The sequence below is a fragment of the Lathyrus oleraceus genome, chromosome 7, assembly GCF_024323335.1.
Source record: "Lathyrus oleraceus cultivar Zhongwan6 chromosome 7, CAAS_Psat_ZW6_1.0, whole genome shotgun sequence".
Lineage (NCBI taxonomy): Eukaryota > Viridiplantae > Streptophyta > Magnoliopsida > Fabales > Fabaceae > Lathyrus > Lathyrus oleraceus.
This window is the reverse complement of record NC_066585.1, coordinates 270,905,546-270,977,634: the sequence shown is the minus strand read 5'-3', so window position 1 is coordinate 270,977,634 and position 72,089 is coordinate 270,905,546. Positions and strand designations below refer to the sequence as shown.

The 72,089-nt window shown below is 36.8% G+C and overlaps 1 protein-coding gene across 1 annotated transcript; it reads right to left on the bottom strand.

The window, feature by feature from the left end:
* Positions 1 to 37,035: 37,035 nt before the first annotated feature.
* LOC127108229 (alanine--tRNA ligase) lies at positions 37,036 to 51,035 on the bottom strand. The gene is made up of 23 exons (XM_051045657.1): positions 50,661 to 51,035; positions 49,166 to 49,404; positions 48,363 to 48,503; positions 46,324 to 46,470; positions 45,787 to 45,939; positions 45,357 to 45,486; positions 44,899 to 44,995; positions 44,521 to 44,641; positions 44,329 to 44,392; positions 43,447 to 43,493; positions 43,260 to 43,355; positions 43,018 to 43,119; positions 42,119 to 42,241; positions 41,258 to 41,389; positions 41,013 to 41,084; positions 40,848 to 40,923; positions 40,627 to 40,769; positions 40,442 to 40,550; positions 40,169 to 40,356; positions 38,924 to 39,013; positions 38,623 to 38,805; positions 38,056 to 38,232; positions 37,036 to 37,448 (listed from the first exon to the last, which is right to left on the bottom strand). Exons 1-23 carry the CDS (start codon positions 50,941 to 50,943, stop codon positions 37,377 to 37,379), a joined length of 2,985 nt encoding a protein of 994 aa, XP_050901614.1. The 5' UTR covers positions 50,944 to 51,035; the 3' UTR covers positions 37,036 to 37,376.
* Between the last annotated feature and the right edge of the window lie 21,054 nt (positions 51,036 to 72,089).

Here is a 72,089-nt window from a genome sequence, read left to right as displayed (position 1 = left end):
ACGATGTAGCGGCAATCCGTCTTGTGAATCAAGAGTTGTTTGGTTGGAACCCAGACACTTAATTCAGTCTTTATTTTTGGCTTTACCCTATAGCGACAGCCATGCTAGCCCACGTACTGGTAAATGCATGTTTACTCTTTGATTCCAAGTTCCATCCATTTGTGGGTTCCATTGATACCATTATGTTGGTACAAGTTATACTTTTCATCACTTATATCTCTCTCCTTGTTCTCGTGGTTCCACAAACTATGATTGATCTAATTTTCTCATCACGCAGTGAGAATACGTAGGCACGAGGATGTGAATCCTTGGCGAGCATACTTCTAATTATTCCTTCTTCCGCCTTAGGGCACCATCCTTATCTTTCATGATACATTACCTACATTCGATCATAAATCGTTCACCCAGTGGCACACTATTTCTTTGACATCAAAATACAACTTTCTTTGGTTATCCATATACACCCTTTTAGGACGATATAAAGGCAGTCCACATTTGTCACCAGAGTAGTTTGGCTTGTACCCGAACATTTAATTCCTTCTTTTTGGGAAAAATATCAGATAGTGGCAACCATGTTGTTCTACATATCGTTTAACGCCGTTTCCCTCTATGGTACAAATCTCATTTCTCTTATGGATTCCAATACACTTTCACCTTTCGATTTCAAACAATACTTCCTCATTCACTTGTCACCAAATGTTCAATTTTGTGACTTTGGTCACTTCATTTCATTCATCTCCATGATACATTCGTATTCTACCTTCATTCACTTCACGTGATATACCTATCTTTGAGCCAAATAAATTATCTCTTTGTGCTCCTTCTTGCGTCACCTTGTGAACCAAGAGATGTTTAGGTCATACCCACAAACACTTATTTCTCCGTCTTTTCGGAATTGCTCTATAGCGACAGCCATGCTAGCCCGCGTACTGGTAAGAGCCACCTTACCCTTGGGTTCATGTTTTCACCCTTGTTGGAGTTCAAAACACAATCTTTTGGTTCAGACCATACCTTTGATCACAACTCTTTTCATCTCCGACCACTAGTTCTTTGAATTACGGAGCTCTGAATTCCTCATTGCACTATGAGGATACATAGGCACGAGGGCCCCAATCCTCACCGATCACTTTATCTATTTCTTTTCCTTTTCCCTTATTCTGTTGCGAGTAATCTTTAGATATCACACTTATTCGAGCAAGAACAATCAAAACGGTTCCCATGGAGTACCATGGATGTTCGGGGTGCTAATACCTTCCCCTTGCATAACTGACTTCCTTATCCAGCTGTCATACCCCAAAATTTGCCCATTAATATTTTAAGACATTTTTCAGGGCACTCCGACTCATTTTTATGACACTGATCTTAAAGGAACGAAGGCCCAGCTCACGAATGGCCCAATCCAGAAAATGGCCCAAACTGGCCTGTTCGCTACACGCTCGCCTAGCGAACGTTCGCTACACGTTCGCTACACGCTCGCCTAGCGAAGCTGACAGATAACAGAAAATTCTGGGCTTCACTCTGAGCCCATTAGGTCACAAAAAAGAGCATTATAAATACCAGCACTTCAGTAATGAAAAAGGACGAAAAGAGGACGAAAGGAGAACCCTAGCAAGCAAACCCTAGCGCTCACAGACGGAAAACCCTAAAGGAAGCCCTGAAGGAAAAGCCGACGGCAGCAAGGTCACTTCCGCTCAATTCGATCCGATCGGCCAACTCAAGGTTACAATTCGATTACAAACAGGTTGGCATTGCTATTACTACCTTATGTTCTTAATTTGCATATGGTATCATGATTGAATTTATGAAACTATCTTAAGTTTTACATATGAATTTAAGTATGCATGAACACCTGAATGTCTAACCACATAATCTCTGTAATGGATGCTATAAGGTGTGAAGCTTGCTGACATTATGCTGTTATCAAAACCAGAATCCTTTTAGGAAGGTCAATGATTGGAGATCCTTTTAGAACCCGGTTACTATTCTAGGACAGGTTGAACCAACTAAACTTCAATGGGGAGGGTACTTACCTATGGAACTCATGCAAGCCTTAAAACCTAGGAATGATGGTTGTGTGACTTGCTTGTGCTTGTTATTTATTTAACCTCATAACATCATAACATCATGACATCATAACATTGTACTAACCATTTCAAGGACTTAGGGATTTAACTTTGCTCTGTTTGGTAAGGCTATGGCTCCCAGGAAGACCATCCGGATCAATTTTGTAGCAATCGCTCCTCAACTCAAGAACTTAGTGTCAGAACTTTCCGATCATGTGCAGTTCATCAAGAAACACGGTTCTCTCCTCAATTTGGTTACCACTGGTTTCAAAGAAGATATAATGAGAGTTTTATTCCAGTTCTTCGACCCTAAACATCATTGCTTCACATTCCCGGATTATCAGTTGGTACCTACACTGGAAGAATTCTCCAGACTGCTTGGGATACCTATCCTTGATCAAATACCTTTCAGTGGTTTAGAAAAGGTTCCGAAGTCTGAAGAAGTTGCCGCAGCTTTACACATGACGAAGTCCGGCATTGAAGCTAATTGGGTAACAAGGAGTGGAGTTAAGGGTTTACTTGCCAAATTCCTGACAAATAAGGCCCGAGAATTCTTAAAAGTTATGAATGTCCGTGCTTTCGAAGACATCCTGGCGTTGCTAATCTATGGCTTGGTGTTATTCCCTAATCCAGACCAATTCATAGACATGAATGCTATTAAGATATTTCTCACTCACAACCCTGTACCTACCTTGCTGGGAGACATTTTGCATTCCCTCCACACTCGTACCATGAAGAAGCAAGGGACTCTCATGTGTTGCATACCTTTGTTGTCTAGGTGGTTTATTTCGCACCTTCCTCAATCAGTCTTGAAGAACGAGCAGAATTTGAAATGGTCTCAAAGGATAATGTCGCTCTCCCACCCAGACATCTGTTGGTGTCCTCAGTTCAAGGAAAATGTTACCATCATTGACCGTTGTGGTGAGTTCCCCAATGTACCACTCCTAGGAATAAGAGGAGGTATTACTTATAATCCTGCTTTAGCTCTGCGACAGTTTGGTTGTGCTCGAAGAGATGGTCCACATGAAATGATCATCGAAGGCATTGTGTTCGACTATGACAACGATTCCCAAGGCCTCCGTCAAAGATTTGTACGAGCTTGGGGCATGGTGAAGAGAGGTACGTTAGGACAGAAAAATTCTATTCCTATGGAACCTTATCTCAGATGGGTACGCGCCAGAGCTCGTGAACTTGTCATGCCATATCTTGCAATCGGACCTCAGATTGTTGAACCTGAAGCTGAAGGAGGTGCTCCTCAGATCATTCCTTATCCAGATATGCCTACCAATTTTGAGGAACTAAAGAGATCCTGGATCCAGTTGAGAGAAGAAAGGGATACTTTCGAGACTCAGTTCGTCGCAGAAAGGAAGAAAGTGCTAGAACTTACCAGTCAGCTTAATGAGGAACGAAGACTCAATGCGTATCTTCGCCCAAAAAGAAGTCGCCCCTGGGAGACTTGAGCTTTCATTGTATTTTTATTATTATTCCTTTTGTAATGAACATTGATCAAAGAAATCAGCAATAAACATGTCTCTCTTGTTGGTGATTTACGCAAAGTTAAATTCCAAAAGTCCTTGAAAACATTTCATACATTGCATAGCATAACATAACACTGCATAACAGGTATTCTACAAGTTCAATGTTCTCACGGTCTTCATTACAAACAGAAAAATGGATCTCGAACAAACTGTCAAAGATCTCCAGACTCAGAATGCTCAATTCAAGGAGATGATGCTAAGCTTATCCAAGGGGCAGGAGGAACTGAAGGCTCTTTTGCTCGAAAAGAAGAAAGACAAGAAAGCTGTGAGTTTCATTAACCCGGGAAGAAGGCGTAAAGGAAAGGCCACAGGAGTCAAGTTTGGAATCCCGAATGGTCCAGAAGAGGGGGCGGAGAATGATTCAGAGGAAGAGAATGCTGATTTCTCCAACCCTGAGGATGACGATGAAGATTATGAAAATGAACAGTACTCTCCAAGAGATGATAAGTACAAGTTGCTGGAAGAACGTATGCTAGCTATGGAGGGTCAGAAGGCGCCCGGTCTGGATTTCGAAAGTTTGGGTCTGGTCTCCGATGTGACCATTCCTCGCAAATTCAAAATCCCCACTTTCACTAAGTACGATGGTGCGTCTTGTCCTCAGATGCATCTGAGAGCTTATGTGAGAAAGATTCAGCCGCATACCACTGACAGGAAGCTATGGATCCATTTCTTCCAAGAGAGCCTGTCTGGCACACAGTTGGAATGGTATTATCAGCTCGAGAGCTCTGACATCCGCACCTGGACTGATTTAGCAACAACTTTCTATAAACAGTACCAGTATAACTCTGAACTAGCACCTACCCGGCTACAGTTGCAGAATATGACTATGGGATCTAAAGAAAGCTTTAAAGAATATGCTCAAAAGTGGAGAGATTTGGCTGGCAGAGTCAAACCCCCTATGACTGACAGAGAATTGGTGGACATGTTCATGGGCACACTGACCGGCCCATTCTACAGCCATCTACTGGGAAGTTCTTCATCAGGTTTCACTGAACTTATATTAACAGGTGAACGTGTTGAAAGCGGCATCCGAAGTGGAAAGATACAGGCGGCTACCTCTGCAAGCACCAAAAGGTCCTATCAGGGGAGGAACGAATCAAATGTTGTGTACGGTCAAAAGGGTCGTAACAAGAAAAACCGTGACCACGACATTGGAGCAGTTACGATTGCAGCACCACCATCTCAAAACTTCCAGCCCAAACAAGACAGGCCAAGAAGGCAGTTCACCAGGATCAATATGACCTTGGCACAGGCACTGCAGGGAATGCTAAAGGCAAATTTGATCACCCTTAGAGATCCTCCTACAAATCCCAACACTACCTCTTCTCGTTATAATCCCAATGCCAGGTGTGCATATCACTCCGATAGCCCCGGGCATGATACAAACGATTGCTGGTCATTGAAGAATAAGATTCAGGATATGATCGAAGCTGGAGAAATTGAGTTTGAGCCTCCGGAGACTCCTAATGTCATCACTGCTCCTATGCCTAACCATGACAAGACTGTTAATGCTATGGATGACGATTCTCACATTTCCAATGTGGCGGACTTAACATCTCCTCTCCCGATCATAAAGAGGAATTTATTGCAAGCTGGTTTATTTCCAGGTTGTGCTGAAGATTGCAATCTCTGCATACTCCGGCCCGAGGACTATTTGAAATTGAAGAATGGTATTCAACGGCTGATGGACGATCGTACAGTTCTCTTCGAAAGGATTCCTAAGGCGGAAAACCCTATTGAAGAAATATCTGTGATTGCTAGGTCCAAAGTTCCAGTGAAGATTACCGCTACCAGGGCGCCTGTGAAGATTACTGTTGAGCCCAGGGTTGCTCCCCTAATCATCACTGCACCTGGCCCGATCCCGTATTCCTCAAGCAAAGCTATTCCGTGGAATTATGGCGGTGATGTTTACGTCCATGGCGTGAAGCAAGTGGATAATGCTGCTAATACTAGTGGCATTGTTGGGACTAGTAAAATTACTCGAAGCGGAAGGATTTTCTCTCCAGAAATCTCACCTCTTGTCCTTGAAACTCGAGGAAAGGAACCAGTCAATCCTTCTCAGTCAGAGACACCGGTCGAAGTTACTCCCGAAGATGTTGCCAAACAAGAAATGGAAGAAGTGCTGAAAATCATTCGCAAGAGTGATTTTGATGTTGTAGAACAGTTGGGGCATACCCCGTCTAAGATCTCGATGTTATCCTTGCTGTTATCTTCTGAACCTCATGCCAATGCATTGATAAAATTCTTGAAGACCGCTCATGTACCTCAGGAGACATCTGTCGATCAATTCGAACATTATGTTGCTCACTTGGCTGTTGACAATGGCCTGGGCTTTTCCGACGCTGATCTGACACCAGCAGGAAAGAATCACAATAAAGCCCTGCATATCTCCATTGAGTGTAGGGGAATCACTTTGTCTCATGTGTTGATCGATAATGGCTCTTCCTTGAATGTGCTGCCGACAGCCGTGCTGGATAAGCTGGATTGTAAAAGCATTGAACTGAAACCTAGTGACATTGTGGTACGTGCTTACGATGGTGCGAAGAGTGTTGTCCATGGCGAAGTAGTCCTGCCTATCAAGATAGGACCTCAAGTCTTCAACACTACCTTCCATGTAATGAACATTCGTCCTGCCTATTCCTGCTTACTGGGACGCCCTTGGATTCATGGGGCAGGCGCTGTAGCCTCGTCTCTCCATCAAAAGTTGAGGTATCCCACAAAGGGCAAAATTGTCACCGTGTGTGGAGAAGAAGAGTACATTGTCAGTAGTGTGCATACCTTCAGATACGTCGAGATGGATGGTGAATTCATTGAGACTCCTTGTCAGTCATTTGAAGTAGTTCCTCCGACCAATCATGTCCTTAAGCCAACTTCCTGTGTACCCAAGGTTATTCGTGCTCCTCCTGCTATGATTTCTCTGAAGGACGCTCAAGCCGTGGTTGAAGATGGTGGTCGTACTGGCTGGGGTCAATTGATCGATGTACCGTACAAGTCTGACAAATTTGGCCTGGGGTTCAGCTCTGACAAGAGTCAAATTAATGTTGTAGAAGATGCTGACAGCGATTGCGACCTGGATAGCTGGATTTTCCCAACAATTGGTGACGGACTCAATAATTGGAAGGCTGAAGACACTATCCCGATTTCCTTTAGTCAGGAGTAATTGTTATTGTCTATTTTAGTGTTGCAATTTTTTGTTTTTTTTTACAATTGAACTTCTCCAAGCGTTGTGTCTATGCCCGGGGCACAATAGCTAATTTGTTAAGGGTTTTGTCATTTTCATAAGCATATTCATATTCAATAAATCAATGGACTTTTTGCATTCAAATATTGCGCTCTTTGTCTTTTCTGTCATCTTTCAAACAAGCTATGTTTTCTTACACACACTCACATAACGAATTGCAGATCCATACCCGCTCTGGATCCTGTTGATAATAGTTCTACTACTGTTCATTATGACTTTGAAAATCCGATCTACCAAGCCGAGGATGGAAGTGTGGAAGATTGTGAAGTACCTGGAGAACTTGCCAGACTGTTACTGCAGGAAGAGAGGACTATACAGCCGCACGAGGAGTCAGTTGAGATTGTAAATCTGGGTACCGAAGTAGACAAGAAAGAAGTCAAAATAGGAGCAGGCTTGGAAAACAGTGTCAAAAGAAGGTTGATTCAGATGTTACATGACTATGTAGAGATTTTTGCTTGGTCTTATGACGACATGCCAGGACTGGATACTGATATAGTAGTACATCGGCTGCCAACGAGGGAAGATTGTCGTCCTGTTAAGCAAAAGGTTCGTCGCATGCGTCCTGAAATGTCTGAGAAAATCAAAGCCGAGGTTATGAAACAATTTGATGCAGGTTTTCTGGCTGTTACTTCTTATCCTCAATGGGTTGCTAATGTGGTACCAGTGTCGAAGAAGGATGGCAAGGTGCGAATGTGTGTAGACTACAGAGATTTGAATAAAGCGAGTCCCAAAGACGACTTTCCACTTCCGCACATTGATGTTCTGGTAGATAACACCGCTCAACACAAGGTGTTCTCATTCATGGATGGATTCTCAGGTTACAACCAGATTAAGATGGTGCCTGAGGACATGGAGAAAACTACGTTTGTGACGCAATGGGGCACGTTCTGTTATAAAGTAATGCCATTTGGTTTAAAGAATGCAGGGGCAACGTACCAGCGTGCTATGGTGGTTTTGTTCCATGATATGATCCATCATGAAATAGAAGTGTATGTGGATGACATGATAGCCAGATCTCATACTGAGGAGGAACATCTCGATCATTTATACAAACTGTTCGAGAGGTTGAAGAAATACAAGTTGAGGTTGAACCCGAACAAATGCACCTTTGGGGTAAGGTCCGGCAAACTCCTGGGCTTTATTGTCAGTGGTAAAGGGATTGAGGTTGACCCGGCCAAGGTGAGAGCTATTCAAGAAATGCCAGTTCCCAGTACAGATAAAGAAGTCAGAGGTTTCTTGGGACGCTTGAATTACATTGCCCGATTTATCTCCCATTTGACCGCCACCTGCAAACCCCTCTTCAAGCTACTGAGGAAAAATCAAGAGATGATATGGAATGAGGAATGTCAAGAAGCTTTTGACAAAATCAAGAAGTATCTTCAAGAACCTCCAATTCTGATGCCACTAGTTGAAGGAAGACCCCTAATCATGTATTTAACCGTGTTAGAAAATTCAATGGGGTGCGTGTTGGGACAACATGACGAGTCTGGTCGAAAAGAGCATGCCATATACTACCTTAGCAAAAAGTTTACCGAATGTGAAACAAGATACTCACTGCTCGAGAAAACTTGTTGTGCTTTGGCCTGGGCTGCTCGCCGACTGAGACAGTATATGTTGAATCACACCACTTTATTGATTTCTAAGATGGATCCTATCAAATACATATTTGAGAAACCCGCTCTCTCCGGAAGAATAGCAAGATGGCAGATGATCTTAACAGAGTATGACATCCAGTATACTACTCAGAAAGCAATCAAAGGAAGCGTGCTAGCTGATCATTTGGCTCATCAAGCGGTGGATGATTACCAATCTATGAATTTTGAGTTTCCAGATGAAGATGTCATGTTTGTTACCAATCATGAAGAACATGGACCGGATGAAGGACCCGAACTAGGATCCCGATGGACTATGGTTTTCGATGGGTCTTCTAATGCATTGGGCAATGGTGTTGGTGTGGTAATCATTTCTCCTGAGGGTTACCATACGCCTTTCACTGCTAGACTATGTTTTCATTGTACCAATAATATGGCTGAGTATGAAGCATGTATTTTGGGACTCAAGGCTGCTATAGACCGGCAGGTCAAGTTTTTGAGTGTGTACGGACACTCAGCATTAGTAATCAGTCAGATCAAAGGAGAATGGGACACTAAACATCCGAATCTCATCCCTTATCGAGAGCGGGTGTTGACATTAATCCCATACTTTGAAGAGATTACATTCGAACATATCCCACGAGAAGAGAATCAGTTGGCAGACGCATTAGCTACCATGTCATCTATGTTCAGAGTCAGATGGGACAATGAAGCTCCCAGGATCACCATTGAGCGACTAGATGAACCGGCATACTGTTATGAACTTAACACTGAGGGAGTACGGGAAAAACCTTGGTTCCACGAAGTAAAAAGATATTTAGAAGCTCAGGAATACCCTGAAGGGGCATCCATCAATGACAAAAAATTCCTGAGGAAGTTCTCCGCTAAGTTCTTTCTGAGTAATGGAGTATTATACAAACGTAACCACGATTCGACTTTGCTTCGCTGTGTGGATAAAAAGGAAGCAGAAAAGATTATGGGAGATATGCACGACGGTATTTTTGGGACTCATTCTAGTGGACATACGATGGCCAAGAAGATTCTGAGATCAGGGTATTATTGGTCTACCATGGAAGTTGATTGCCACCATCACTCCAGAACCTCTCACAAGTGCCAGATATTTGCGGATAAAGTACATGCACCTCCTGCTCCATTGAACGTGTTGACCGCACCTTGGCCCTTTGCAATGTGGGGCATTGATATGATTGGGGAGATTAAACCTACTGCTTCTAATGGACATCGCTTCATCCTTGTCGCTATTGATTACTTTACAAAGTGGGTAGAGGCCGCCTCATTTGCTTCTGTCACCAAGAATGTGGTGGCACGGTTCATCAAGAATAGTCTTATTTGTCGGTATGGTATCCCTGAAAGGATTATCACCGACAATGGTACTAATTTGAACAACAAGATGATTACTGAACTCTGCACGCAGTTCAACGTAAAACACCATAACTCTTCTCCGTACCGACCAAAGATGAATGGCGTTGTAGAAGCTGCTAATAAGAATATCAAGAAGATCATACAAAATATGACGGTGACGTACAAAGACTGGCATGAGATGTTACCGTTTGCTCTTCACGGTTATCGCACTTCAGTACGCACTTCGACAGGAGCAACTCCTTTCTCTTTAGTCTACGGAATGGAAGCTGTTTTACCGGTGGAAGTTCAGATTCCCTCTCTAAGAATCATGAAAGAGGCGGGCTTAGATGAAGATGAATGGATTCAGACTCGACTCGATCAGATAAACTTGATTGATGAGAAGAGACTTGCGGCTGTTTGTCATGGACAGATATATCAGAAACGCATGACCCAGGCATTTAACAAAAGAGTCAAGAGACAGGTGTATCAAATTGGCGACTTGGTGGTAAAGCGCATCACTCTACCACAAGGTGATCCCAGAGGCAAATGGATTCCCACGTACGAAGGGCCGTTTGTAGTTAAGAAGATATTCTCTGGTGGAGCCATGATACTAGCTACAATGGACGGCGAAGACTTCCCGCATCCCGTGAACGCAGACATAGTCAAAAAATACTACGCATAAAAGAGACCCGCTAGGTCGACGTATCTAGGCAAAAGTAAGGGCATCCCGGCGAACCAAAAGGGTTCGGGCAAAATTTAGGGATAAACATAAAAAATGTACACCCGACAAGTCGAAAACCTGAAAAGGCGGCTTGGGCAAAAAGGGGTATCCTGGTGGATTGAAAACCTGAAAAGGCGGTCCAGGCAAAAATTAGGGATCAAAGCGTATGACTATGTCCCGTTCTCAGACAGCTTCATCCAAGTTCAAAGGACTGAACAAGCTAATCACTTCTATCCGACAGCAGGAGATGAGAGGCTTGAAGACATAATGGCAGTAGTGGAATTAAAGTCAATAGGACATTTTCGGCATAGCCTTCTCTTTGTTTTCTTGACAATTTCCTCTTACTAGGATTTTTGTCTCCTTGTACACAAATTGCCTGTTTATAGGCCCTCTTTCGAAATCAATATAATTTTAGTTTCAAAAAAAAAATGCTTTTGTTTTACTTTCTCTGTTTTGTTTGCATAAACGTCCATTGATTTAATTCGAATTAATATATGCATTTGGATATGATCGATGTTTACCAAAAATGCGTGCATAAAATAGAAATAGCGATTACTACTAGGCTTCAGGATCGAGGAGAAGGTCTAATCATTCTTTCCAATGAATCCGTTGCTAATCCTATTCCCCAGCAAAGCCAGTCATTCCCAGAAGAGAGTGGCATTACTAGACAAATGGGTCATCTCTTCCACCCCCAGTCGGGCTTCTGTTGAACATTTCTACCATCAGACAGAAATCAAGCATCTCCGGCTAAGAAAGGGTCATCGATACCAGTATCTCCCAACCAGAAGATTGAGATTTATTTTCCCCAGTAGAGTCCCCTGGAAGAACTTTTCCGATGCATAATTCATTCATTACATCATTTCACAACATATGCATGCATACATTGTTCGCATTTAGTTTCAGAAGCATAAAACATCTCATGCATCATGACATGGCATGAAGCTAACTTTATTTTTCAGGTTAATTATCCTCCTGATACAGTCAAAATGAAGATCCATTCAGACGGACATCTTTATCGATTACATTCAAGATTCAAATACATTCATTCTGATAAGCACTCTGATATCCTCCTAATGGTGGCATCTTTAAGCCCACCCCAGATATTCATTGCAAATACAGCATCTACAAATACGATCAGATACAGTCTAACGTACGGTTCATTCTGATTCAGCCCAACATATAACTCCTTCCACTCAGATACGATCTAACGGACGATCCATTCTGATCTTCAACTACTCCAACACGGTCTAATGTACGACCCAGTTGGACCTTCATTTCTCAGGTACTGCCTAGCATACGGTCCATCCTGATTCATCTCAACATATGACTCCTTCAACTCAGATGCGATCTAACATACGATCCATTCCGACCTTCAACAACTCCAATACGGTCCAGCATACGACCCATTTGGACCTTCAAGGCCTCGGGTGCTACCTAGCGTACGGTACCTTCTGAAGTGTAGTCTGGCGTATGACTACCCCTTTATTATCAGATGCAGCCTAACGGACGGCTCGTTCTGCTACTCAGAGACGGTCTAGCTTACGACCCGCTTGGAGGTTCATCCCCTCAAATGCTACCTAGCGTACGGTACATTCTGAAGTGTAGTCTGGCGTATGACTACCCCCTTTATCATCAGGTACAGCCTAACGGACGGCTCAGTCTACAACTCAGATACGATCTAGCATACGATCCATTCTGATCCTTCACCCCCAGTAACGATACAGCCTAACGGACGGCTCGTTCCGCAACTCAGATACGATCTAGCGTACGATCCATTCCGATCCTTTATCCCCAGCGGCGTATGACCCATTCTAACTCCCCAGTGAAGTCGACGGCCTAATGAATGACTCACTATACGGTCTGGCGTATGACCCAGTGACACCCATGACTTCAGATATCTTCTAACGTACGACGCACTCTGAAGCTCTCATCATCAAACTTCCTAGATGGCATCTTTAAGCCCATCTCCATCAAGACTAACTAATTGACAAGTGCAAATTTTTGGGGCGTTCTAAGTGTTCAATAATCTTCCACCTCCAGACCACGAATGGCGTACATACCATTCTGACTCTCTCGGTTCAAGAATATTGAACAGGGGCAGCTGTCATACCCCAAAATTTGCCCATTAATATTTTAAGACATTTTTTAGGGCACTCCGACTCATTTTTATGACACTGATCTTAAAGGAACGAAGGCCCAGCTCACGAATGGCCCAATCCAGAAAATGGCCCAAACTGGCCTGTTCGCTACACGTTCGCTACACGCTCGCCTAGCGAACGTTCGCTACACGTTCGCTACACGCTCGCCTAGCGAAGCTGACAGATAACAGAAAATTCTAGGCTTCACTCTGAGCCCATTAGGTCACAAAAAAGAGCATTATAAATACCAGCACTTCAGTAATGAAAAAGGACGAAAAGAGGACGAAAGGAGAACCCTAGCAAGCAAACCCTAGCGCTCACAGACGGAAAACCCTAAAGGAAGCCCTGAAGGAAAAGCCGACGGCAGCAAGGTCACTTCCGCTCAATTCGATCCGATCGGCCAACTCAAGGTTACAATTCGATTACAAACAGGTTGGCATTGCTATTACTACCTTATGTTCTTAATTTGCATATGGTATCATGATTGAATTTATGAAACTATCTTAAGTTTTACATATGAATTTAAGTATGCATGAACACCTGAATGTCTAACCACATAATCTCTGTAATGGATGCTATAAGGTGTGAAGCTTGCTGACATTATGCTGTTATCAAAACCAGAATCCGCAGCCGCTCGCTAGCACATCGCTAAGCGAGCATGCAGCGAGTATTCGCTAAGCCCTCGCTAGGCGAGGCAGCGGCGACCGGGACAGTCGCTGATTTTTCTGTTCTGTCCTTTGCTAACCTGTCATGTTTTTATCATAGCCATGCATTGTTTATCTGACCCTACTGCTGTTCTGGTTTCTTTTGCGGTGCAATCCTTGATTGCATCCTGACTTGGTACTCTAACCCGTTTGCTGAATTTTGTAAAGGTTCACCTTTCCCAGGAAAAGATTGCTGTCTAGGTCTTCCACTTTATTTGTGGGATACCCTTGTGGAGTTTCACCCTAAATTACCTAATTAATTTTAATGTATTAATTTTAATGTATTAATTTTAATGTATTAATTTTAATGTATTAATTTTAATGTGGAGATTCATCCTAATTACCTAATCGATTGTAAAATACGGCCTCTAAATATGTGATCTTGGACCTCTCTTTATTGCCTTACGATGTTACGGTATTACGGTCATGTCCCGCGAATGTGGGGATACCCTTAGCAAAGACCCTTCGATTAAATCATCATGTCCCTTTAAAATAAATCATAGTCCCTCGGATGTTGCCTTCGAATATATGATTTTGTCCCTCGATGACCCTTCGGTGTAGCCTACGGTTAAATGATGATCGTCCCTTCGAATGCTAAGGTATCCTTACAACTGTTGCCTTCAATGACCTATCGATGACCCTACAATGACCCTTTTACATCCAAAGGATAAAACTACTTACTTCTCAATAGTAAGGACAGCTTTACCCTCATAAGGATAGGAAATGCCCATAACGACCTTAGGAAGGTATAACTCTCAATTACTGGATCATAACCTAAAACATTTTCCACCCCTCACACTTTGCAAGTCCTAGAAAATCACCACTTGGTATACCTTCATACTAGAATCATTACCAAGTTATATCTTTCTAAACTGTTTTTCAAAATCAAACGAGATAAATACTTTGTATACATTCATACGAGAATCATTACAAAGTTAAACTCTCTTTTCGAAACATTTCTAAACAATTCACCAACACTTTTCAGACAAAAATATAAGTGATCCAGCAATTAAGAGCCCATGGATAACCATGGATACAAAGGGTGCTAATACCTTCCCTTTGTATAATGTACCTCCCGAACCCAAAATCTATTGAGGTCTTTCCTGTTCTTTTTCACCTTTCCTTATTGGATAAAAGAAAAGTCGGTGGCGACTCTTGCTATCCGCGACATTGCGATAAAAAGTAAAATACCCCAAGTCAGTTCACCGTATGACACCAACATATCTCTTTCCCCCGCGTTTTAGCGATGTTTTCCCTTTCCTTCGGGAATAAATAAAGTTTGATGGCGATTTTGTTGTATGTTCGAGCGTGTGATACGTTCGGGTATATTTTCGCTAGCTTCATCTTCAAACATTGATCCTCGAAAACTTTTTCGTCCCTAAAATTGGTCTCTCTCGTTAGTTTCCACTAACAGAGGCTTACGTGGCATGCCAACTGTGTATTTTTTAACTGACACGACAAATTTTCATCAAATTATATATTTTTGTTTTATATTTAAGCGAAACACAGAAGCCCTAATTCCTTTTAGAAGCCCTAATTCCTTTTCAAATCTTTATCTTCTTGTTTTTGGATGATTGGCTTCATCTTCTTCGATGGCTGACTTCATCTTCTTCGCTTATAATTGTTTTCTTCAATGACATTATTTTGTCATATTCATCCAGGCAAAACAAATCAGTATCATATCATTCAAAAAATGTGTGCAACGGTCCAGTGAGAAGGTGTGAGTGTAATGGTAGTATGATATCATACATGTGTAAGAACAGGCCGAATAAAGGAAGAATGTTCTAGAGATGTCCATTTTGGAAAATGAGGAAACTTGTAATTTATTCATTTGGGATGATCATATTTTATAAGGAACGAATGATTATGAATGTGTGGAAGAAGAATGGAGCAAATATGAGAGAAAGGTGATGGAGATGCAAGTTGTTGAAACTTTGAAAGAGTTGTATGAATCTTCAATGAAGAAGAACAAGAGGTTGCATATCAAGATTAAGTCAGAGGCATTTTGGGGAAAGCTGAAGTCAATTTGTGTTGTGTTTTCGTTTTTGGTCAACATGTACTTGTTAATAGGGGCGTGCATGGTTTAAAACCCAAACCAAATTGAACCAAATACATGTATCAGTTTGGTTTTTAAAACCACTTTGATAAAACCGGTTTATATTTTTAAAATCGGTTTATGTTTGGATCGGTTTGGTTAGTAACCGGTTTATACTAAAAAAATTAATTTTTGTTGGATCAATTTTAAAACCAAATTTCCCTCAAATTTAGTTTTCATTCCAACAACTTCTTAACTCTATCCAATCGCTCTTAAAATCAACAACTATTCGTTGGCGAAGAAGAAATGCTAAGAAACTATAAAAAAATTGACAATCTGAAAAATCAAAATTGAGTAATTACCAAAATTGAGTAGTTACCATTTTCATGACTTCATTCATCTTCACTTTCATTTTACAAAAGTGGAAGGAATTTCTTAAAATAAACACGAGTTTAATGAATGAATTAATTTAAGGAAAGAGACTAGTAATCATTAGGGATGTGCATGGATAACCATTTAATATGAACTCATCCATTTTTATGGTTATGGTTTATAAACCAAACCACTTCTCACAAAAACTAATTTAAAATTCAGAACCGGTTCCGAGCAAGTTTAAAACCGGTTTTAAATGAGTTTTGATTTTAATCAAAATTATTTAATTTAATTTAACTTTTTTTTTAAAAATTAATATTAACTTTTAAATTTAAAAACATAAACATTGATTTTACATTATAAATCATGTTTTATCACATTATAAATAAATTTTATTTTTTTAAAATTAATATTAACTTTTAAAATTTATGTTTTTTGCACACCCCTACTTGTTAATGAAGGGTAAATATTGAAATGATCTAATGTTGTTCTTTTAAGTTTGTAATGTTCACTTGGTATGAACTATAATTTTGTGTAATTGATTTTGTAATGTTCACTTGGCATGACCTATAAGTTGGTGTAAATGATTTTGTAAGTTTCACTTTGTAATTTGAAATGACATGTAATTTGGTCCAATTATGCATTGTACTAAAATTTTGACATAATGTGACCTATAAATTTGACTTGGTATGACCTATAATTTTGACAGAATTTGATCTATAATTTGGTTCATTTTGACCTAAAATTCATTTTGACATAATGTGATATATAATTTTGACACAATGGGGTCTATATTTTTGACATAAAAATGCAAACAGATTTCACCCAAAAGTTGCATTACATATCCATTACATTAAATTCATTACATGTCAACATAATTGTTGATCCATATCAAACTAGTTGTTGATCCATATCAAAATAGTAATTGATTCATTCATTACATTATAAAACATAAACATAACAAAAACATAAAAATCTAAGCATCAACTGCATCTTCATTGGGTTAGCCACTTGCAAAATTTTGCTCAACTTTTTTATTTCCTACCACCACCAACAAATTATTATGTGGTATCCTCTTCAGTTATCACCAAACGATCGTCAGGTTTTTTACCAGGTCCAGATACATCCTTTGTTTTTAAGAGTTCGCATCCTTTCACTATGTCTTTTTGCACCTACCACATCAACATTCTTGTACATGCTCTTGGTTTTAATACTCACTGGTTCACTGCAAGTTGGATTTTAGCTGTTTACCAAAGAAAACCTTGACACCACCTGGCTTTGATTAAGTTGGCTTGATAGGTGATTTGTCAACACTCAAAGGTTGAATGTCCAAAACGTCATCATCCCCCAGTAATACAGCCAAAGTCTCAGCATCCCATTCACATAACTTATCAAAATCTGAAGTTGACTGATTGACCATTGGCTCACGCTAGTTGACTCATTGACAATTGGCTCATTAACAGTTGGCTCATTGATAGTTGACTCAGTGAAAAATGGTGTATTGACACTAGGTCCCTTGTTGACTTTTGTCTTATTTGGTCGGGGATTTTTTTAACATTGTTTCGGTCTTACTTGTACCATTATTGACAGACCCCCTAGGCCTTCCATGCAACAAAACATTAACATTGTTACACAATCATAATATTAATTACACACAAACACAAGCACAATACTAAGGTAGTACATTGCCTTTTTTTTGTCCCAAGTCCTTTTGTTGTGGCCTAGTTTGACTGGCTTGTGTAGGCAGCTCTTGAATGGCCTTTGTAGGCATCTTGTGACTAGCCTGTGTAGGCATCTTCTGACTATCCTACGTAGGCATCTCCTGACTGGCCTGTGCAATATTTTCAGATGGAATAATCACAATTTTCTTATTTTTCTTGCAAGTCCTTTTGTTGTGGCCTAGTCCATGAATCTTTTGATTCAGTCTCTACTATAGCAAAAGCAATAGGCAAATATTGTACATTAGGATTTCTTCCTACAACAATCAGTAAAATACCACCATACTTGTGCTTCAAATGACATCCATCTAAGCCAATGAATGGTCTGTGTGCTTTTGTTAAAGCTCTCTTGGTCCCATCAAGCACATATAACACCTCTCAAATCTAGGTTTAAAACCTGGAGCTGGAACACTGGTGTTAATTTTGAAAGTATTACTTGCTGAAGCCCTTCTCAAATTAGCACCATAAGACCATATTAAGCTAAAAAGTTTGTTAGAGTCTCCTTTAAATATGTGCCTAGCAATCTGTCTTGCTTTGAAAGCTCTACAGCCTGGGATTTCTGTGGCATACTTGAGTATAACATCTACCATCACCTCACTTAATTTCATCTTTGTATTATTCTTCAGTCCATCAATAATGACCTTGGCAACCCACTCTGCTTTAGCACTTTTATTGAATAATTTTCTTCCACACTTGTGCTTTGCAAACAATCTTTTTATCCTAAATATTATGGAGGCTAAAACTCTAATGCACAAGACAATATAGTTACATTTTTCCTCGTCCTTACATACCACCCTACATCTGTTAGCATCATTTTTCTCAAACCTAACATCCATACCATTTAAAACATTATGCTCTAGTATATCATCTTTGAACTTCTTCAATGAATAAAAATACATTCCAACCTTGAAAGTAAAATACTTACTTAGATAATCTTCTACATTGAACCTTATTACACATAGCATTTCATCACAATTGTCATCATCACCTCCACTATCCACCTCATTATTAGCAACATGTTCAATTATAGGTTCTCCATCAACACCTGCATCAAGCCCTTCATCAAACCCCTCATCAAACCCTTCATCAAACATTTTCATTCTCTCCTCTTCATTATCATCAAAGTGTATATCCCTCACATATTCATCACTAGAATCACCACTACTTTCACTTAATTTATAATCATCTTCATCACATTTCTTACCCTTTCTTTTATCTTTAACCCTATCCATAAAGGTAGGCTCACCTGTAACTGGTTTTGGCTCACATAATATCTCAACTTCACAATTATTTCCAACAACATACATAGCTAACTCACAAGCATCTCCATCATCCCTAAATGATTTTAAATCTTCTTCAAAATATCCTTCATCATGTTTCCATAACATCTTAACACAACTCAAATCAAACTCAAGGTCAATCACTTTAACTAAGTCACAAGCTTAAAAAAAAGACCAGTAATCGAGATCTCGACCAGTACAAGCATAGACTTCCCCACCATCTCATCTTATGTTAGTGTATTTTACAAAATAACCCTTTGAGCAAAACACAACCTTAAATTTATTCATTTCCTGTTCAAAACTTTAACTTATGTTTAAAATTTACCAGGCAAACAAATTTACCAAAAATAGTTCAAACAAATTAACCAAAATTAGGTCAAACAAATTTAACAAAAAGTTCAACTTTTATACAAATACAACTGAGACCATTGAATGCGACTAAGTATAACAAAGCAACGAAGATGACAAAGCAAATCAAACGACGGAACAAAGCAACTACAAAGTGAATTACATGGGACCACTGCATTGAAGATAAAAAAGTAGTTAGTGGGATGACTGCAACAAAGATAACAAAGTTGAAGTTAGGACCACTGCAACAAAGACTTATTCCTTGACCATAGAGAAGCTCTTTTCAATGCAAATGAAGTTTTGTTCTAGAGATCGAAATGTGAACTGAAGCTTATGAATAATTATCTCACTTGTTACCTAATAAGATAACATTATCAATTATTCCATCATGGCGAATTATCAATTGCCATTCATACGTCATCAAACAAAAATACACATTCGGCATGACACATAGGCCTCTGTTAGTGGAAACTAACGGGAGGGACCAATATTAGGGACGGAAAAGTTTGCGAGGACCATTATTTGAAGAAAAATTTTAGAGACTAAAATTGAATGTTGACATATTTATAGGGACTAAAAATATATTTAACCCCAAAATATATTAGTGTGGTTTATGAACTATGTGATTATTGACAAAGTTAAGAAATTTTTGATTTTGATGACGAAATTGTAATTGAATCATCAATTTCTATGAATATCTTTTATATAAATTCTTTTATTATTTACTATATATTGAAACAAATTAGAAGAATATAATCATATGTATTATTGTAATTCATAAGTTTACAAATCAAATCAACATGTATTGTTGGCAAAACTGTTGAGTCATCTCGGATGTATTATGATGCAAAAACTAATATTGAAGAACTAAATTTTTTTTCAATCCAATAAATTTGGTGTTTCTAAAAGAAATTTAAAATTCTAGAAATTAACATTAATTGTTGCATTAACTAAAAGATCGTGCATATGTTTATTGTCTTATCACAACTAGAAGTTTGTGAAATTTGTCTACTCACAATTAGAAGTTTGTGAAATTATTTTCTCAATTAATTAGACTAATATCTTATTTTCTGAATTTTTTCATAAAATTCTTGATAAGTATCACATACATTATTAAAATTGATATTGAACATCTTGTAGAATATATTCATTAAAAAGACGGACTTGAAGATCCATTGACGTCTAAAGTTAATTGTATGACTCGTACTTGCAAACAAATAATTGGATACTTGATTACAGCCTGATAGACTAATTTTTTTAATTGAGAAAATAATTTTCCCAATATTAGTGAGAGAGATTAAGTGGCTAAAGGGTGAATCGGTAGTTCAAATGAACAATTTAAAATAAGTTATTGTTTTAATCCTCGTATAAATGTATATGAACTAGAAGTTCAATATATTTCTCATTTGCGTAGTTTATAAAATTTATTATCAGCTCCAAATACTCCAATCAAAGTAGATTCTCGTATTGGACAATATAATATTACAAATAAGTTGATACCGTGCATGAAGCGTGATAGGAAAGTTAGTTCAAATATTAAAAGTCCTCTATAAGAAAAAGATATAAAATTGAAGATGACTCAAGTGAGTATATGAAAACTCTAAGAGTACTTTGACATAACTTTTAGTTCTAGAAGAACTAACCAAGTACCTAAAATTTATGAAAATAAAAAGATCTCGATAAATTATGTCACAAATGAAATATAATGGAACCAAAATAAAGTCAATATCAACAATATCTTTGTATACAATATAGCGCTAAAAGTGATAAATGATAAAGAGGATCATGAATCAGAGTCTATCTAAGATGGTAGTCAGAGTGAGAATTTACCAAAATAAACAGATTCCATTGAAGAAGAACTAAACTCACTTTACAAATGACTTGCTTTGAGACTTGAAGTCCGGACGCCTCAAGGTGTGAAACCAATTCGATATAAATGAGTTTTTGTGAAAAAAACGAATAAGAATGGTGAAATTGTGAGATACAAAGTTTGAGTTATTGCTCAATATTTTTCACTATAACACCCTGTATAATATATATCTAAAAAAATACATTATACACAATGTTAATTGATACTGATACACCACAAGCGCCTAACGACATCAATATGTATATATATATATATATATATATATATATATATATATATATATATATATATATATATATATATATATATACATGTCCAAAAGAAAATACAACTATGGCATATGTTATACAAGTGTGCCTAATCAAAAACTAAGATCTATGTATAATATCTACATTGTACATAATCCACAGTGGAATATCACGATAACGAAAGTCTTCGAAACATTATCATACAAGTTCATCCTTGCCCTTAACCTGCCAAGAACCACCCGAAAAGCAACAATATTAGTGGGGTGAGATAATAATCTCAGTGAGTTCCTCTACCCTATGGGTTCACTGGGCTCTACATGGATCTCTTATCGATTCTTAACTTAATCCTTTCAGTTTCATCTTCATCCTACTTGTGTACACTTACACAATAGAACCAAGACTTAAGCATCTAAGGAAATTTATGCTTCGTATGGAAAAAAACATAACACGAGTTCACATAAACTCAAAGAATCACTATTCAGAAATGTAAATATAACATAACATTGACTAGCCCAAAATCGATCACAAGAATCTAATCAATCATCCGTCAAATATGGTCAATGGAAAAAATCCAAACCTCCATTTCACAAACTATACTATATACAAAATATGGCCAATAGATATCGGACATCCACTGCATGGGTTCACCCTCCATCAGATATTGTTATTAGGACCTAGACCTCCACTCGGGAGAATACATTCTCCATCAAATATGGTCAATGGACATATGACCTTCACTGTATGGGCCACACTTTCCATCAAATATGGTAAATGAATATCAGATCTGAAGGAGAATAGCGATCCAAAACGCATCGGAATTAAAAAATTTCTCCTTTAGTGATCCTTACGAATGGGCATGATCAGTGATAGAATCATTACCTCTTGTGACTATTGAAACCTTTGATGCAGATCTACGGAGCGATCACGAACGTTGAACGATGACAACGCCTCTACTCACTCCACACGAACTGATTCCTTCAATCTCAGTGCTAGCTACTACGAATGAAGGCTTTGAGTGTGTGTGTGTGTGTGTGTGTGTGTGTGTGAGAGAGAGAGAGAGAGAGAGAGAGAGAGAGAGAGAGAGAAACAAAATTGCAACTATTCAAATGCTTCTGCACAAGGGTTCTATTTATAGAACCACTTGTGTGGGCTATAAGCTAAAAAGCCCACTTAAGTGTATGTGGCCCATATCTTATAATATGCCAAAATCACTTAAGCGCGCGGTACCTTACCATATTTCGTATTCTACTTAAGTACACCGTACCTTTCGATGTTCTACAATTCACTTAAGTGCACCGTACCTTACGGTGTTCCTTAGTTACTCTATCTCTCATCAATCCGTCCTTTTGTGTGTGACCCTGTAGGTTTTCGTGACATTGGCAATTATATTAAATCACGTATTTAACATGATAAACAATGAGCGGTATCTAGCAACACATCACTGCTACCCAAGACACGAAAATGTCATGTGATCTGATAAATCCTTTTGTGATAATACTTATGTGTACAATTACCCTTTTACCCTTATGTCTATATTGAACACACGGCATAGACCGTGTCATCCTTGTCCAGTTCAATGTTGGGCCCATAGACATTTATCCTGTTACGCATGATGGGAAAATTCCATCTAGGTCACTCATGTCCCTTAGCATGCTTCGTGGAGTACCCATCAACTGTCTTTATAATCATCCAGTTACGGACAATGTTTGATCAGCAATAAGGCACTCGACTCTACATCTAGGGTCCATAGTGGTTTCAGGTTGAAGGGTGGTATACACCATTATCACCATGAGAATAACTTATGACACTTTGCATAACATTCTATATAGTATTCTCATAGCGGGTCAATCCAGTATAAATATTACTCTTAATATGCATACCTATGTTTAAGACTTGATAACTCCTTATCCATGATCTATGAGATGTGATCATCAGTCTATATACATAATAGTCTTAATGCTTTAATGTTATCCTACTTCACAATAAAGCTCGACTACGGATACTTTAAGAATAATGTCCTTATATTTAATGTGATCTCATGATTAAGTCACACTTGATACATTAAACGGACTAGCTATTCTAGGGACTTTATTAAACAAACATAATAAAGAAAAAACCTTTTATTATTAATAAATAATTCGATACAGGTACCAAAAGTATTGGCCTCTAGAGCTTACACCAACAATCTCCCACTAGCACTAGAGCCAATCAGGCATACCCCTAATGCCCATAGATCTAGTATGGCCATCATGCTTCTTCTGCGCAAGAGGCTTTGTCAGTGGGTCAGCAATATTGTCAAGTGTAGGTACTCTGCATATTTTCACATCTCCTCTATCTATTATCTCTCGAATGAGGTGATAACGCCTAAGTATGTGTTTGAGTCGTTGGGGAGATCTAGGCTCCTTAGCTTGTGCGATAGCACCATTGTTATCACAATAGAGACCAATGGGATCCACAATGCTAGGAACTATGCCAAGTTCACTAATGAACTTTTTGATCCAAAGAACTTCCTTTGCTGCACTTGAGGCAGCAATATACTTGGCCTCGATTGTAGAATGAGCAACTGTATCTTGCTTTGAAGTTTTCCAGCTCATAGCGCCACAGTTAAAGCAAAACACATAATCAGATTGCAATCTAAAGTCATCCTTATCTGTCTGGAAGCTAACATTGGTGTATCCAATTACAGCCAGATCTTCCTGACCTCCATATATCAAGAATGAGTCCTTAGTCCTTCTCAAATACTTAAGGATATTCTTGACAGCTACCTAATGAGCATCACCAGGATCAGATTGGTACCTACTCGTTGCACTTAAAGCATACGAGACATCTGGTCGAGTACATATCATGGCATACATGATAGATCCTATTGCAGATGCATATGGAATCTTATTCATGCGATCCCTTTCTTCCTTAGTTGAAGGGGATTGTGTTTTTGATAGACACAGGCTGTGTTGCATAGGTATGAATCCTTTCTCGGAATCATGCATATTAAAGCGTCTCAGCACTTTGTCTATGTATGTACTCTGACTTAGGCCAAGCAGTTTTTGTGATCTATCTCTATAGATTCTGATTCCTAATATATAGGATGCTTCACCTAGGTCCTTCATAGAAAAGCATTTCCCCAACCAAGACTTTACTTGTTGTAGGGTAGGGACATCGTTTCCAATGAGTAATATGTCATCTACATATAATACCAGGAAAATGATCATGCTCACACTAACCTTCTTGTTGATACAAGGCTCATCTTCGTTCTTGATGAATCCATATTGTTTTACTGTTTCATCAAAACGAAGATTCCAGCTTCTGGAAGCTTGCTTCAATCCATAGATTGATCTTTGTAACTTACATATCTTTTGGACTTCTTTTGGTATGTCAAATCCTTCAAGTTGTGTCATATACACATCCTCAAGAAGATTCTCATTAAGGAAAGCAGTTTTGACATCCATCTGCCATATTTCATAATCATGATATGCAGCGATAGCAAGTAAAATCCAAACAGATTTAAGCATTGCAACTGGTGAAAAGGTTTCATCATAGTCAACCCCATGAATTTGTTTATATCCTTTTTCAACCAGTCTTGTCTTATAGGTATGTACATTACCATCCATGTCAGTCTTATTTTTGAAGACCCACTTGCATCCTATAGGGTTAACTCCTACAGGAGGCTCTACCAAGGTCCAAACCTGGTTTGTGTACATGGAATCCATTTCAGATTTCATGGCTTCTAGCCACTTCTCAAACTCGGGACCAGTTATGGCCTCTTGGTAGGTCACAGGCTCATCTTGATCCATGAGTAATACATCACCTTGATCAGTTATGAGATATCCATATCTCTCAGGTAGGTGACGTATCCTGCTTGACCTACGCTGGTCTTGTTCTACTTGAGCATGTTGCTCTTCCACAACTACTTGTGTTTCCTGCTCTAATTCCTCCATAGGTGTATCAATGCTTTGTGATTCTTGAATTTCTTCAAGCTCTACTTTCCTCCCACTGATTCCTTTGGAAATAAAATCCTTTTATAGGAAAACACTTTGCCCTCAGAAGGATTGTAGAAGTAATACCCTCTTGTTTCTTTAGGATACCCCACAAATAAGCATTTGTCAGATTTGGGCTCAAGCTTAGTTGAAATTTGTCGTTTCACATAAACTTCGCAGCCCCAAATCTTCATGTAAGACATATGTAGTTTCTTACCACTCCATATCTCATATGGTATCTTCTCAACCTTTTTGGATGGAACACGGTTAAGTGTGTAAGCTGATGTCAATAGTGCATGTCCCCAAAAGGAGTTTGGAAGATCGGCATGACTCATCATGGATCAGACCATGTCTAACAGGGTTCGATTTCTTCTCTCAGATACACCATTCCATTAGGGTGTTCCAGGAGGAGTAAGTTGGGATATGATCCCACACTCTTTCATATGGTCATCAAACTCTAGGCTTAAATACTCACCACCTCAATCTGATCGAAGAGTTTTAATATTCTTACCTAGTTGGTTTTGTACTTCATTCTTGAATTCCTTGAACTTTTCAAAGGACTCTGATTTGCGTTTCATTAAATACACATAAACATATCTACTTAAATCATCAGTAAATGTGATGAAGTACTGAAAACCTCCTCTGGATGGTATGTTCAGTGGTCCACATACATCAGTATGTATGAGGGTCAAAAGATCATTAGCTCTTTCACCTTTTCCTGTAAATGGAGACTTTGTTATCTTTCCAATTAAACAAGATCCGCATGTCTCATATGATTCATAATCAAAAGAGTCCAAGAGTCCATCTTTATGGAGTTTGAAAATGCGTTTCTCATTTATGTGGCCTAATCGACAATGCCAAAGGTAAGTTGGATTTAACTCATTAGGTTTCATCTGTTTAGTATTAATATTATAAATAAGCATTTCAAGATCAAGGACATATAGTCCATTGTTCATTTGTGCAGTAGCATAGAATATATCATTCAAATAAATTGAGTAATAATTGTTCTTTATTATAAATGAAAAACCAAACTTGTCCAAACAAGAAACGGAAATAATATTCCTGCTAATTGCAGGTGCATAATAACAATTCTCTAATTGAATTATTAAACCACTACGTAAAGTCAGTACATAAGTTCCTACGGCTAAAGCAGCAACCTTTGCTCCATTGCCAACTCGTAGGTCAACTTCACCTTTTGCCAAATCTCTACTCCCTTTTAGCCCCTGCACATTGGTACAAATGTGAGAACCGCATCCAGTATCTAATACCCATGATGCAGAAGTAAATAAATTAATTTCAATAACAAAAATACCTGAAGTTAAAGTCTTTACTCAATTCTTCTTATCTTCCAGGTACTTTGGGTAGTTTCTCTTCCAGTGTCTGGTCTTACCACAATGGAAGCAGGTGCCTTCCTTTGCTATGCCTCCACTAGGCTTCAACGCAACAACAGTGGGTTTGGGTTTGGCAACTTCTTTGCCTTTCCCTTTATCACCCTGCTTGGTGGGTCTTTTGTTCTGTCTCTTTCCATTTTCGATCATCAGAATGGACTTCCCTTTTGACTTCAGATTCTTCTCAGCAGTTCTTAATATGGCTAGCAGTTCAAGAAGAGATTTGTCCATCTCATTCATATTGAAATTTAGGACAAATTGACTGAATCTATCTGACAACGATTGCAAGATCAAATCAGTCGCAAGTTCCTTTCCGAGGGGAAAACCCAACCTCTCAAGGTTTTTGACATACCCAATCATCTTGAGCACATGGGGACCTACAGGGGCTCCCTCAACTAACTTGCCTTGAAAAAGGGCTTTTGAAACTTCAAACCTTTCATGTCTTGCTTGCTCTTGATAGAGCATCTTCAGGTGTTCGATCATATCGAACACTGCCATGTTCTCATGTTGCTTTTGCAACTCTGAGTTCATGGTAGCTAGCATGAGACAAGCAAGTTCATTGACATCATCGACATGCTTCTTATAAGCATCTCTTTCCGCCTTAGGTGCAGAACTAGGAGGTTCCTCTTCAAGAACAGGTTTCTCCAAGACATACAGCTTTCTATCATGTTTGAGGACAATCCTTATATTTCGGTGTCAATCCAGAAAATTTGTCCCAAACAATTTTTCCTTGTCAAGGATTGATCGAAAAATGTTTTTAGAGGTGTTTGTTGTCATGGTAATCTACATGAAAATAATGAAAATATAAGTACCAATAACATATTTAATTAGGCCTTTAATTAAATATACTCCCACTATTTTACTCAAAACAAATGACCATCACCATTTGATTCGGAAAATCCCGTTGGAAGACTTTCTAGTGGGTCGAGATCCACATTTCACTTTGTTTTAAGTCCGCGTAGGCGGATTACACGAAACTAGGTTATTTAGGTAGGAACTCCTTCCAATTGTATCAAATACAACTCTCGAATATGTTAGTTGCGTGAATAACTCCTTATTCCAATCCATCACATGGATCATTTCCAACTCTTGCTTATAAACATATATAATCTTATTATAATTTGTTTAGTTAAGTTTGGCTCATTGTTTTAACAATTAGATATTACAATTATCCCATCGCACCTTACTAATATAGAACATGCACCTCGTGTAGGCGAAACCTACATTATTCGTTACTAGTCTTGATGAGTGCTAAAACTTGGAAAGCATAAACTTAATATTTAATTAGAGGGAATTTGCAATTATTCTGATCTTACTGGCTTATTTATCATATAAATAGTCTCTCACATGCATCAACATACATTCACATGCATCAACATACATAATGAAACAGTTATGGCTCCTAGCGCAATTGTTCTCCCAAGCCAATGAGAGAACCTAAGTTAACCTAATAATGATCTAAGCTTCTCCAAGCAAGATCTTCAAGGTTGTCCTCCTTTGATATTGAATTCTTCTCTTTCTTCATAACATTACATTACATAAAAGAAACTCGTTTTACATACGAGGGAGTGAGATGAGAAAAGAAGTTAAATTAAGAGATTAAAAGAGAGGCACGACACGCAAGTCGTATTTTAAAATCCCAAAACAAAATAAAGGAAAACTAAGGCCATAACCGATCACCACAAGACAATAATAATAAACACATTATTATTATTAATTTTAATTCTTTTAATTAATTAAAACCAAATTAAATTTCGGCGACCGATCACACTACGCAGAGTTAGCCGGGGTCCGCTGCCCAGACTTTGTGAATGTGACGACCGTCATAAAGCATGTCACGACCGTTACGTCCAGCCTGTGACGACCGTCACAGGCCCATCACGAACGTCACGCGGCCAAAATCAGTGCTTTGAAACAGTCAACAGACGTGATCCAACAAGCCCTCAATTCATAACTCTTTGACAGTACAACCCTTGTACCGTCACTAACCCTAATGCACCAATTTCAGACCGTCAAACACACCTCGATTGTTGATTCAGTATGATTGGTCAACAAGTCATTGCTTCACCATACTAATGTCTGATTCCGAAGCAAACGACCATTGATCGCTCAAAGGAAAACAACCATTAAGTGTTTGAATGAACGATACAGAAACAATATATCATATATACCGTATTTTGCATTAGGATTACTTATATCATATATATAACTTGATCGATCTCAATTGCGTAACCTATGGACGATCGATGTATCGTTGCTTCACCATACTAATGTCGAATTCCGAATCATAGTCAACATCAATCATCCAAATCGTACACACATGATGCCAAATTTAATTACTCGTTTATTCTTTGATTCATTCTGTCTTTTAATCATATTAATATAGAAAATAAACGGCTATCAGATGCATGGTTTCGTAAGTGGCTCTGATACCACTGAAGGAGAATAGCGATTCAAAACACAACGGAATTTAAATTTTTCTCCTTTAGTGATCCTTACGAATGGGCATGATCAGTGATAGAATCGTTACCTCTTGTGACTATTGAAACCTTTGATGTAGATCTACGGAGCGATCATGAACGTTGAACGATGACAACGCCTCTACTCAGTCCACACGAACGGATTCCTTCAATCTTAGTGCTAGCTACTACGAATGAAGGCTTTGAGTGTGTGTGTGTGTGTGTGAGAGAGAGAGAGAGAGAGAGAGAGAGAAACGAAATTGCAAGTGTAACAATGCTTCTACACAAGGGTTCTATTTATAGAACCACTTGTGTGGGCTGCAAGCTAAAAAGCTCACTCAAGTGTATATGACCCATATCTTATAATATGCCAAAATCACTTAAGCGTGTGGTACCTTACCATATTTCGTATTCTACTTAAGTACATCGTACCTTACGATGTTCTATAATTCACTTAAGGGCACCGTACATTACAGTATTCCTTAATTACTCTATCTCTCATTGATCCGTCCTTTGTGTGTGACCCTATAGGTTTTCGCGGCATTGGCAATTATATTAAATCACGTATTTAACATAATAAACAGTGAGCGGTATCTAGCAACACATCACTGCTACCCAAGACACGAAAACTTCATGTGATCTGACAAATCCTTCAGTGATAATAATTATGTGTAGAATTACCCTTTTGCCCTTATGTCTATATTGAACACAAGGCATAGACTGTGTCATCCTTGTCCAGTTCAATATTGGGCCCATAGACATTTATCCTGTTACGTAGGATGGGAAAATTCCATCTAGGTCACTCATGTCCCTTAGCATGCTTCGTGGAGTACCCATCAACTGTCTTTATGGTCATCCAGTTACGGACAACGTTTGATCAGCAATAAGGCACTCGACTCTACATTTAGGGTCCATAGTGGTTTCAGGTCGAAGGGTGGTATACACCATTATCACCATGAGAATAACTTATGACACTTTGCATAACATTCTATATAATATTCTCATAGCGGTTCAATCCAGTATAAATATTACTCTTAATATTCATACCTATGTTTAAGACTTGATAACTCCTTATCCATGATCCATGAGATGTGATCATTAGTCTATATGCATAATAGTCTAAATGATTTAATGTTATCCCACTTCACAATAAAGCTCGATTACGGATACTTTAAGAATAATGTCCTTATGTTTAATGTGATCTCATGATTAAGTCATACTTGATACATTAAATGGACTACCTATTATAGTGACTTTATTAAACAAACATAATAAAGAAAAAGCATTTTATTATTAATAAATAATTCGATACAAGTACCAAAAGTATTGGCCTCTAGGGCTTACACCAATAAGACCTCCATTAAAAGGAATCCACCAAGCCCTTTCCACCAGATATGGTCAAGGGATAACAAACATCCACAATATGGATTTCATCATCCAATAGATATTGTCAATGGAGTCCAGACCTCCACTGTGTGGAATACGTTTCACAGAGTTACCGTAATTCGTCTCAAAGATTCGTCTTTCCCGGTTACTACTCTACATAAGTCTCGATCTCAAGAAAAACATGAATATGGGTTATTCCCGAACACACGATTAATCTAAATAACCTTCATGTGTCCATATTACAATTACAATATCATAACATGTTTCCATACAAGCTCGTTGAATCGCAACTATGCATCTGGCATTCTCGTGGATGGGACGAATCATCATGTGTGACTACTCTCTCACGAGTACACATCGAGGCACCTCTTATATTCGAGTATCACAACCTAAATTATTTAGCATAACTCTTTCACCTAGTTATCATTATAGGTTTACTATCACTTAAAATTATGTAACTTAAGTTATTCATTATTCATTCAATACACACACATCTTAACATTATACATGAAACACACATAATAATTCATAACCATTATCCAATCAATAATTGAAACATAAGTATGGTTCCCTCACAAGTACTTCAATTAACTTTCTAACTAAGCACTAGGTTAAACTTTCATGCAACCTGCTTTAGCCAAAGCTAATCCACTTACACGCCACATAATAAGCGCACATCCGATCATCCTATGGTGGGGGTAACCAGATCCAATAGGGAAATAAAGTGGAATAATAACATGGATGCTCCATTATGTTATAGTTCTCAGTGTTATATTTCCAATCATTATAAACTAACCAATATCATAGGTTAAAACACATTCATTCTTATTCTACCAAGATGAAGTCTTCCAATCACATCACATATTATGGCACACATACACATGGAAAGTATGGTCCAATAAAAAGGGACAAATAAGTAAATTATTGTCATCCAACATCATCATGAGTCAGAGAATTGAACAAGCTTTACTACACATTTTACCGCGTCTGAATCCGAGTTACAAAACTCAAGTTATGAGGAAAACAAGGTCTTAACAAAATTTGTCTTTTCTGATTCGAGCCAACCATAGCAGAGTGTTTTTCTGCAAAATTTTAACCTCTGATTCAAATCACAGTTTAAGTTGATTTGAATCAACATTGTTAAAGCTTAAATTCTCTGTTTTCTTCCCCAAAAGCTCACTTTTAAACCTATCTTCTTCAACCTCTAACTATCCAAACCATATCCTACCATAGTCCAACATATTTAAGTATTTCATACTATGAAATCAACATCATACAAGTATGTATATACAACTATGTTTTCCTCACTTCCCAACCTCATTAATTCTCTAACAATCCAACAAAACCCATGGAATTAACAAGCCATAACAACAAGAGACAACAACAACTTAGTTCCTTCACATATTCTCATAACATCAACACAAGCTCAACTTCATCAACATGACATATCATCATGCAACAACAAAAAAACATGGTCTTACCATATGATTTTCAATATGAGCTTAATATCAACCCAACAACAAGACAATAATCAACATCATATATCATGGATTAACAATCCTAAAAATGCAATACACCAAGAGGATCATGTATCAAACATCAATTTCACAAACATAGTAAAAATCATTAAACCCTAACTCCCAAATTCATGGAATTCCCCCTTCCCAAATTTAAACCTAACTAAGAACCCACCTTGTGAGAGACATACAATGATGAAATTTGAGATGTATTTTTGGTGATCCAAGTTTTGATCTTCTTCTCCAAGTTTTCCTATTTTCCTTTCCTATTTCTCTTATTCTTTCCTTATCTTACTTCTCTCCTTCTCTTCTTACTAACAAATGTTGGAAAATGAATGGTAAGAGATAGTGAAAAGAAATATATGTGGTAAGTTTTGTCTTTATTGGCTTCAATGATAAGGGACCACTTTGCCCTTACCATTCATTCAAAATATAAAAAATGTCATCCACCCAAAATTACCAAAATCTTCTTCCCTTTACTAATTAGTAAAGATAAATCAATAATTAAGCTCAGCTGAGTTCATTAATTACTCTATTTCTTCCAACTAACAACAAATAGAACATATAGAAGCTCAATTTATCTCAACTGACAATAAATAGAGCATATATGGGCTCAATTTTCCCCAACTAACAAGAAATATGACACTTAAAAGGAAATGGAATATTACATTCTCTCCACTTAAATTGAAATTCGTCCTTGAATTTCTTCCAATTGAAGATATAAAACACTTCTTGCATCACCGACTTAGGTCAACATTTGGCTTTGCTTGGGTTCAATTCTATAACATACTCGATCTTTCAACTTCTCCTCACTGAAAATCTTCATTCTTTCGTGACTTCTCAAACTTCTTGTTTAATCATACTCTTAATTCCAATCCTTGATTAACTTCTAAACTTCTCCTATAACTTATTTCTTCGGATGTGCCACTCTGATTGGTTTAAATAGCCAACACTCTCAAATCTCCGTGGTGTCAACCACTGATCCCTTACCTACAAGTGGCGTCGATGACTCTTCTTTCATAAATTCTTCAACAATTTTAAGAGACCTTACAATCCAGCTACCAATATTCTTATTGGACTTCACTTAACTTGATACTGCTCACTATACGCACACACACACACACACCTGATATCTCACTTCCTTTGCACGACTCCAATAAGATATCACTCACTTAGTGCATGAGTGCTTTACTTCCAATCCTTGGAACAAACACCTATCTGATTCTCTATGAATCTTATTGAACTCTTGCATTTATCACTTTCCATTGTGCTACTCTAATTCAAACAACATGGATCACATGGGATTCAAGTGCAGTACTGGTTAGCTTACACCTTCCATAGGAAGTCACATATATCTTCCAGAGCGCTTATCACTCAAAATAGTGCTAGATCCTTATCGACATCCACCGGTAGAAAGACTTTCTCACTAATAGACAAGGTTAAAAATATGACCAACACCAACTAACAAAATAATACCATTAAAGAACTTCGAGTCATCAACGGGACAATGCTTCCATAAAATTTTAACCCATCAAGAATGCAAATGTGAGTTTCTAACACTACTCACAGAGTCACACAATTCAATTACACATCTTGAGATGAATCACACTTCCTAATCATGATTATTCACTTAGATCATCCTGCTCCATCTCATGGAAGTCCTGGCTCGTGTTCTTACAAATATACAATTCAAGTTACACGCTTAATTTTAGGAATATGTTACTCCCACTCTCTTGCCTGGAATGATAACTCACTAGTCCTGCCGATAGGGTAGGGTAACATTGTATACATAAAGTACCACTCTCATGAGGGTCTACCTCCGAGGCCATGTATCTGAGTGAATTGTCCAAATGTCATACCATGACAATCCACTCATACCTTATCATCACACCAGAAAGATATTGAATCGGTCCCCTCGAGATTACCACTCGATAAGTCTCATCCAACTTCACTCCTGATTGATCTCATCAATCATACGAGTGATACGCCTAAGACTTATTCACATGAGTACCGTTCACATCACTTGGCTTTCCAAGCATCTAACCTCCTTAATATCTCTATAGGTGATCGAGTACGTAATACACCTATAGGAATTTCAAATCCAATTTATCAATCTGACTTGCATTAACCTTGCAACTCCTTTCTCAACCTGCACATTTATGATTGCACACAAAAGGATTCAAAATGCACTTAGTTCCAATAATGTGCGAACATAATGCTCCAGGTGCATACAACCCGAAACTACTTTGGGAGGTAACCAATCAAAGAACTTCTTAACCCATACATGAACTAATCCATTTTCCACTTTTCATTCGATGCATACATGGCTTTCTTGGAGTAGACAATCATGTTCTCAAACTTCTCAACATACCCTGTCACTGATGTGTTACCCTGTCTGAGCTGTTGGAATTCATATTCCTTTTGCGTCCTCAAACAATGTGGAAAATATTTATCCAAGAAACTGGTATTAAAGTGTTCCCAGTCTCTTGAAATTCCTTGGTTGGTCATGAGGTTCAAAGCATTATCCCAACATATTGTTGTGCGACCCTTCATCCTCTGGGAAGCAAAAGCCACATTGTTCTCCACATCATGAGCCTTAAATGGTAAGTTGATACTAGTAATCCACTGCATGGATTCACCCTCCATCAAATACTGTCAATTGAACCTAGACCTTCACTGTGTAGAACACATTCCCCCATCAGATATGGTAAATAGACACCAGACCGTTGTTGTATGGGTCACACTCTCCATTAGATATTGTCAATGAATATCAGACCTCCACTAAAAGAAATGCACCAAATCCTTTGCACCAGATATGGTTAATGGATATCAGACACCCATTATATGGATTTCATCATCCCATAGATATTGCCAATGGAGTTTAGACCTCCATTGTGTGGAATACGCTTCAAAGAGTTACAATAATTTGTCTCAAAGATTCGTCTTTGCCGATTACTACTCTACATAAGTCTCGAACTTGAGAAAAGCATGAATATGGATTATTCCGAATTCGCGATTAATGTCAACAACTTCCATGTGGCTATATCACCATCACGTCCATACAAGCTCGTTAAATCGTAACTATGACATCGTTCCCCATCCATGTCTCTGGCATTCTTGTGGATGAGACGACTCATCATGCGTGACTACTCGCTCGCAGGTACACACCGAGGTACCTCATACATTCAAGTATCATAACCTAAGTTATTTAGGATAACCTGAGTTATTATCTTACTAACTCTTTCACCTAGTTATCATCCTATTTTTTTACTTCACTTATCATCATGTAACCTGAGTATTCATTATTCATTCAATACACACATCATAACATTATACATGAAACACACATAATAATTCATAACCATTATCCAATCAATAATTGAAACATAATAATGAGTCCCTCAAAAGAACTTCAATTAACTTGCTAACTAAGCATTAGACGAAACTTGCATGCAACCTGCTTCAGGCCAAACTAATCCACTTACATGCCACATAATAAACGCACGTTCAATCATCCGATAGTAAGCGCACGTCCGATAATCATGTCCTGCTAAAGCGGGCGAATTATTCATCAACGATAGGACAATGCACTGGCGAAAGCAGGTATGTCCATATTTATTTTTTATAAATTATGCGAAATTCCCATAATATAAGTGACTTGGATCATGCGACTATGTTAGAGTGAGAACCATAATTCTAGGTCATGTTTGCCTTAATTGAAATTTTAGTGATTTTACAAATAAGATGTTCTCATATAAGTGTTTTTTCATTTAAGTTGTTTTTGCCAAAAACTCATATTTTGAATTTCTCTATGTATACATCGATAGAATGAGATTCAATACTTAAGTCATTGGTCTCTATGGTTCAAATATCTTTTTTCTACTTCGCACAGTCGTGCACTTGCGGCATTGTTAATATATTGAATTATCGTTTGATCACCGTTCCACGAAAGAATTATATGTCAAATTTGTTCTACATTTCAGAAGTGTGTGTGCAATATATCTAAATTTGTTGAAATATGTTAAGGGCACAATTCTGGACAAGGTTAAAAAGAAGATTGTTTCCACATGGACTGATCAAATTCGACACTTTGGCAATACAACAACTAACAAAGTTGAATATGCACATGTTAGACTGGAGAATTGGTTAGAAAACATTAAAGGTGATTTTTGTCAAGATTGGAATGTTGTGAACCAAATGCTATGAAACCAACATAATAAGATACAAACATCTTTTGATCATCCGTATGTAAGAACATTGATTCAAAGACAACATCCTTTATTCAGAGGTTGTTAGCAACGTATCTCGGACAACATTGAGTTTTATTTTTCACGAAGTCAAACGAGCAGATAATACAAGTTCTAATAGCTCAAAGTGTGAATGTACACTCCAAAAGACTTTTAGACTTCCATGTACTTGTTTAATTTCAAAGATAGAGCTTGAAAAGCCAATACATATGAACAAAATTTATACTTATTGGATAAGATTTTGTTTTGATGATAACAGTGTAACAAAGGATGATAAATCAGACATATCTATCATGACCGAGTAAAAAGTGATCCCAAAGGATCCATGAAAATTAATATCATGAAATTGCACATCACAGAGGGAACTTAAAAAGATCGCATATCCAAAAACAACGGATTTGAACGTGAATACAAGTTGTTTAAAATCTTTCACTCCAATGATGTCTTTGGTATAGGACATCCCAATTTCAAAACATACTTTGAACTCTTTCATCCTTAAAAAGGAATACAAATATACATCTCTGAATTAACCTTTTGTGCATATGTAAATGTATTTCGGAATTACATTTAACAAAATAAGAGTTTCTCATCATTTTCACCTCACTTATATGTAAAAAAGATGCATTCGAAGATGCATCTCCAAATATCTCCAAATGTCAGAGACATTTTAGTATTTATGTGGGATAATTCCTAACGTTGGAAAGGGCAACTCCTAAAAAAAATATCTTTATAGTATGTTGCTCCCTTGAGATATTTTCAGACAGATCTTAAAAATTCCTCGATATCAGGGCACTATTGTATTAACCCGAAATATTATGCAGACATTAAATATTAGAATTCTGCTCAAAAGTGTGCTTCCTTTCTGAATCAATCAAGTACAAAAATAAAGTCAGAATCTACGGATAATCGTTTACTCCCTTAACCAATGCAATTGCTATTTGATATTTGACTGGAACAATTTGTGATCTTTTTATAGACAAAAGGACAAAATTCCTTGCCATCAAAGCAAACTTTGTAATATATTATCCCTAAAAAATCAAGCAATAAATATTAGAATTTTGTTCATCGCATACAGATTAATAAATAACTTTGACGTGTCCTTCCCTTTTCGGAGATTTACACAGAAGATGACCACAGGACCCCAATTTCACCACCGGAAGAATGTACTGCATGCATCATTAAGTTAATTTCACAGATGCAAACTTCACTGCAAGATCCATAGCCTCGTTTACTTGTGCTGCATCGGTGCCCTGAAAAGGGGTGGTTACACAAATCAATAAGATATCAACCAAACACATCTTTAAACACAGAATTGATAAAGAATTTCTTCATAAAAAGGCAACATATTACATACAAATTCGATGGCAGAAATACTTCCCAAATGCTTAGGCCATAAGAAATTCAAAATCAAAAAACCTAGCTACTAAAGGCCTCTGGCTAAAAATCATTTCAAACTAGATCATATAAGCAATGCCTAAAATACTCCATAAAGCAGAGTGAAATTTAAAGTACTTGTCGGAACACACTTTAGAAACAAATCCAACACAAAATTTCCTTACTCTTGTCCTTCCCTACAAATCATTGGACAGCAAAATAAAAACATAATCCGCAGAATTGAAAATCCCTGTGCTATCAGTAGAGTACTTAAAATTAATATTTACTATTATCCATGTCAAATAAAATCCCACTTTTCATAAAATATATTTCTCTTAAACTATGTTGTCTTAGAATATCAAGAAAGCATTAAATATTTTTTTTCTAACAATACTCTTACATATTGGTGATCTCCCAGTACAATAATATATGAAAAGGAGCTATTAAATCGACGTGAGAATTAGTCATTGGGTAAATACTAACCTGTCCTGTTGCAAGACCTCCCTTTCCTTTACCACATCTCCCTTTCAGTGGCCCCAAAGCATTAGTCAACCACTCTGATACATCCAGCTTTCCTTTATCTCCTTTCTCCGGCACCCCAGCACAAACTACAGCCTTGTTTGTAGATTCATCAGTGCTAAAAACCATCACTGACAACCCCTGTTTATCAGTAAACATTGCTTCCAGTTATTGTTTGAAATTAATAGAAAATATAATTGCCAAGGTCACATAAGACCTATGAAGCACGGACACCTCAAACATGATCCCGACACTGACACGGTGACACCGGTAATCATTTGAAATGAATAAATTAATCGTGATTACAAGTGTAGGTGCAGGTGTCTGACCCAGACACAGACCTGGACACACCTTTTTTCAGAGGTGTCTGAGATACATAGCATAAGACAAATTCAAGGAGCATATTTGTACATACAGACATCAACTAAATTTGAGCTCCTATTATGCATCACAATCAACAAATAACAAGGCCATTCAAAACAATGTTGGAGTCCTAGCAAGATTCTTAATAAATTATGAATCAGCAAATACCTTCTGATCAATGACTTTTGTAACAGCCTCACGAACTGCTGCAACATCCAGGCCAACATTAACGTGAGATATGCAAAAAGATTTCCCATCTGAAACCGCTAGATCAGCCTTCTCAGACGTTAATAATACAGCTTTGCGTTTGTTTTCTTCAGCGACACGCTTCTGCGCTTTCCTCACTTGATCCTACAAGAATTATGATATTAAAATCATATATAGAATTTCGTACCATCAAAAACTTACAAAAGTGGAACTGGGGGGAAAGTATAAAGCCTACAATGCAAACTTATTCAACATATAATACCTGAAGTAGGGCAATCTTGGTCTTGATTTCAGCTTTCTTAGCTGCAGGAATTGATAATGTTTCCACGCTGCTTTTCAGAGCTGAAACTTTCTGGGATCAAAGGGAAATAAAAAGTGAACTTATTAACAATTTTGGAGATGAAGCGTGTATCTATCTGCTAAAGAAATTTGTGTCAATCACATAGACAGATAGAAAGCAAGCAACAGATAATCATGTAAGTAAATTATTAAAGAAATGATTTAAAATTATTGGTTGGAGTAAGGTCCATTCAGTATTTTTGAGGGAGGTAAATAAAATAAGCTGAAAACAGCTTATAAACCAATCAAGCCATTTTTATAAACTCAACACTTCCACAAATGATCATGTCATAACATAAACCTAGATAAACTGTAAATAAGCTATTCTAAACACCCATATTTTAACAGTGTAAACAGAGCCAAAAAAATCAAATTTTACTTGAATACGTGAAAACCCTTTTTGGTCCTCGACCCAAAGGACAGGAAAACAACTTCAATGTATAATAACAGATGTATTTAGCAATTGTTTCATTAGTTTAGCAATTGCTTAAGAGTATTTTTATACTTTCAAGATCTTTATATTAGGTCGTGATTTGGAAATTTATGAGGCTAGTTTGACACAATAATACCTATCCGTAATAATTAGCAATGGGTTTTTACCATTTTCATTCATTAAGGGGGTGTTTGTTTGCTGGATTCAAATGGTATTCCGGGAATGTGGGGTTGGGAATCCCATATTCCCATGTTTGTTTGAAGTTTTAACAAAATATTCCAGGGTACTTTTTATTCCTAGGAATATAATTAACTTATAGAATTTTAAAGATTTATTCCCATGTCAAAGGGTGGGAATCTTACATTCCCATGTCAAAGGGTGGGAATCTTACATTCCATGGAAATAAAAAATAACCAACTATAACTACCCACTTATATATTATTTTAACATTTTTGTATTTATTTAAAAAAATTTAAAATTATAAATAAAATGAAATTTCAAAATATTTCTTAAAACCTAGATAACTTGCCAAACAAATTGATGGGAATTATATTCCCAGCAACAGCATTCCTAGGAGTAACATTCCTGGAATTGTAAATTTAATCCATCAAACAAACATACACTAATTGAAAACCAAGCTAGACCTTCCAGGGCTCAAGCAAACTAGCTAAACCAACTAGAGTGGAAAGCACACAAGTACTGTTAGAATTTAGACAAATAGAAACCAATACCAACCTCTTCCAGAAAACTTCCTTCCAGCTTAGCCGCTTCATCTACTTGCTGCTCAAATTCATCTGCCAGTTTCATTGCATCAGAAGCACGATCAGTTGTGACAGCTGTTATTCTACGGATCCCTTTAGCAATTCCCTCCTCAGCTAAAAGCGCAAAAGCTTTAGCCTCTCGTGTATTTGAAATATGGGTGCCTAAATTGTCAAGTAAAAATAAAATTCAAGTAGAAACAAAGAAAAGAAAGTTTTAAGTAAAATATAGGCTGTGTATGATATTTACCGCCACACAATTCAGATGAAATAGATAACCATTTTTCGTTCTCAGGGTCAGCAAGCAGATCTTCAACTTTTTGTCCAACTGACACAACTCTAACTGGATCAGGATAGACCTACATTAAAGAAAAATGTTGAAGAATTTGATCCTCTAGATGAGAACTAAAGGTACTAAGAAATTACAGAGCTTACTTCTCCAAAAACAGCTCGTAGACCATTAATGCGCTTGGCATCGGCAAGAGTTACCTCCTTTGCATTTACATCCAATTCAGCTTTAATTTGTTCGTTAACAATTGACTCAATTCTCCTTAAAGAATCAGCATCGACAGGCTTGCCTACTCATTGTATGCAGCATAGTGAATAAAAACTCTAAAGTCAACATAATTCTTACAGCCTTAATGGACAAGCCTTACCGTGAGAAAAATCATATCTCAACTTTTCAGGAAGAACGATAGATCCTTTCTGGTCGACATGATTACCAAGTACTTCCTGCATTCATCATATGAAGTCACAACTATCACCATGCAGATCAGTGAAAGGAAATAGTAGTGCTTCATTCAATAGCTTTGTCAACATACCCTAAGAGCAAAATTTAACATGTGTGTGCATGTATGGTTAGGGGCTATAAGCGAACGTCTTCCGTAATCAACCTGCAAAAGCAATCAATAAACAACCAAAACAAAGCATCAAAAAGTTATTAAAGATAAGTAGCTAACTAGAGAAAGAAGTTTTTAAGTGTGTGTGCGTGTGCGCACAAGTGCATGTGGGAGAAGGGGATAAATAATCAACGGATAATTTGAAGTCCTGTAGTAAACGAATTTACCTTGCATACTACTTTGTCTCCAACAGATATACCAGCCCCATTACCAATGTGAAGCACATAACCTCCGTAAACTTGAACATTATGAACTTGATATGAAACATGTTGGAAATCAAGTGACCCAGTATCGAAAATCTATGCAGAAAAAAATGGGAAACATATTACAAACACTAAACTAACAAATTGATGGAGGGAAATTTCATTTAGGGTCCCTACTTTCATGCAAAACATTTTCTTCTGCCAATATCCAAGAGTACATAAATCCAACTTGGTTGATGATCTCCTTTGGCAAAATCGATTGAAATTTCCGTTTTAAATATCAAACCATCTTATACTACTAACATTTTAGACTGGGTACTGAAATTAATTTGTATCACCACTCCAGTATTCTCTTTTATTGGATTACTACGAATTGTTTTGCCTTAAGTTTGCTACATTACACAATCTTAGATTTCTGATCATTTTGAAAAGATAAACTAAGTTGCTTTGAAAACAAACTGTCAACAGATACTTTTTATAAGATCAAACATACAATAAAGAAAACTTCAAAGATAAATTCCTTTTCTTTAAGCAAACAAGCCCTGAAACATATCATCTTTTAGTTTTAAAGATAACATTTTTACGAAGGCATGTATGTTGATTTATGACTGAAACATATAAAACAAAGTTGCAGATAAAAGTGTAAATTTAAAAAACCAAATATAAACATTCTAGCAACTAGATCGTGTTTACTGGACAAAAGTGGGTTCTATAATTTTAAATAAATGATTTCTAACCATAGCTTTCAATTACATTAATACAAATAAATTTAACATGCAACAGAACACATATATAAATAAATGAAGCATTGACAATGCTGAATACCTGACCACCTTGCTCAGCATAGAAGCTTGTAGATTCCAGAATCACACCAACATCACCATCAGTATTAACAGAATCAACAAACTCAGAACCGGTATATATTGCTTTTACCACACTTTCATGGTCCTAAGACAAGAAATGGTGAAAAATAGAAATCAATGGGAAAACTATTAACTGAATCTGAGAGAAAATTAAGTAGATAACTGAGAATGCAAAGTCTAATCCGAGTGCTTAACTGATAAACACAAGCTAACACATATAATAGAAGATCAAAAGCTTCCATGAAGGATTCCCATTCATTTTTCTCATTTCAATAGCGGCTAATATTATAGAGAAAATCAAAAGTGACTGCCTTTAGTGAGGTGTTAGGATTTGGGAACACTAAAGAAAACCATTAGGCAAATTGGGTGGATTATCTTTTAAGCCCAGTAAAGTAGAGTGTTTTGGCAAGAACAAATGGCATAATAAAACATCACAGAAATACACTACTTTAAATTTACTTATGTGATAAAATCCATGTCCTTGGGCATGCTTTCAGATAGACTTGGGAATATATATATATATATATATATATATATATATATATATATATATATATATATATATATATATATATATATACACACACACACACACACAAACACACACACACACACATATATATATATATATATATATATATATATATATATATATATATATATATATATATATATATATACACACATATATATATATACACATATATATATATATATTACAGGGTATCTTTTATCATCCTTTGTAATACTTCAGTCTGACAAAATTTCTCGTGTTGAAAAATAATAATAATTGTTTTATCCCTTTCATAGTTTGAAGTATTAAATTTTCTTAATAAAAACTGCCAACAAAAAAACTCTTACCTTGAACCAAACAAATTTGAAACTGTCATCTGTTGGAGCAATGCTTCTCTTGTGCAATGCTGATGTAGCATCAGCATCCATGACAATAGCACCACCAGCTTGCTGACAATAACAAAAGAAAGTTGAGAAGGGTAAAAAAAAGACAATTGTTTTTTTTATAATCCTTTAAATATATTGGGTGAGTTCAAAAAGCAAGAAATTTAGCACAGAAAAGAGACGAGAGACTGAAGCAAACAATATACCTTATTTTGAGCACTTCTTGACCTTTCTCTTGCAGCTTCCATAGCACTATTAAAACCTTCGACGTCAACTTGTAATTTTTTCTCTTCAGCCATAAGCTAATAAATAGAAAAGGTTAGGAAATACAAAAACATAAAGCATAATAAAAAAAAATTCATACAGCGCGCTATTGTGAAGCAATACACCTACCTGTGTCAGATCTAATGGGAACCCGAATGTATCCCACAACTCAAACGCTACCTATAAGCAAGAGAAAATTGTATGACAAATGGAGGAAAACACTGTCGATTAAATTATATTGCCAATACAAATAAAGGAATCAACAAATGTGTAACCATGCAGAACCATGAATGTAATTCAACTACACCTCTGTGGTCAATATGAATCATGATAAAATATTTGCAACCAATGGTTTCGAAGAAAATTAAATTAAATGACTGTTTGGATTAAGAAAACATTTGTATCTTCATTTTCTTTCTATTTTCACTTTTGATTATGAAGTGATATATTGTTTTGTATAGAAAACAGTTTTCTTCATTTCTTCAACAAAACCTTGAAATAAAAACACTGAAACTAAGTGAAAAAATATTTCTGAAAACAGAAAATAAATACAAAAACCAAACAAACCCTTAAATTTAATGATCTTCATGAGGACCAATAATATTGAAAACTTAAAATGACATAAAACCATGAGATCAAAGGAAGACACTCCAAAAATATCCCCATTATTTGCAAAAACTAGAGAGAAGTTCAATTCGTTAGCCATAGTGTACTTATTACCTATAAATAAGTTATAACAAATTCTTGCATAGTGAGACTGAAAAGTTATAAGCATGAAATAATCAACTTCCACTGACAGCTATGCTAAAAGCAGTACTTAAATCCTAGAAATGAAAATAATTTCACTCATGACTCTCCAACAACAAAATAGCAGACACACTGGAAATTGCATAAATTTTGTATTTTAACATAAAATGTTTTTTATAATGAAGTACCCAATTAAAAAATAAGTAACGGTAATAACATTGATGAAACCGAGCAAATTATGTATCTCAAAACAAATTATTCTACTTGCCTCCCCGCTCAGTGTGTTTCCCTGGACGTGTTGAACAGCAGTCTTAAATTTTGCAATGCCCTGTAGAAGTAAAAACATGTTTTCCTTTAATCAAGTTTACAACAAAACGAACTCAGATGGCTGTAATTATGTCACGGAGACCAAAAGTGACAGCCCATAAAATTGTATTCATACATGTCTATCCTCACCTTAACTAAGGTTCTGCCAAAACTTTCCTCTTCCTCTTGAATCACATTTCTAATGTGCACTTCCTGTTGTTTTAGCTCAGGGAAAACATCACCCAGTACATTTGCCACAACATTTACAAGCCTGAATTCACCAAGATTGACAGCAGAAACGCGCATTAAAAACAGAATATATGTTCACAAATTTATGCCTGGAACCACTACTCAGATGACTAGTAATAATGTGATTTTTCCTAAACAAGTGCATCAAATTTGAATTTGAAATAATAGATAAATACGAGTTTTAGCGATTCAAATGGAACTAGGATGTGGGATGCGGTAAGAAAGATTTAGATCGGGGATATGACAAAAAAAACTGAAATACTTAACTACTGCACTTACCCATTGAAAAAACCCTCCTCAGCTTTTAGCACTTCACGCCCATACCGAACAGCTCGACGAAGTATACGCCTCAGAACATACTCGCGACCTTCATTACCTTCAAAATATGAAAGGATAACAAAATTAAGGTAAGTATTCCTCTCACTATCATCAAAATGCCATAAATGATGGACATCCTAAAATTTAAAGAAAGCGGGAGTACAAGGGGTTCGCTTAGATAAAATTTTCTGCAGCTTGCAAAACAAGCAAGTTTATACACAATTCAAAATTCTAAATAAATGAAAATTTATCTCCATTGTGCATCTCCCTCAAACGCAACAACCATGTCTATGAAGAAGATGTCTTCCTCAAGACAAGAGGGCAAAAGGCAGCAAGCTTGATGAAACTAGAAAATTGAAATTTCCAAGTCCCCAACAGGAAAGTATACCAATAAAGACACCAAGTCGACAATATCCTACCAGGACGGGACCCGTCAGCAATGGCAAATGACAGAGTCCTAATGTGATCTGCAACAACCCTGTATGCCATGTCTACTTTATCAGCATCCTCAGGTCCGACTTTCCCGGAATATGGGTGAGCACCAGTTGCCTGTAATTGAGTTGGCAGGAAAACAGAATTATATTTCAATGCAATCATCATTCCTCAATCCGTTTACAGTTACAGATAATGGGCCTGCGCCTAACATAGGCATGCCTAATAGGAGCCCTACTAACAAAATACTCTTTCCCCCGTCTACCATATGTGTAAACATTCCCTTGAAAAGGGTGATGTAACCAACAAAATATTACAAGAATTTCAATTCAACTATCACACAATTCAAGACTAAATATTATTCTGGTTTAAATATATATAGAAATATGATAAGCTTTAATTCCTGAATAACCATACCAGCTGAATAGCATCGAAAATAGGCATGAAGACATCAGTGTCATAATTGCTCATTTTGTTCTGTAGAATAGAGGTCAGTCGTTCAAAACCCATCCCAGTGTCAACATGCTTTGCAGGCAGGGATTTAAGAGAGCCATCAGCCTCCCTATTGAACTGTGATGCAACAAACAGGATCATATCAGATATAGATTTCATGGGGATAGGAAAAGTTTGCATGTTGATTATGGTACCAGCTTATAAAGTAGATGAGATTAACAGAATCATATAACATACAGATTTCATTGGTTTAGAATAAAAGTCTGCATGCTAGAATCATGGATTCTAATACAAACTTATCAAGTACACAAGTTTAGGGTGGGCGGGGAGTTTGTTGGGTCAGGAAGAACATCAACATTGGGTCAAGAGCAACACACAAGTGAGAGAGATACCACATATCCATCTAAAATCTTAAGGTGATAGGTGCGTGGGTTCTCCACTTATAAATTATCAAGTTTCCGTATTATTAACATACTCTGTATAACATTAAAAGTAAAATACCTGGATAAAGACGAGGTTCCATATCTCAATGCAGGTAGGATCATCATTATTAACCAAATCCGCAGCATCACGGTTACCTATTCTGTCAAAATGTATTTCAGTGCAAGGCCCACAAGGACCAGTGTCACCCATCTCCCAGAAATTGTCCTATTCAAAGATACATGCCAAATTAGATACGCCAATTTAATCCGGAAACATTTTAAAATATAAAGTTATAGAGACTATGGATGACTCCTTTATTAAAAAAGTGTATAAGCCGCTTAACGAGCTTATAAATTAGAGGCCTGAATATCGATTGTTAGTCATTGATTGTTAGTGTTAATTTGTTATCTTAATAGGTCACTAATTCGGCACAGGCATAGAATAAAATAAGAAACATATGAAGCGTCTTAAATTATTGCCTTATGAGGTAATCGCAATGCTCATTAAGAATGAAGGTAATTTTTAATAGATCAACATAAAAGCAACAAGCTATTGTCATCTAGGTAAATTTCAGTCTAAGGTAACACTTCGCCTGACTTTAATTTTTGACTTTAACTCCAAAGCTATTAAGCTAATATTAGCTTTAAAAGTAAAGCTAGGTTGTCAAAACCCGGATAACAGTGCGGAGCGGTCGGCCCAAAACTGGAATAGCATAATAGTGTGAGTCATCCCCACTATTCAAATATTTTTTAGCCAGACTACATAATCATTCTGTAAACACGCAATTTCTGAAAAAGTAAACAAATAAGTCAAAATTAAACATTTGAGCACAAGAAACCACTGATGCAGAGGTGGATGAGCTGTGTTTTGGACTTTTTGATGATGGGTTAGATGAAGTGTCATGGCTGTTGAAGAAAAACTAACAGCATAAATCAGAGAGCAGCAACTACTGTTGGATGAAAACAGAGGGAAAATTTGAAGAAAGGATGCTAGATCTATTTTGCGGACAGGGAATTTTTTGCAGAAAACAGATAGCCCCATTTCTGTTCTGTTTGCAGAAAACAGAGGATCTTGTTTGACGAAATAAGATGACAGCAGCGGTTGAGGGGCTCCAGCAGAAGGGTTGTCAGAGGCTGGTGGGGTTTAGGTCAGATGAAAGGAGAAAAGGCTGAGTTAATAAAATTAGAAAAGAAAGTGAGGTGTTGGGACTTTCCTTTTGTCTCTAATGATTCTTTTTTTATTTTTTCTACGAAAAACAACAATAACACTGTTGCATCATTGCAGCGCTACTGCAGACTCGAAATGTTCGGCTATTTTAGGCTGATCAAGCCACGCCGCACAATGCAACGCACCAGGGAGGGCTGTGGTGGCAAGGAAGGGAGTGAGTGGGTGTTTCACTCTCCGCAGGGGTAGTTCTTTACAGGAAAGCTATTACATATTGGTTTTGAGTCGTAGTTTTGTGGCTAATAGTATCCCACCGTGCTTGTGACGCGGGCTTGTGGCAGAATGATGTTGGGCTACTACGATTTTAAAGCCAAAAGAAAGAGATTAGAGCAATTAGAAGAAGAAAAAAGAGATGTATAAGCTCTTCAAATTAGCTTTTCTAAAAGCAAAAGCTACTTTTCTTTAGTTTTTTTTCACCAAAAAAGATAGGAAAATTTTCCCCCAAAAAACAAGAGTCAAATAGTCAATCTGTCACAAATTATAAGTATAATCAACTATAATATCCAATTTAACCCTCAATACAAACATTAATGGTGTGAAACTTGTTTCAATTAGTATAACTTAATAAATTAAATTAAGTGCACTTCTGTACGTTAGCATTAAATATAGTATCAAAAATCAACTTTTGCTTATATTTTGTTACAACTTATATGGTCAAAACTTGCTTATATTTTGTTACGGATGGTGACCTATCTAATATCAAATCTAAATGTTTTCCATACAAATTAAAACCCAGACGGCAGACAACGTTGCATATTAATCTATCAATGATAAATATATCATATCAAATCAAATTAATAAATAGAATGCTTAGTATCATATTAAATATATTTTGCATGTCTTATGAAAATATTTCATTCTAAATGTTTAAGAGAAAATGCCGTTAAACATACTTTACAGCCAAAAGGAAGCACTCGTCCAGGAGGCAAAAACGTCAACCATATATCTCTAGCCTGGGTATCGGGGGCAAGTCCAGCCTTCTCATCACCACCAAAATATGTAGCATAAATGCGATCTGAAGGTAATTTATAAACCTACAATGCAATAGTAGATAATGTAAAAACAAATTATATATAGTTGAGCATTATATCTACCGAGGAAATAAATAACTATCAATTTCTACATTTGAAAAGATATTGCAAACAAGATAAACACCCAAGAACATAATAACTTTAGCTAGCTTATTCAAATTGAATAGAACATTTTAATTTACTCTTTCTTTGGATGAGAGTATAAGTTTATCCACATTTAGTAACAGAAGGTCACATCAGATTAGGATTGGCATTGCCAAATCTGATATCTGCTACTACTAATTTACAGATGTCATTCTTCTTGAAATGAAACCCATTGCAGTAGTAGTAGGCACAGTGTAGTTGACGAATGGAAGTGGTGATTGGCTAGTGAGTGATAGTGCAATTCCTAATTGAAAGGCGTTGTTCTTAACAAAGTTTGAACACTACACGTGCTATTTAAGCACAAAAACCTAATTAATACAGAAGAAACAATCAATATATCTCAGTATGGGTAGCTTCAGTAACTTCCTACCAAACTAGCTAGCTATTAGAGTTTCGATATCATTCCAAAGCACAAAACATCTCTCATACTGATTTTACCAAACTATACACCTTTATTAACAAGCAAAATAAGGCATATAACTCAAGAAGCACAATAGAAAACTCCAATTGATAAAGCATACTTTGGTTAGAAGTTCCCATGCCCAGCTAATGGCTTCTTCTTTAAAGTAATCGCCAAACGACCAATTTCCCAACATCTCAAAGAAAGTGTGATGGTAAGTGTCTTTCCCCACGTCGTCAAGATCATTATGCTTACCACCAGCTCGAATGCACTTCTGGGTATTGCACGCCCGAGAGAGTTTGCTCAAGGCAGTGTTAGGATCAACAGTTCCCAAAAAAATTGGCTTGTATTGGTTCATCCCTGGCACATAAATAATTGTAAAAAAATTACAAGACAAAATTACCAGTGTAAAATATGTGCATGACAAGATTACTATATTTACCTATCCATCAGTATTTAGGACGTGTTTAAATCGACTCATTTGAGTTTATCTATGAGAATAAGCACTTGTGAGACTGTTTCGAAGAGCTTATATAAATAGCTTATGTAGTGCCCATAGGCTATTTTCAGCTTATTTCATAAGCGTTCTGTTACAACTTTTTGCAAAAAAAAACATTTTTTTAACAAAATGCTCGCTTTTAAAAGTTTTCATCTGTTAGTTGCAGATTCTCAAAAACTTGGAATCTAAAAAAATATAAAAACTACTTCAAGTGAGAAGCTGTTTTTACTAGCTCCTCCATAAAATTAAAAGCTTTATAACTAACTTCATTAAAAAGTTGAATAATAAACAAACACAAAACAACTTGAGAGTTTATAAAAAATCTATAAAACTTAATCTCTACATTATTGAAAAGTTTTCATCTGTTAGTTGCAGATTCTCAAAAACTTGGAATCTAAAAAAATATAAAAACTACTTCAAGTGAGAAGCTGTTTTTACTAGCTCCTCCATAAAATTAGAAGCTTTATAACTAACTTTATTAAAAAGTTGAATAATAAACAAACACAAAACAACTTGAGAGTTCATAAAAAATCTATAAAACTTAATCTCTACATTATTGAGTATCAAAATCACTTTTTTTATAATTAGAATTACAGTTAGACCTCACTCATCCTTACAAAACCAGCTTGTAAGGTGAGAGATACTCATATAAACTCTTTCCCGGCTCTATCTTTAATTAATATATGGGACTTGGATTTTTCCCAATGTTTATAACATATAACAAACTGCCCCTTTATCTTTTATCTTTTGTTAAAGAAATAGCACATACTTAAGCCGCAGATGCAGTTATAGGATAAGTGCTTATATTTTAAGCACTAAACAAGCTATTTTTCTAAAGAGATTCTTAAAATTTCAACTTAAAACCCTAAAAAAGTGGGGAAACAAAAACAAAAGGACAATTCTGCTAGAGGAGAAAGCTTCAATAAGCCAAAAACGAAATTGTACAACTCAAACAAAAAAACACACAATATCACGGATTTCAATTTGAGATTCTACCTCTAGGCAATCAAACATCGAATTCAATTCTAAAACTTAACATAATCTAACTAGTTGATTGAGTGACTGTGAGTATGAGTGGAAAGAATAATAATAACGAGAAAAGGAGAAGAGGGAGTACCGGCGTTAGCAAAGAGGAGAGTAGGATCATTGAAAGGGACGACGGGACTGGACTTCCAATAGACATGGTTCTTATCTTCGAAGAACTTGACGAAGGTGTCTCTGACGCGCTTGGCCGGCCATTCGATATCGAGTGAGTCAGCACCTGGCATGGCAGCGGAGGCGGTGGAGAGATGAGATCTGGAGAAGAAGGAGACGCCGGGAGAGGGGAGTGAGGGTGGTGGCGGCGGTAATAGATGGTTACGGCTACAAAGAGAAATGAAGAAACTGAAACCTTTTCTCATTCACTCATATCGTTTGTCTTAAATCTTTGTTTATTCTCGCTTGGGTTATGGAACTCCAAATCTTTTTTTGACCTTAATATCAATCTCGAATCTCAGTGTCTCGTTTTTACAGGCCGGCATTATTTCAATATTTCTTTTTTTTAATTCAGTACTATCTCTTTAAATTATTAAATATATCTCACTTATGTAATCTTTAAAAGAATTTCTAATTATCTCTTATAAAAAAATATTTTTATTTATAATATAAAAAAAAAATTGTTTAGTTTTTGGGTTGATTATTTCAACCGGAATCTCATTTTATTTTAATCTATATAACATATTTTTATAGTTTACGTGATTCATGGATTGTCATGTCAATTGAGATGTTATATAGCATTGTTGTTCTTCTTCCTCATTTCAAATTTCATCGTTCCTCATGTCACGCATCGTTCCAACTACATATATCATTGTTTTTCATCAAATTTCACCGTTCTAGCTATAAGTTTTATCGTTCTTCATCAATCTTCGTCGTTCCAACTACAAACTTCAAGGAAAAAAGAAATTAGGGTTTAAAAATGGGTGGAAGCAAAACTTCATCAATTGGTAACTCAAGTGAATTGAATTTACCCAAGTGTGGATGTAATGAACCAATGAAAATGTGGTCTCAAGCATTGTTGAAAACTCCAATAAGAAATTCTGGAAATATCGAAATTCAGGGGTAAGCATTTTTCTCTTAAGTTTAACTCGTTCTTATTTTATACCTAATTGTAGAGTGTGGTAAGGTGTAAATTATTCATTTGGGTCGATAAATTTGGTCAGGTTTAAAGAACTCCGAAGTTTTCCATAAATTGCAATAATTATGAAATGATAATAGCTTATTTAAGGGAATTTATGAAGGAATTTGGCAGGCAATTTGGTGTAGAAGTCAGTTAAGATAAGCATGAAAAGACCAAGAAGCTTAAAATGGAGAAGAACAAAAGTTATTATTTAATGGTTATGCTTATGTTGTCCTGGATTTTATTCTCCATAGTTGTCAAGTTCGTGTAATATTAATGTATCAGATGATATTGTGATGTTTGAATTTTGTCAATTGTAATGTTCATGTAATATTAATTTATCTAATGGAAAAAGTGGTTTTGGTTACAATTGTGATGTTTAATTTTTGTCAAATTTGGTTTTGGTACAATCGGAAAATTTGATTTTGGTTAACTTCTGTCGTGTGGCCGTGTGATTAGGTGCATAATAAGAAGCACAAAATTAAAATTATGTCAAACTGTCAATTTGTCTCAAATGAAAGCGAACATATTATAGATAATAAGAAGAACATAAAGTGCACAAGTCATTACATTTGCATTACAAATTCATTACATTTCAAAATGGCACATAAAAGTGCATAGATATGACATAAACATACTAGTGATTGCAAAGGCATAACAAATTCATTACAAAATGATAGCATACTACTTAGCACATTAGACATAAACAAGGCAGTGGTTACAAATTCATTGATCTGTCATTAATTTTTCCTCCAAGATTTCATTGATCTCATATATACACTCAATTTTGAACCAGGTCCATGAGCAGTTTTTACTTGTATCATAGTTCCTTCATCGTGCTCTATCAATGTTATAGGCTAATCGGAATTTGAACTAAGACCTATTAATTGGTTTTTGAAACAATTTCATCTTCAATCTCTTACTTTTCCTCTTTCTCAAATTCACAATTGGTTTTTGAATCTTCTTATATTTTGGTTCAGTCTGACTTGTTTCAACCATATTTGAATCAGCTCGACTTGCTTGAACCACACTTGATTCAGCCTGACTTAGTGCAAAAACATCAGCATCAACATGACCTGCATCAAAATCAACTAGATATGTAACAAATTTAGCACCAACTTGAACATGTCATGCATCAACTTGAACATGACTTGCATCATCTTGAATATTTCCTACATCAACTTGGACATGACTTCCATCCACTTGAACATGACTTCCATCCACTTGAACATGACTTACATCAGTTTGAACATGACTTATATTAGCCTTGTTCTTCTTTGGCTCAACTCCAGTCTGGCCTGCTTCAGGTTTCCTCTCAAATGATTTTATTTGCAATCAACTTTGTCTTCCATGCTCTAGCGACACTTATCCCAATAGAGAAAATATGTCTCATATCTTACTTTATATCGCATATTCTCATTATTTCAGAAGTTTGCATTTTCTTCACTACTGCATTGGCCACCTACTTTGAGTTTGTATATCTATTATTCAAAACTCTAGCACATGTGTGTGCATCCACCAATGTCTTTATAGCATAAGTATGCTTGTGACCCACTTTAGAGCATAGGACTAAAACCACATTTAGCCTTGCATTCTACCCTCGTCATATAGCTTTAATTTTTTACAAAAGTAATTTCCCTACCATTTAATAATGACCACTCACGAATTGCATCTATAAAATCACTTATGGAATTAAATTTCATACCCCACTTAAACTTGTAGTCCGTATTGAGTTGCTCATTTCTAAACTTTTCAAACTTTGGCCCTTCATCACCATCAAATTCATCTGGATATGAGTTGTCTAGTCCATCACTAAAATAATCATCACCTTCCAATTTCCTTGGGGGACTGCCTAGATATCCTACAACTATGGCTTGTTGATTTATAGGTAGATTACCATCAATCCCATCAAATCCATCTATAATATCAGTAGTTCTTTCATCCTCACTATCATCTAAATTTTTCACGCCTTCATCATCAAATCCTTCCATATTTGGCATCATAATAGTGCATTAAAGTACCCTTATTTTAAGTTCTATGTCATTCATGTCATGTTCCAGATAAATATCACCATCACTCTATAACAAATAACGCTTTTTATGACAAAGCTAACACCTCGAACAATAGAAAAACGAGGGTATAGGTACTGGGAGCGCCAATTTTCATTTAAAACAAATAAATAAACAATCATTTACCTCGGGTTTTTAAGAAAAACGAGGGAATATAACTATAAGGGAGCTCGCTTCAACACCCAGTCTTTGTATTTTATGTTTTTTTCAAGTTGTTTAGTTAGTATTTCTCACTTGGCGTCTTTCTAAATTCCATTTATATCATTGTTATCTTTTTATTAGTATTTACCTCCCCTACATGATCCAACCGAGAGGTAATATATTTTGCATTAATCAAATTCAAAATACTATTTTTAAAATCTTATTTTAATTTTTTATTTGATATGTTCAAACCCCTCGATTATACAAAAAAAATGACGTTATATATCTTTTAATTGAATTCTCGGAATATGGGCGCTATTGTGTTTTTTTATATTATATATTTTTAATTAATATTGTCACGTCAAATTTTATATAAAATAGACGTAACACATATATTGCATGGAATACTTCAGACTACAATCTAGATAGTTTCTAACTTTTCATTTATCTATCAACGATCAAACATCATTTTGTCACTCTCATTTCGCAAAAAACCATATGCTACTTTCAAGCTGATATTCATCAAAACCCTTCCAACAGATATTCATTAAATGTTATTTCGCAACAAGTTTGTTATTCACTGAAACGAGTTCTATATCACTTTGTTTTCACTAATCATTTTGTTTAGGGTTTTACGTTAGTTTGTCTTTTGATCATTTTGTTTCTATTATTTTCCATTTGTTTTTATTGAAATGTTAGTTAGTAAAGTTCCTCTTGGTCATTTTAAGGTTTATTTAGATAGTCATTTCATCAACATATATCATTTTTCAACAGGTTCGTTCTTCACTGAAACGAGTTATATATCACTGAAACGAATTATATATCACATAAATGAGTTTATATCATTCTGTTTCTACCTATTTCAACAGATAGTCATGGCTGATTCGACAAACACATCCCATACAATATATGCTGCAACATTTGTGAATGCAAATTGTAGAAGAAAAACTAGAGGTGCCACGATGTATACCAAGGTGAAAAAAACCCAAGAAACCGGTGTTCGCTACCCAGTTACAGTTGATGTTGCAACGAATAGGGCTTATGGTGAACACACTGACGATTTTATAGGTTACATTGTGTTACAAGGTAGAAGTAAAGTGAACATTTTGATAGATAATTGGCACAGTGTAAAATAGGAATGGAATGACGCCACATGGGAAAATGCTCAGGTATTTTATGATTTGTTTGCAAGTATAAATGATATTTTTTTTTGTTTAATACTAATAACATCTTTATTTTGTAACATAGGATGTGTTCATTATTAGTCCAGATGATGATAATGTGAAAAAGAATATGCTTACATATTATGGTAAGTGTTGGATGGGTTTTAGGACACAGCTCACCCGTTATTATATTAAACATGGAGAAGATAAAGAAAAGTCTTTATATGATGTGTATTCATTTATTGATCAAGATGTTTGCGAGAAATTTATAGAGTTTCACACCACTCTTACCTTCTTGGAAAAGAGCCCAAAAGGAAAGGAAAATCGAGCTAGAAATATCTATCCACGTAGATTATCTCGTAGAGGATATCGAAAACTTGAAAAGACGATGATTGAAAAAAAAAGTAAATAGAGGGAGAAAGAGATGGGAGGTTCTATAAGTTTTGATCGCATTCCATCTTGTCGCACCACGAAAAATGAGAACAGGACTTAAGCGGAGCGCAATCGCACGCTCGCATGATGGACTGAACAGAGTCGCCACCGAACTTTATTTATTCCCAAATAGGGAAAGGGGAAATATCGATAAAACCTCTAAAAGAAAGGATAAGATATGGATATCGCAACCAATATCAGGGTTCGGGAGTCGATTATGCAAGGGGAAGGTATTAGCACCCCTCACGTCCGTTGTACTCAACGGGAACCATTAGGTTAATTATGCGCGTTAGTGTTAGCTTAGAAATGTTAGGCTTCTCGAGTTATTAGGTGGGAAAGAAAGAACAGAAGAGAGAAGAATGTTTTTGGATTTTACAACGAAGGAGACTAAACCTAAGTTTTTGATTAATGGGTCTGACAAGATTTCGCAATCCTGCTCCTACGTATCTCAATAGAGAACTCAAGGCTTACTTCGTTCTGGGTAGAAAAATGTTTGTTTGTTGGTAGATTTTAGCGAAAGCTACTTTGTGTCAAATCGACGAAAACATTGTTTTACCCAAAACAGACGAGGAGCGGACGTATACCACACATCGAATGGATTTACAAATCAACATTCGAAAAAACATCACTTATCCCAACTCAACAATTGTGGCCGAAGCATTGTTTTGCATCATCTTAAGACAAGATGTCTTTCGTTTATGAAAATGGTTTTTTGATTAATCGCACGACGGCGAAAAAGAGTTTGATTGGTTGGATGTATTTTTGAGTAATGGCGAGAACTTGGATGAGCGAGATATCCATCTCGAATCCTAGTCTCAGGAGTGCGTGGTATCCACCACGTTCCATTTCCATCTTACTGGAAAAAGTGTTTAATAAAGATTAAGTGTTTTGAATTTGATTGAGAAAGGGGTTTGAAGAAACCGCATTGACAATTACAGCGAGAGTCAAGATAGGTGAGGCATCCACCTCGAATCTTAATCTCAGGAGTGCACGATATCCACCATGTTCCATTTCCATCTTTATTGAAAGGGGTTAAGATAGGAATTAAGTATTTTGGAGTTTGAAAAACGAGTACTTATGACTTGCAAGCTCTTACAACTTGGGTCTAATACTCGGGACTACGTCTGGATATTTCACCCAGGTAATCTTTTTCTTCCAAATTTGTTTAAGGAAATTGTTCGAATATTTACAAGTGTTTTAGAGGGAAGACGAACACTTATGGCTTACAAGCTCTTACAACTTGGGCATACCATTCGGGACTACGACTGGATATTTCATCCAGGTAATCTTTTTCTTCCAATTTTATTGAGAAAAGACGTTTGAATATTTACAAATATTTTAAAGAGAAGACGAATACATATGGCTTACAAGCTCTTACAACTTGGGCCTAATATTCGGGATTACGACTGAATATTTCATCCAGGTAATCTTTTTCTTCATATTTATAATTAGAAATGGTTTGAATATTGGAGTTTAGGGAAGAGAAGACGAATATTTGTGGCTTGCAAGCTCTTACAGCTTGAGCCTAATATTCGGGATTACGATTGGATATTTCATCCAAGTAATCTTTTTCTTCGAATTCACTTATGAAAATGATTTGAAATTAAATTTAAAATGATTAACGTACAAAGGTTTGAAATTATTGAAAATTAAGTTGATATTGCTTAAAAGCTCATTGTAAGAAGGCCCAAGAGTGAGCCTTGCAAAGAAGATAAATGATACAACAAGTTATATTTACAACACATTCAAAAAATAAATAAATTGGAATAAGTAAAATCGGGACGTGCACGGATTAAAATCGGGATGCGAGGATGCGAATAAAAGTCACATAACGCAAAGACGTGCAAGGCGGGTGGAAATTGAAAAAAAAAAACAAAAACCCTATATAATGTGCTCAAAGCCGGTTTGCGCATATTGACAACAATTGAAATGTCATACGCAATTAATCAATACGCGGCGAAGTACTATCAATATATCAATAAAATAATCATGGAATAACAACATGGGAATTATGGAATCCATAGATTAAAAATCGATGTTTAAATAATAAAATAAATCAAGGACCACCATTAAAATCAACAAGCGTTTAATATATATAATATGAACATGAGAAACATGCAAATAAAATATAAATTAAGAAAAGGGGTGGCATAAGGTGTCAAACCCACATTCTAAGACATGATAGACAACAACCTTACCAGCTCAACCAAACTCACTTATTGATGTTAATGTATGTTCATTTATATATATACTCAAAACATGCGTTATATTAATTAGGACATTTACAAAACCAAAAAGTAGTAGTAGTATTTAGTTTTACTAGTTATTATGACAATGCAGTAGCAGTTTTTAGTTTACTATTTATTATAACAATGCAGTAGCAGTTTTTAGTTTATTATTTATTATAACAATGCAATAGCAGTATTTAGTTTTACTATTTATTATAACAATGTAAATATAACATTAAACCAAGCACCATGAACAAAAGAAAACACAATGACTTCCTTATCAAGATGACACACAATAATGAGTACCGAAACATAACGGTAAACAGAGCATCACAACACAAAAATTACACACTGCGAATCCAGATCCAAACAACAAAATACACGTATAAATTCGAAATACCAACCACAATGAACTCGTTGAAGCTCGAAGCCTGCTCATGCGATAAATGTTGCTCGTAGCAGCTACCGGAGCTACTGTTTTTATGACTATTGGTTGGAGAAAAATGGAATATATAAATGTTGACGTTAAAGGAGTTTTGTTTATAGGGAGATGAAAAATGAAAATATGATCTTGAGAGGAAGGGTGCTCCGACGCGGCAGAACAACAATACAACGGTGGTGTTTGGAGTTTATGGTGACTATTATGGTTAAGGGAAGTTGTGAGGAATCCTATGGACATAGGCCAACCAAGAATAGACACGTGGCCTTCAGTACGAAGAGGAAAGAAGATATTTTTTCTCATCACTTTTTCTTTAACAAAATTAAATTAAATAGTGAAACCTCAAAATGAATTAAAAAATGAATGACATAATCAAAATTCAAAACAAAAGTATGATTAATTCTAAATAATTGTCCTAATTACTTTGGCTAAAAAATGGAAATAAACAGATTAGAAATGAATAAAAAATCGGGCGCAAAACTGCTCGAAAAATTAAACTGACTGCATTAAAATGATCAGTGTGAAATAAACTTATTGGAAAAATACAGCGTTTCTTTTAATTTTGAAATAAATTTTGACCGGTTAAAAGACTCAGGCGGGTCGAAAGGTGGCCGAAAATTTAGCCGAAAAATAATTCGAGCATACCAGATTAAACTATGCGAAACATAGATTAATAAAATTGGTGTTTGCAAGCTTGATTTAAAATTTTTTCGTCTACTGATTTGACGCACATCTGGCGATTAATTCAACTGGTTCGCCTGTAATTCCAAAAAATTATTTCGACTGATATTCTAGGCATTATGCGGTATGGAATGCATGTTATGCTATGTAGATATGCAATAGCAATGATGAATGTGTTGAATCGGCGATTCAGGATCAAAATCAGGGTGTGACAGTTGCCCCTATTTAAGTATCTTCAACCAGAGAATATGAAGTAGAACACTCTTCATATGATCATAGTGGGAGATAGTTAAATACTAAGAATACCCGGATTTTGATCCTGAAATGAAAATGCCATGATATGATACGCATGGGTGAAAGACTTTTTACTTCTGAATTTATCTGTTAAGGACATAGTGAATCCTTAACAGGAGATGTCATGCCAGACAGACCGATTTGTGGGGAATACTGATGGCCCACAGGGAAATAGACAAAAAGGGTAAAATAACTCACTGGGGATAACAATCCTGTTGGAGAGTTAGACACACACTGGGGAATACTCAAAGAGATTTTAACAACATATTCATACATGACCTGACAACACCGGAATATTCAAAGAGTTTCAATAACAGGTTCAGATATGACCTGACAATGTTGACTATTCAAAGAGTGCTCAATTAACAAATTCAAACATAATCTGGCAGCATTAGAGAATATACAAAGAATGTTTGAACAACAAATTCAGACATTGACCTGATGACAACCTAAATATCAATGAAAGTTTAATCAACAGGTTCATACATAATCTAACAACACCAAAAAAATCAAAACAATTCCATCAATAGGTTTATACATGACCCGACCATTGGAATATTCAAAGAATTTCAATAATAGGTTTAAACATGACATGACAATGCTAGGGAATATCAAAAGGTTCCATAAACAGGTTCAAACACGACCAGACAATACTGGAAAATATACAAGGAAATTTCCATCAGTAGGCTCATACATGACCCGACAGCATTGGAAAATTCAAAGTGTTTCAACAACAGGTTCAAAGATGACTTGGCAGTGCTAGAAAATCAAGTAAGTTTAATCAATAAGTTCATACATGACCTCAATATTAGGATATTCAAAGAGAGTTTCACCGATAGGTTCATACATGACCTACCAATAATTAGAAATATCAAAGGGAGTTTTATCAACAGGTTCATGCATGACCTGGCGACACTGGAAAATTCGAAGAAAGTATATTCATGGGTTCATGCATGACCTGGCAATTCTGGAGGTTTCATAGAGATTCTAACAATAGGTTCATACATGGCCTGACAACACTAGAAAACCCAAAGAAAACTTCAACAACAGGTTCATACATGACCTGACAATATTGGAAAATATACAAAGCAAGTTTCATCAACACGTTCATACATGACCTGACACTTTATAATACATATGACAATTCTGGAGATTTCTCACAAGAAATTCATCCAATCAAAGTTTTGGAGATTCCTAACAGGGAATTTATGAAAAACAAAGGTAAACGAGAGTCTTCTTATAAGTAGATCATCCACGCAAAAGGCTATGATAATTCTTTACAAAGAAATCAAACAAAACCAACATCATTGGAGTTTTCTAACACGAAAAACCTCCAAGCTTCTGAGAATTCCTCAAGATGATGAGTCATACATGACTTTCACGGAACCATCAAGAAAGGCAGGGTATTCAAACTCTCTGTATGTGCCAACAACAATTGGACTTTGACCGTAAGCAATGGATTACAACCATCTCTTAACGGATAGGTGCCAACAACAATTGGACTTTGACTTTAAGCAATGGATTACAACCAACTTTTAACAGATTGGTGCCAACAACAATTGGACTTTGACCATAAGCAATGGATTACAACCAGCTTTTAACGGATTTTGCCAACAACAATTGGACTTGATCGTAAGCAATGGATTACAACCAGCTTTTAACGGATTTTGCCAACAACAATTGGACTTGATTGAGGGTAATAGTAAAATAATTACTGGCTACAACGGAGTTTGCCAGCAACAAGTGGACTTTAAATGATGTTGGCAACGACCAAACTCTAGATACCAATCACTATTGTATTTACAAACAGAGTGACAATGATGCCAACGATAATTGGGTTTGAAATGAGTTCTAGTAACCACTAATCTTGGAATAATGCTAGTGACAACTGGATTTTAGGAGACACCAATGAGTCTTGAAATAATGCCAGTGAATGGCATATGGGTTTTGGAAGTGCATCAGAGCAAAAATGAAATGCCGGGGAATTCATTGGGGAGAAAAAGAAACAAATTTTGGAGCTGCATCAGAATTACAAGTGATATTTTGGAAATACATCAGAATACAGATACATCCGGTAATACACCATATAGGTGGGGAAACATCTAGAAATACATCAGACAAGTTATGGAAATACATCAATAAACAAAGGAGTAATCCAGAAATTCATCGGATAATCCTAAAAGGAATTGAACCTCATGGACAAAATTGCCAACTGAGTCAAACTTGAAAATGACTGCGAAAACCGGATGATGGTTTAAGGGCACCAAAGACAAACTGGAATTAGAGGTCAAAGGATATAGGATCAACAACAAGACCTGGGTCAATGCAAAATGAGCCCGAAGTACATTTCGGCTATGCATGATTTGAATTTCTTTTTATGCATGATATATGAATGACCATTATATGAAAATGCTGACACCTGAGTGGACTGGGAGTTTGTAAAGGCTTTTTATGGACGCCGGGATTCCTCAACACCGAGAACTCAACCACATATTTTGTGATATATGTTGTCAAAGGAGAATTCTGTCAAGCTTGACAGCCACAACTTAGCCAATGGGATCCTTTTGTAGAATTAATGAATCGTGCTAGCATAATTTTCGAGCACTCGTCTTAAACTCAGTAGTTGTTGACGTATGGTAGAACTTGTTTGAGAAATTTGACAACACAAAGAAAGAGGTTATGCCCCTCTGTGGCTCATCTTGCCCTAGTTTGTTGGATCTTTGAAAATGTTCACCTTGAAAGGGAGTTTGAAACAGCTTGACATGAGACGATCTCAAGATGGCTTGCCCCAAGTGTTCGAGACTTGCAGTGGTCTACCCCTGATTAACCAAATCTTGGAACGATAAACTTTTGATTGACTGTCCTTGGCTTGTTGGACTCAATGAGCTTCTGAGGTGGCTTGCCCCGGTCTGAGTCTTGAAGCAAATCACTTTTTGCTAAGTGAACCTTGGGGTGATTGGATCGAATTGAATGATACTCAAAGTGATTTTCCCATGACTGGACTTCTTTCACCTTATCAAATTCCTCCATTGTATATTGTTGGAATTTCTTTAATGCTAAGTGTTGACTCGCAAATAAGATTGTTCATTCAAAAAAATGGTAATTTTAATGCAATGCTTATGCAAAAATTTGAAATCAAAGTTTATAGATATGAATGGGTGAAATACAGTGAACGAGTCATTGATAAGAACACAATGGTGATCAAGTCATTCACAGTATGCAAGTTGGTGCCATCAAATGATTAACAAAAATCGTTTGGAGTCAGGTTAACGCAACCTTATTATAGTATGCTTTCAGAATAAACTTTGCCTCAATTGGGTCTTTTTAGGGTTGTAATGTGGCCTGGTTCACGGTTTTTTTAAACAAAAAAGGATATAAGGCTCAAAATTTAATTTTCACCCACCCCTTCTTCTTAATGATCTCCAGTTCCTATGTTCAATTAATTCGATACGCGCATTCGACCTCGAAGGTGCGAAAGTGAAAATGAGGATTGAAGGTGAGATTTTTTTGAAATGGCAGTCACCTTGTTTTGTTTTTGTTGAGGATTTAATGGCCTCTTTTGATTGATTTCCCTTATCCCGGATTTTGCCTGGACCGCTTCTTTGAAGCTTTTGGTCTATCGGGATGCCCTAACTTTTTGCCTAAGTCATTTTGTGGTATTTGACTTAGCGGACTTTTTTCTCCTTTTTTTTTACTTGTTGACTGCCACATTATTGGTGGATGAGGATCAACCAACACTAATTTTAGTTGTTCTCAACTTCTTCGAAACTTCAACATGTGTGTGAAGGATAACATGTGGTTAAACCTAATTGAAGGGTGTACAGATGGACGAATTCTTTTGAAAGATCGAATGCATGGTCAAACTATCTGGACACAACTACCCTGCCCCAGGTTAAGATTAAAGGTTTTAGATCCGAAAGAAACACCAAATTCTAGGCTCAAAGTGGTTGACTAGGGATTAACTCCTTATCTCTTCAGTGTTAAGATTAAAAATATGAACCAAAGAGTAAAACTGGTATAGACTAAGACGTGGAGGAAACTAGTGTTGGTGTAAGCCCTAGAGGCTTATACTTTTGGTAATCGTATCAAATTATTTATTAATAATAAAAGGCTTTTTCTTTATTATGTTTGTTTAATAAAGTCCGTAGAATAGTTAGTTCGTTTAATGTATCTAGTGTGACTTAATCATGAGATCCCATTAAACATAAGGACATTATTCTTAAAGTATCAATCAAGCTTTATTGTGAAATGGGATAACATTAAAGCATTAAGACTATTATGTATATAGACTGATGATCACATCTCATGGATCATGGATAAGGAGTTATCAAGTCTTAAACATAAATATGAATAGTAAGAGTAATATTTATACTAGATTGACCCGCTATGAGAATACTATATAGAATGTTATGCAAAGTGTCATAAGTTATTCTCATGGTGATAATAATGTATACCACCCTTCGACCTGAAACCATTATGGACCCTAGATGTAGAGTCGAGTGCCTTATTGCTGATCAAGCATTGTCTGTAACTGGATGACCATAAAGACAGTTGATGGGTACTCCACGGAGCATAATGAGGGACATGAGTGACCTAGATGAAATTTGCCCATCGTGCATAACAGGATAAATGTCTACGGGCCCAATATTGAATTGGACAAGGATGACACGGTTTATGCCTTATGTTCAATATAGACACAAGGGCAAAAGGGTAATTGTACACATAAGTATTATCACAAAAGGATTTGTCAGATCACATGAAATTTTCGTGTCTTGGGTAGCAGTGATGTGTTGTTAGGTGCCGCTCACTGTTTATCATGTTAAATACGTGATTTAATATAATTGTCAATGCCATGAAAACCTACAGGGTCACACACAAAAGGACAGATTAATGAGAGATAGAATAACTAAGGAACACCGTAAGGTACGGTGCACTTAAGTGAATTGAAGAACATCGTAAGGTACGGTTTACTTAAGTAGAATATGAAATATGATAAGGTACCACGCGCTTAAGTGATTTTGGTATATTATAAGATATGAGCCACATACACTTAAGTGAGCTTTTAGCTTGCTGCCTACACAAGTGGTTCTATAAATAGAACCCTTGTGCAGAAGCATTTGTGCAGCTGTAATTTTGTTTCTCTCTCTCTCTCTCTCTCTCTCTCTCTCTCACACACACACACACACACACACACACACACACACACTCACTTACTCACTCACTCAGAGCCTTCATTCGTAGCAGCTAGCACTGAGATTTAAGGAATTTGTTCATGTGGACTAAGTAAAGGCGTTGTCACCGTTCAACGTTCGTGATCGCTCCGTAGATCTGCATCAAAGTTTTCAATCGCCGCAAGAGGTAACGATTCTATCATTGATCATGCCCATTTGTAAGGATCACTAAAGGAGAATTTTTTTAAATTCCACTGCATTTTGGATCGCTATTCTCCTATAGTGGTATCAGAGCCACTTACGAAACCATGCATATGATAGCTGTTTATTTTTTGTATTTTCTGTATTAATACGATTAAAAGACGTAATGAATCAAAGAACAAACGAGTAATTAAATTTGGCATCATATGTGTACAGTTTGGATGATAGATGTTGACTATGCTTCGAAATCCGACATTAGTATAGTGAAGCAACGATACACCGATCGTCCATAGGTTACGCAATTGAGATCTATCAAGTTATATATATGATATAAGTAATCCTGATGCAAAATACGGTATATATGATATATTGTTTCTGTTTCCTTCATTCAAACACTTAATGATTGTTTTCCTTTGAGCGATCAATGGTCATTTGCTTCTTGATCCGACATTAGTATGGTGAAGCAATGACGTGTTGATCAATCATACTGAATTAACAATCGAGGCGTGTTTGACGATCTGAAATTGGTGCATTAAGGTTCATGACGGCACAAGGGTTGTGCTATCAAAGAGTTATGCAATTAGGGTTGTGACTGCGTAAGAGTTATGCTTTAAAGTATCAAGTGTTAATGCGAAAAACGACGTCAATTTCAAATGAATTGTTCATTAAAATTTTACGTCAGGGCGCTGCCCCTAACAACCCCGCAAAGGGGCGCTGCCCCCTTGACCCCCGTTCGCTGCTCGGTCAGGGAACGACCGTCCGCTGACCAGTCAGCGGAACCCCCCGTCCTGTTGGTGTAAGCCCTAGAGGCCAATACATTTTGGTACTTGTATCGAATAATAAAGGGCATTCTCTTTATTATGGTTGATTAATAAAGTCCCTGGAATAGATAGTCCGTTTAATGTATTAAGTGTGACTTAATCATGAGAACACATTAAACATAAGGACATTATTCCTAAAGTATCCGTAGTCGAGCTTTAGTGTGAAGTGGGATAACATTAAAGCATTAAGACTATTATGTTTGTAGACTGATGATCACATCTCATGGATCATGGATAAAGAGTTATCAAGTCTTAAACATAGGTATGAATATTAGGAGTAATATTTATACCGGATTGACCCGCTATGAGAATACTATATAGAACGTTATGCAAAGTGTCATAAGTTATTCTCATGGTGATAATAGTGTATTCCACTCTTCGACCTGAAACCACTATGGATCCTAGATGTATAGTCGAGTGCTTTATTGCTGATCCAACGTTGTCCGTAACTGGATAACCATAAAGACAGTTGATGGGTACTCCACAAAGCATGCTGAGGGACATGAGTGACCTAGATGGAATTTGCCCATCCTGCATAACAGGATAAATGTCTATGGGCCCAATATTGAACTGGACAAGGATGACACGGTCTATGCCTTGTGTTCAATATAGACATAAGGGCAAAAGGGTAATTATACACATAATTATTATCACAGAAGGAATTGTCAGATCACATGACATTTTCGTGTCTTGGGTAGCAGTGATGTGTTGCTAGATACCGCTCACGGTTTATTATGTTAAATGCGTGATTTAATATAATTGCCAACGTCACGAAAACCTACAGGGTCACACACAAAGGACGGATTGATGAGAGATAGAGTAACTAAGGAATACCGTAAGGTACGGTGCCCTTAAGTGAATTATAGAACATCGTAAGGTACGGTGTACTTGAGTAGAATACGAAATATGGTAAGGTACCATGGGCTTAAGTGATTTTGGGCATATTATAAGATATGGGCCAAAATACACTTAAGTGGGCTTTTTAGCTTGAAGCCCACACAAGTGGTTCTATAAATAGAACCCTTGTGCAGAAGCAAATATTTTGCGGTTGCATTATTTTCGTTTTCTCTCTCACTCTCTCTCTCTCACTCAAAGCCTTCATTCGTACCAGCTAGCACTGAGATTGAAGGAACCCGTTCGTGTGGACTGAGTAGAGACGTTGTCATCGTTCAACGTTCGTGATCGCTTCGTGGATTTGCATCAAAGGTTTTGATCGTCACAAGAGATCTGCACCAAAGGTTTCAGTCGTCACAAGAGGTAAATATTCTATCACTGATCATGACCATTCGTAAGGATCTCTAAAGGAGAAAATTTTAATTTCCGCTGCGCTTTGGGTCGCAATTCTCCTTCAGTGGTATCAGAGCCACTTACGAAACCATGAATCGGATAGGTGTTTAATTTCTGTATTAATATGATTAAAAGACAGAATGAATCAATTAATTAAACGGGTAATTAAATTTGGCATCATGAGTGTACGAGTTGGATGATTGATGTTGACTATGCTTCGGAATCCGACATTAGTATGGTGAAGCAGCGATACATCGATCGTCCATAGGTTACGCAATTGAGACCGATCAACTTATATATGATATAAGTAATCCTAATGCAAAGTACGGTATATGTGATATACTGTTTCTGTCTCGTCCATTCGAACATTAAATGATTGTTTTCCTTTGAGCGATCAATGGTCATTTGCTTCGGAATCCGGCATTAGTATGGTGAAGCAATGACCTGTTGATCAATCATACTGAATCAACAATCGAGGTGTGTTTGACGGTCTGAAATTGGCGCATTAGGGTTGGTGACGGCGCAAGGGTTGTGCCGTCAAAGAGTTGTGAATTTAGGGCTTTTGGAACACGTCTGTTGACTGTTTCAAAGTTTGTTATTTTGGCTGCGTGAAGCTCGTGTGACGAGCGTGTTGACTGTTTCAAAGTCTGTTATTTTGGCCGCGTGAAGCTCGTGTGACGAGCGTAACAAGCGTAACAAACTGGATGTGTGACGGTCGTAATACGCCCATGATGGTCGTAACAAGGACGTGACGGTCGTCACATGCCTTGTGACGGTCGTCACACTCACAGAATTCTAGGCGTTTTTTTGGTTTTGACTTGTGACGGTCGTAACGTGTCCTGTGACGCTCGTCACACTCACATGGCCTGTGACGGTCGTCACACGCCTGTGACGGTCGTCACACTCACAAAGTCAAAAATTTTGGGGTCTCTGTTTTGTGCCTGCGCAAGAGTTGTGTGGAACCCCCGGCTAACTCTGCATAGTGTGATCGGTCGCCGAAATTTAATTTGGTTTTAATTAATTAAAGGAATTAAAATTTAATAATAACAATGTGTTTATTATTATTGCCTTGTGGTGATCAGTTATGGCCTTAGTTATCCTTTATTTTGTTTTGAGTTTTTTAAATACGACCTGCGTGTCGTGCCTCTCCTTTTGATCTCTTAATGTAACTTCTTTTCTCATCTCAAACCCTCGTATGTAAAACGAGTTTCTTCTGGAATGTAATACTGTGAAGAAAGAGAAGAAGACAATGTTATGAAGAAAGAGAAGAATTCAAGATCAAAGGAGGACAACCTTGAAGATCTTGCTTGGAGAAGCTTAGAGAAGAATTCAATACTAAAGGAGGACAACCTTGAAGATCTTGCTTGGAGAAGCTTAGGTCGTTATTAGGTTAGCTTAGGTTCTCTCATTGGCTTGGGAGAACAATTGCGCTAGGGGCCATAACTGTTTCATTGTGTATGTATGTTGATGCATGTGAATGTATGTGAATGTATGTTGATGCATGTGAGAGACGATTTATATGATAAACAAGCCGGTGAGATCAGTACAATTGCAATTCCCTCAAAATTAAATATTAAGTTTATGCTTTCCAAGTTTTAACACTCATCAAGACTAGTAATGGATAATGTAGGTTTCGCCTACGCGAGGTGCATGATCTATATATTAGTAAGGTGCGATGGGATAATTGTAATATCCAACTGTTAAAACAATGGGTCAAACTTAACTAAACAAATTATAATAATATTATATGTGTTTGCTTTCCAAGTTTTAGCACTCATCAAGACTGGTATCGGATATGTAGGTTTCGCCTACGCGAGGTGCATGTTTTGTATTAGTCAAGGTGCGATGGGATAATTGTAATATCCAACTGCTAAAACGATGAGTCAAACTTAATTATAATTTTATTATATATGTTTAGAAGCAAGAGTTGGGAATAATCCATATGATGGATTGGAATAAGGAGTTATTCACCCAATTGAAATTTTCGAGAGTTGTATGAGATACAATTGGAAGGAGTTCCTACCTAAATAACCTAGTTTTGTGTAATCCGCCTACGCGGACTTAGAACGAAGTGAAATATGGATCTCGACCCACTAGAAAATCTTCCAACGGGATTTTCCGAATCAAATGATGAGGGTCATTTGTTTTGAGTAAAATAGTGGGAGCATATTTGATTAAAGGCCTAATTAAATATGTCAATGATACTTATATTTTCTTAATCCTTATGTAGATAACCATGACAGCAAACACCTCTAACAACATCTTGAGATCAATCCTTGATAAGGAAAAATTGTCTGGGACAAATTTTCTGGATTGACACCGAAACCTGAGGATTGTCCTCAAACATAATAGAAAGTTGTATGTCTTGGAGACACCTGTTCCTGAAGAGGAACCTCCTAGTTCTGCACCTAAGGCAAAAAGAGATGCTTATAAGAAGCATGTCGATGATGCCAATGAAACTGCTTGTCTCATGCTGGATGTCATGAACTCAAGTTGCAAAAGCAACATGAGAACATGACAGCGTTCGATATGATCGAACACATGAAGATGCTCTATCAAGAGCAAGCAAGGCATGAGAGGTTTGAAGTTTCAAAAACCCTTTTTTTAAGGCAAGTTAGTTGAGGGAGCCCCTATAAGTCCCCATGTGCTCAAGATGATTGGGTATATGGAAAAGCTTGAAAGGTTGAGTTTTCCCCTCGGAAAGGAACTTGCGACTGATTTGGTCTTGCAATCGTTGCCAGATAGTTTCAGTCAATTTGTCCTAAATTTCAATATGATTGATATGGACAAATCTCTTCCTGAACTGCTCGCCATGTTAAGAACTGCCGAGCAGAATCTGAAGACAAAAGGGAAGTCCATTCTGATGATCGGAAATGGAAAGAGACAGAACAAAAGGCCCACCAGGCAGGGTGATAAAGGGAAGGGCAAGGAAGTTGCCAAACCCAGACCCACTGTTACTGTTTTGAGGCCTAGTGGAGGCATAACAAAGGCAGGCACCTGCTTCCATTGCGGTAAGACCGGACACTGGAAGAGAAACTGCCCAAAGTACTTGGAAGATGACAAAATCTCCATTCACAGGAAAAGGTGAAAGAGCTAATGATCTTTTGGCCCTCATACATACTGATGTATGTGGACCACTGAACATTCCAGCCAGAGGAGGTTTTCAGTACTTCATCACATTTACTGATGATTTCAGTAGATATGGTTATGTGTATTTAATGAAACACAAATCAGAGTCCTTTGAAAAGTTCAAGGAATTCAAGAATGAAGTACAAAACCAACTAGGTAAGAATATTAAAACACTTCAATCAGATCGAGGTGGTGAATATTTAAGCCTAGAGTTTGATGACCATCTGAAAGAGTGTGGGATCCTATCCCAACTCACTCCTCCTGGAACACCCCAATGGAATGGTGTGTCTGAGAGAAGAAATCGAACCCTGTTAGACATGGTCCGATCCATGATGAGTCACGCCGATCTTCCAAACTCCATTGGGGGACATGCACTATTGACAGCAGCTTACACACTTAACCGTGTTCCATCCAAAAGGTTGAGAAGACACCATATGAGATATGGAGTGGTAAGAAACCACATATGTCCTACATAAAGATTTGGGGTTGCGAGGTTTATGTGAAATGATAAGTTTCAACTAAGCTTGAGCCCAAATCTGACAAATGCTTATTTGTGGGTTATCCTAAAGAAACAAGAGGATATTATTTCTACAATCCTTCTGAGGGCAAAATGTTTGTCGCTCGAACCTGAGTTTTCCTAGAGAGGGATTTTATTTCCAAAGGAATCAGTGGGAGGAAAGTAGAACTTGAAGAAATTCAAGAATCACAAATTATCGATACACCTATGGAGGAATTAGAGCGGGAAACACAAGTGGTTGTGTAAGAGCAACCTGCTCAAGTAGAATAAGACCAGCGTAGGTCAGGCAGGATACGTCACCTACCTGATATATATGGATATCTGATCAAGGTGATGTATTACTCATGGATCAAGATGAGCTTGTGACCTACTCATGGAATCTTCGTTTTGATGAAACAGTAAAACAATATGGATTCATCAAGAACGAAGATGAGCCTTGTGTCTACAAGAAGGTTAGTGGGAGCATGATCGTATTCCTGGTATTATATGTAGATGACATATTACTTATTGGAAACGATATCCCTACCCTGCAACAAGCAAAGTCTTGGGTGGGGAAATGCTTATCTATGAAGGACCTAGGTGAAGCAGCCTATATATTAGGAATCAGAATCTATAGAGATAGATCATAAAATGCTTGGCCTAAGTCAGAGTACATAGACAAGGTGCTGAGACGCTTTAATATGAATGATTCCAATGGTTATGTGTTTTGCTGAAATGGTGGTGCTGTGAGCTTGAAAAGTTCAAAGCAAGATACAATTGCTGAATCTACAACCGAGGCCGAGTATATTGCTGCCTCAAGTGCAGCAAAGGGAGCTGTTTGGATCAAAAAGTTCATTAGTGAACTTGGCATAGTCCCTAGCATTGTGGATCCCATTGGTCTCTATTATGATAACAATGGTGCTATCGCATAAGCTAAGGAGCCTAAATCTCACCGACGATCCAAACACATACTTAGACGTTGTGTGAGAATATGTAGAGTACCTACACTTGACAATATAGCTGACCCACTGACAAAGCCTCTTGCGCAGCAGAAGCATGATGGCCATACTAGATCAATGGGCATATGGGGTATGCCTGATTGGCTCTAGTGCTAGTGGGAGATTGTTGGTGTAAGCCCTAGAGGCCAATACATTTTGGTACTTGTATCGAATAATAAAAGGCATTCTCTTTATTATGGTTGATTAATAAAGTCCTGGAATAGATAGTCCGTTTAATGTATTAAGTGTGACTTAATCATGAGAACACATTAAACATAAGGACATTATTCCTAAAGTATCCGTAGTCGAGCTTTAGTGTGAAGTGGGATAACATTAAAGCATTAAGACTATTATGTTTGTAGACTGATGATCACATCTCATGGATCATGGATAAAGAGTTATCAAGTCTTAAACATAGGTATGAATATTAGGAGTAATATTTATACCGGATTGACCCGCTATGAGAATACTATATAGAACGTTATGCAAAGTGTCATAAGTTATTCTCATGGTGATAATAGTGTATTCCACTCTTCGACCTGAAACCACTATGGATCCTAGATGTATAGTCGAGTGCTTTATTGCTGATCCAACGTTGTCCGTAACTGGATAACCATAAAGACAGTTGATGGGTACTCCACAAAGCATGCTGAGGGACATGAGTGACCTAGATGGAATTTGCCCATCCTGCATAACAGGATAAATGTCTATGGGCCCAATATTGAACTGGACAAGGATGACACGGTCTATGCCTTGTGTTCAATATAGACATAAGGGCAAAAGGGTAATTATACACATAATTATTATCACAGAAGGAATTGTCAGATCACATGACATTTTC

Bases quoted from the DNA above. Each gene is read 5' to 3' on its own strand.
- LOC127108229 (XM_051045657.1), bottom strand. From the start codon at position 50,943: ATGAGAAAAGGTTTCAGTTTCTTCATTTCTCTTTGTAGCCGTAACCAT. The intron at 46,471-48,362 runs GTATGTTTAACG...ATCTTTGAATAG, and splicing joins TGCTTCCTTTTGGCTGTAAA to GACAATTTCTGGGAGATGGG. The intron at 45,940-46,323 runs GTATTTTACTTT...GTTGCATCACAG, and splicing joins GGAACCTCGTCTTTATCCAG to TTCAATAGGGAGGCTGATGG.